Below are 60,948 nucleotides of genomic sequence, written 5' to 3' on the forward strand. Positions count from 1 at the left end.
TAGGTCTCTGATCCACTTTGACTAAAATTTTATGTAAGGTGTAAAGTAGGGATCTTGTTTCATACTTCTGCATGTGGAGATTCAGTTTTCACAGAACCATTCTGAAGACACTGTCTTGGCTTCAGGAGTTGATTATTGCTCCTCTGGTATACTTAGTGAAATAAGTCAATCACAAAAAGACAAAAACCATATGGTTTCTCTGATCTGTAGTAACCAATGGAGTACTTAAAATCTAATCCATAGAAGCAAAATTGACACCATCAGATATGATGGTTTTGAACAGCCCTTGCCTTGATAGTCAAGGAACAATGTTTTTCTTGTTAACTTGTTTGTTTTTTGTTCTGTTTTTCTTTTTTTCTTCATACTATTTGGTGAGTTCACTACATTGTGTAGGGTTAACCTTATGATTGCAAAATTAACTGAAAATTGATCTCTGTAAAAAATAAGAATGGGAAAGGAAGAGGGAGAATGAATAAACCTGAGAGCACGGGAGGCAGGGAAGGGAGAAGAATCACAATGTTCTCAAATTTGTATCAATTAAGTGCATGAAGTTGTATTCCTTAAACAAATTGAAAGTTTAATGTAAAATAAAAATGATTTAATTTATTCATTTAAAAAACAGAGTTAGAGGGAGGAGAAGAGAAAGAGAAAGAGAGAGAGAGAGTGTACCTATCCTAAGGTTGTGGTTGTGGTTCATGTTACTTCCCTGTGGTTCTGCTCATTATACTCTTCAGCCATCAGTGTATTTTATTGTGTTAGTGTCTAACTCAGTACTAAACAGCATATTTAAAATATATGCTAAATGAGAAAAGGAAAATCAGTATCTTTTATAACTGAGTTATAGTCATAGGCATGAAGTTTTATTCTGATGCTGCCAATGTTTCAAAACATATTTGTCCTCATTTTATTTGAAAAGCAGAGACAGACAGATATTACCCAAATGGTTGCAACATATGAAGCTGAGCCAGGACAAAGCTAAGAACCTGAAACACCACTCAGGACTCCCATGTGGGTAGCAGGGGCCCAAATACTTGAGCCACTTTCCAATGCTGTCCCAGGTGCGTTAGCAGGGAGCTGGATCATGGGGAGCAGTCAGGACTCTAAATGGTACTCCATTATGGAACCCCAGCATCCCAGCCATTTAACCTACTGTGCCACAATGCCTGCCCCTATGGGTGGTTCTGACTATAAAACAAAGAATCACTTGGAGTCTAGAATAGACCTCTAGTACATGAACATATATTTTATAAAAATCTGGCACTTAGATCAGTGTATAAAGGGATGACTTTTTAAATAAATATTGTTGAGATCATTACACATACATAAGTCAGAATATAAAATTGACCCAATTTTATATCATAGCAAAAATTAATTCATGATCATAGAAATGAATAAAAATGATGTACAATTTAAGTCTAGAATATAAAATGGCATAGAATTTTAAAAACAGAATAACATATAGAATTTGAGACACTGTAACACATACAAAATGGGGGTAATCTGTTATTTTAGAGAAGAAATACATTTATTAAATGGAGAATTAGAAGAAATTACCTATACAAAGGGATAATTTGATAAAATGTGTATCATTAGAGGTTAGGAATAAATCATCAAGAGAGTAAACAGCTAAGTTGTGTTCCAGGAGGAAATACAACACATGCTTCAAAAATAGATTTGTATTCAGAATGCTTAAAAAACTACATATGAGTAATAAAAAGTAAAAAAAAAAATTGAAAAATAGGCATAATATATTCATAGTCACCTCAAAAAATCTAAATGGTTTTTACAGTATTAAAAAAACTTCAACAACACTGACAATAAAAGAATTTGAATTATAACCAAAATAAGACTTTGACTCATTGCCCAGCTTTGAAAATATTAACATGTCTAGTGTGACAATACTAAATGTTACCATGAATAGGCCAAAATTTGAGGTCACGTTAAATGTAGCTGGAGCATAAACAAGCAGAACTCCTTTGGAAGATGGATGCTATCTGGTAAAAGTGAAGAAACAGACTGCCTGTGTTTGGGACTCCGGGACACAGAACAGGCCGCAGGAGTGTTTCTCTGCAGTGTAGCAGACTCGAGGGCAGGATGCTCATCCAGCATCTGCACAAGAGGAGAAGCAATACACGAGCTCACTAGTAGGGTGCATATGCAGACTATGGTAGCTCATTAGACTCTTCAACATAAAAAAACACATCTACAACTAAAAATTATTTTAAATCAAAATGCTGAGGACAAGTGCACATAACAAAATGTATACAATATTATTTGTTTGAAATTAATTTCAAATGGCAGCATTTGGGGAAGGAGAGAAAGGAAAAATCCTGAAAAACACAAACTCCAAAGTGGAGTTTAAATCTAGGGGTGCTGAGCAGGCACAGTGAAAAAGGGACAATGGGCAATTTTAAAAATGTGAATGATGTTCTGACCTTCTTTTCCTTGGAGAAAACAACATAGAGTATTCTAAATAAAAGATCTATGTTGTTGACCCATTTCATCAAGAGAGAGACAGAGTGAGAACAAAAGGAAGACAATGGTCTTCAGCAAGGGTGACATATGTGTAGGATTCAAATGAGGAACATAGATGAATTTTATTTCTCCTTTTCTTCCATTTTATCCACAAGTGATTTTTTTAAAGAATGATGATATTTAATGATCATGGACACAGGCAAATTATCTAAACAGTTTTATGAATAAATTTTATCCTAGTTACTGAAAAAAGTAATGAGCCTGATTACAATGCGTAAAACATGCAATACAACTACTTGTGGGGTGTGTACGTGCGTGTGTGTGTGTGTGTGTGTGCACTTACAATGACTGAGAAAACAGTTTGGCATAGACTAACTTTCTGAGAGTTTCTTTCACATCTTTATTTCTTAGGCTATAGATAAAGGGATTTAGCATAGGGATCACAATGGTATAAAACACAGTTGCTACTTTGACGAAGAGCAATGAGTTTTTTGATTGGAGCACACAGTAGAGCAGTAGGATGATCCCATGGAAGATGCAGATGGCAGTCAGGTGAGAGGCACAAGTGGAGAAGGCTTTTCGCAGTCCATCTTTAGAAGGCATCTTGATGACGGTGACTATGATGAACACATAGGAAGCGAGGATGATGAGAAGACTGCACACCTCATTGAATGTAGAAATAACTAAACACATGAACTGGCTGAGGGACGTGTCAGAGCAGGCTACAGAAAGAATGGCTGAATACTCACAGCCAAAGTGGTGGATGACGTTGGATCCACAGTAGGAGAGCTCCCACAGAGAGTATGTGAGTGTCAGCGAGCAGAGTCCACCCCAGGTGTAAGTCCCAGCCACCAGGAGAGCACAGAGCCTCTGAGACATAGCAATTGTGTAGAGCAGGGGCTTGCAAACAGCCACAAACCTGTCATAGGCCATCACTGCCAACAGGAACATTTCTGTGATCACAAATGTGCAACCAAACAAAAACTGTGTCATGCATCCTTCGAAGGAGATGGTTCTGTCTTCTACAACCAAGAGTGCTAGCAGTTTGGGTGTAACCACAGAGGTGTAACAGAAATCTAGAAAGGATAGATGGCTGAGGAAAAAGTACATTGGAGTGTGGAGTTTGGGATTAATCCTGATGGTCACAATCATACCTAGGTTTCCCAGCACGGAAACTATGTAGATGACCAAGAACACAAAGAACAGGGGCACCTGGAGGTCTGGGTATTCTGAGAAACCCAAGAGGAGAAATGGGCCTCCACTGCTCTGATTTCCCTCATCCTGCATTTTGTTCCTGTTGGAGGTATTCAGAGAATTCATCCTGAGCAGCCAGTTACAGCAGACATAGCAGAAGTAATGGCTCAGACATATGCTCCCAAAGATGACCAAGGCTGGTGTGATATACAAGATGGAAATTCATGCTTTATTTTTTGTCTTTTTCCTGATTTGCTCACTTTCAGAATATTTGAATGAGAGATATTCATTTTATCTATTATGAAACATTTTCTTCATCTATGAAAGAAGAAATGTTAGTAGTCAACTCAAAAGATTATTTTACAGATTATACACATATATGTTCATGCTACATGCTTATGGTATCTTTTCCCTTTTTTAAATATCAAGGAATTTACTAGTGTATGAATTCCAATTAAGGTTAACTATATGGCAAGTGATAATAAGCAATGAAAAGGAACCTGCAAAACATCATAGTTCACAGCAATAGAATAGATTACGACAGAGATGACTCGATGGAGCCAGATGCTGGGAATATTAACATCATGGTTCCACAAGTATTTCTTATTTTTAAGAAAGCAGTAGAAATAAATTTCTGCAATTAAATGATATTGTGGCCGGCGCCGTGGCTCAATAGGCTAATCCTCCGCCTTGCGGCACCTGCACACCGAGTTCTCGTCCAGGTCAGGGCACCGGATTCTGTCCTGGTTGCCCTCTACCAGGCCAGCTCTCAGCTGTGGTCCAGGAGTGCAGAGGAGGATGGCCCAAGTGCTTGGGCCCTGCACCCCATGGGAGACCAGGATAAGCACCTGGCTCCTGGCTTCGGATCAGCGCAATATGCCGACCACAGTGCGCCAACCGCAGTGGCCATTGGAGGGTGAACCAACGGCAGAGGAAGACCTTTCTCTCTGTCTCTCTCTCTCACTGTCCACTCTGTCTGTCAAAAAAAAAATGATATTGTGCAGTCCTCATATTATTCTGTAATCATAAGTTCGTAAAATGCCGTATTGGGACAGTTCCAACTTCAGGTTAATAAGTCTATTAATAATGAAACTTGTTTTATGATGATATTCTTGTCAATGACTATCTTTGAAGGCTCTAAAATCTCAAACTATTGCCTCTTGAAAAAGTATGTTTGGGATTTTGAATTTTTAAAGAATTATCATCTGGCTTTGGACTGTATTGTAGCTGTTTTTACATAAAATATTACCTATCTGTCTATTTGTCTATATATATATATATATTTAAAGGAAAACAATATTGTACTTTCTGCAATTATGGACCATAAAATATGCAATAGTAGAAAAAGGGAATTAAACAATAACAAAAGTCAACATTTTCTTATGTTTTAGATAAAAGTCTGTTAGGCAAAACATAAAATACAATGCTGATAAGCACAAAATTGAACTTTGGTTATCAGCTTGGACTAACAAGTAGATATGATCCTATCATTCACACCTTGGAAAGTGCCTTAAAGTTTTGCTTCACCTCCATTAAACAATGCTCTATGAACTCTTAATAACCAGGAAAACTATTTAAGTAATGGAAATTTTAGACAATTTACTCTCGAAGTCAGTCCTACAAACAGAATCCCTGACGTATATCAAGGGCACATAGCTCCCGGAATGGCACATTTTAAGTGTCTTATGTTGTTGCTCATGGTTGAACAAATCACTTCTTTTTAAATGCGTAAGTTGAAATTGTTTGATTTGGTAACTTCCTGCAGGTTAGGAAGGCTAGGGTTGCTGTAATATTTGAGTTTCATAAAATCTGGTTGGTATGCTGGAATTTTGATAACTCAAGTAGCTAAAGTCTTAGGATGAGGACAAACACCACTTTGAAAAATGCAAAGTGATCTTTATCTTTTTCTATGCTTTCTTCTTAGTCTTCAGAACAAGTTCCCCTTCTTATATTTCTGTGTCTAAAGAGTTCTATCTGGGGCCCATGCAGTGGCATAGCAGGTAAAGCTGCCTCCTACAGGGCCAGCATCTCATTTTGTCGCTGATTCAAGTCCTGGCTGCTCCACTTCCAATCCAGCTTTCTGCTATGGCCTAGGAAAGCAGTAGAAGTTAGCCCAAGTGCTTGGGCCCCTACATCCGCATGGGAGACCCTAAAAAAGCTCATGGCTTCCAATCTGCCCTGCTCTGGCCTTATGATCATTTGGGGAGTGAACCAGCGGATGGAAGACCTTTCTCTCTCTCTCTGCCTCTACCTCTCTGTAACTGCCTTTCAAATAAATAAATAAATAAATAAACCTTTTTTTAAAAAAGAGTTCTATCTGGTTTTTATTCTGTCCATTGAAATTGCGTGGAACAGGTTCAATCACTGTGATAAGACCATCAGATATAGTAAAACAATAGTTATACTTACTTTATCTTTTTTACCCATTCTAATAGGTATTCCTAAATTTCTTGGAAGTTTCTCACGTGCTTAAATTTCAAAATACAGCTTAGTGATTCTTTTGGACTGAGTTTAAATTTATAATACCTATGGTTACATTGTCTTCTTTGAAATGAATGTACTACTGAAATCCAAGTGCATTATTTTCTGTGAAGTGCACTTGTAATCAAATACTAGAAGCAAGTAATGTTCAGTTGACTGACATTCTGAAGTCTTGTTTCTTTGTTGCCACTAAACTATAACTTCAGCATATATTCTTTGTATGTTGATGAAATTAATGTCTTATTTACTACTTCTGCATTTGAAGTCCTGTTTGAATCTTCTTGTGCATGATGTATTTCCCCTTTCTCTGTGCACAAATGATTCCTTTAATTGTCTCCATCTAATCCTACCACACTATTATCAGAGGAGCCCAGTGTCACATAGTAATAGTGTTTTTAATAGCTAACCAAATCTTACTGCTGAGTCATTTATTGCATTTTCTTGAAAATATGTATGACACTTTGTAAAGATCTAAGACTCTGGATGACATCATTCTGAATTCAAACTCTTCTTCAGCCCCAAATTAAGGTATGGCTCCAACAAGTTTTTGAAGCTTTTTGTACCACATCTGGTTATCTACAGAAATATCATAATCCTATATGTATTTTGTTATTTATTTTATTCCCATTGCTGTTATTCTACAAACAAATCAATTTGATTAGATACTGATTTCAAATCATCTAATAGTGTATCCTATATTGTGCAAATACTCAAAACTGTTTATTTTTTCATTCTCCTCTTCCTAATGTTATTTTTGATGATTTATTTTGAATTTAAAATATGTGAACACAAGCCACCCTGAAATAAAGCATCATAGCATCATCTGTAATTTCAAAGTATAAAGTGGTACAAATAGGGAACAGGAAATAGATAAAAAAAAAAAAAAGCTTTCTTCACCACATCCTCTTTTCTTTCTGATACAAATTCCCACCAATGCCTCAATCCATTAGCACATACATTTGATTTTCCCCTTTTTTCCTCCAATTCACTTTTCATCTCAGTTTCAGGGATGAGAAGTCTGGTTAGGGCAGAAATGAAAGATATTCAATGTACTTCCATCTTTATCCTCACCTACCACCCATCTACTACCATCTACTCAGCTAAATAACAACAGATCTTCAGTTAAGCTGTCTATTCCAACCCTTCTAATTTAATTTTCATTAACTCTTACTTTGTATAGTACTCAAAGCCCATGAAAACTTTCAATGTAGCCTCTCTAGAAGGCATCTGAAACCTTAACACATGCACTGAGATGCTCATATTCTCTAATTTCACTACACATCATCACTCGTCTGCTACTACTTACCATTACTCACACCAGCATGTTTCACCTTTCACACACAAAATATTTCTTTTGTAATTTGATGATTTTATCAAAGTATACCTTTCTACTACAATGGCCTTTTCCATCAAATTCTAAGCACTGCCACCTCTTAATGTCACTTTCCAGACGACACCCTTCCAGAAAACTTTGGTTATTAATCTGGTTTTCAAAGCAACATGGCTCTGATTTGCTTATGCTTACATGGCTTTAAAATGGCAATTATTTTTAAAATCTTCAAATATTTCTCCATGACTTCACATATTTAAAAGTGCTTTTCTCTAAATGATTTCTTTTTAGAATTGAGAATGAATGAGTCATACTGCTTACATACCTACCAAACTGATCAATGTTAATATATACTAGTAAGGTTAGGTTAATGAGGTTCAAAGTCAAACTCATATCAAAATTCTTAAAGATTTAGAAAACAGAATGTAATATCCTGCATATTTATGTACAACTAAAGTAGGTGCTTGCCACACCACTACAACTAGTCTAACACAAATATTTCTCTGCCAAGATTCTATTTCTGATTTCAAATGTTCCTATATTAAAACTAAGATGTAGCATTTAGATTAGTAACCCACAAGAAGTTAGATACCTTTTATAGACGTATTTAGTGAAGGCTCCTTTGACTTGATTATTACAATTCGTGAAAATTATTTTTTAAAACTTTTTTTATGAAACTCATTCTAGTTTACAATTTAGTCATGGGGGTTTCATCCCAAGTATATGCTACTAAAGGCTAAAGAAACTCAACAGTTTTCTTACTGTATGGTAAAGAATGAAGTCTAGAAGCATAAAGAGTCCCTCTCTCATGGGTGAGTCAGAATTAGAAAATAAATTTAGGTATCATTATTGTGTATTTTATATGTAACTGAGTGCCTTTGGGGAATTATACCCCCTAGAGAATGTTGGTAGTGTGCTTGCTATGAGCTAAAAACAAGGCAATTTGAATAGGGTCCCTTCTTGCTAATTTAGGATCTAACTAACATCTAATCCATAAATCATATTTAATACAATGATCTTCCTGTTGTATATGAATAATAATCCACTTGTAATTTAATGTACTATGTATTCATTCTTAAAAACATAAAACTACAAAAATTCATGAAGAGGAAACTCCCTATTTGAGTGCATCTGTGTTGCAGTTTTGTAAATAAAAAACCCTGGATCATATTGCATAACCATATGATATTTTGCTCATGTTCTTTAAGGTTTTGTCCTATTGTTTTCCACTTTTATTAAAACTCATGATGCATATATATTTTTCAGGAAGGCAATTAATAGATGTGTTGAATACATGCTGTACTTCTCCTCTATTGCAGCAAAGTTATTGGAAATTGGAGAAGGATACACTTAAAGATTTATGATTATATCAGTTTATTAGATAAATGTTTTCAAACATATTATATGAAAAATAGTTTTGCTTTAATTCCTAAATAATATTTTTATTGGGTATATATTTTAACACTTGAAGGTTTTTCTCTCAAATCACTGAAGATATCTTTTCACTATTCACCTATCGTTGTAATTGATAGGAAATCAATTATCAAATTAACCACTTCTTTGAAGAATAACTTGTATTTATTTTGCTCATTTTCTATATTTATTTTTTTCCTTATTTTTATAATATACTTGAAAGAGAGAGAGACAGAGATCTTTCACCCGCTGGTCCACCCCCAACAAATAGACATGACAGTCCCAAGTATCTTAACCACTGCACCAAATGCTCACCTCCTTTTCTTCTTTAAAAGAAATTTTTTCTTTGTTAGCTTCGTTGTCCACAGTTTTACTATCCTATACACATATTTGTGTGTGTCCATTGATATTTTCCTCTAGTTGAGGAACATTTCCAATCATCCTCTCGTTAAATATTTTTTATCCTTAATTTTTTAATCTCAAAGTAAATATATATTAGCCCACGCTTTTTAGCTTCTATGTTCCTTACCTGTGTATTTTTCTTTTTCTTGTGTCACTTTGATTCATTGTATTTTCCTCTGATATATCTTCTCAACTGGGTACTATTTCTCTTCATCTTTGTATTACATGATGTAATCATTTTCCATGAGACCATAGAAAATGTTAAAATGTTTCATTAAAGTCTTAAGTTCAGTTACTGTATATTTATATAATGCCTCTAATAAGTTATTTATAAATCAATCAACCAGTTATTTATATAGATATAATTTTTCATTATCTATCATAGAATGTAGGGTGGGTTTATAATTCAATAATTCTAATTTTTATTTTTTATTATATAGTGTTTAAGCTTATCTTCCTCAGGTGGTCCTATATTCAAAATGCTTGATTAACTTTGATTGAGTGCTAAATATTATGTTCAAAATATCACAAGTGAATTTAGCTTGAAATTTCAAATGATTTATTATTTATCAGGATGTGTTTTTTTTTTTTTGCTTGTTTCCAGTAAGCATTTAGAAGACAAGTGGTCTAGTACAACTTTCATCAGTGTCCTGGCTTAATGTTTCCAGAGCCACTGAAAAGAGTCACACCTCTGGTTCAGATTGAGAAGAGTATTTATCTTCTGATTGTTCTAAAACCCGTGGCCATCTGTCCAGGGTCTCAGTCCAGACTAGGAAATGTTTTCTCAAACTCTCAAACTGCATTTTTCCTTGAATCTGACTTCTTCTCTGGATGACTATGAGGCCATAGAATGTGCAGCTCAGCCTTTCAGCAAAGAGCTCCAGAAAAAACAAACCGAAATGAAACCAAACCACACAATACAGCTTCAGGTACTTTGCTCACTCTAGAATCCTGCCTAAACTTGGTATTTGACCTACTATATGTTTGTTTGAAAAATATGAATCCATTTTTCTACTGCCTACAGCTGGTTCTGCCCCTCAGGTAGATAAAAAAATATGACTTTCTCAGTGAGAAGTGTAGCCAAGTTTACAACAGACACATTCACTGTCGAAGTACTCAAGGCAATCAAAATGTAATCTTGGGATGCTGTGCTTATCAGAAAGACCACTTCCTCAAGTGCAAAGAGCAATTCAAAGCCTCCCTTTCATAGCTTGATATGTAGCTGTCTGGGTGCTTCTTAAATCTTCTCAAAGTGAGTATGAAAGCAAGAGTCAGGATCTCCTGGACTCCAACGATACTACGCTGGAAAATTAAGATTCTGGAGACCCACATTCATGCTTCAAGCCATCTATCTTGATTTTCAGCGATAATTATTATTTTCTCTTTCAAGACATAAGACTTTTGTTTTGCAAAACTGCTGATGAAGGGGCTGGCATTGTAGTGTAGAAGGTAAAACCACCCCATGCAAATCCAGCATCCCATATGGCCCTAGTTCTTGTTCTAGCTGCTCTACCTCTTCTCCTGCTCACTGCTAATGGCCTGAGAAAAGTAGCAGAAGATGGCCGAAGTGTATGTGCCATGCCACCCACGTCAGAGACCTGTACGGAGCTCCTGGAACCTAGCTTCAGCCTGGCACTCTGCCTTGGCCACTGTGGCCATCTGGGAAGTGAACCAGAGGATGGAAGATCCATCTCTCTCTCTCTCTCTCTCTCTCTCTCTGATTTTCATGTAAGTAAATAAATCTTTAAAAGAAACTGCTGGTGAATTGGTATTGTTCATTGAAATTTACATTAATTTCCATTATTATTTTGTTGTATCTTTTGTGTTTTACCTTTTGTGGAAATGACCTAGTCCATCAATATCAGAAGCCATGAATTTTAAACATTTAAGTTTCATTTGGGATTTTTTCTATAATAAAATATGAATAGATAGTGATGTGGCACAGAGGGTTAAAGCCTTGGCCTGTAGCACTACCATCCAATATGGGCTACAGTTTGAGTCCCGGCTACTCCACTTCTGATCCAGCTCTCTGCTATGGCCTGGGAAAGCAGCAGAAGATGGCCTAAGTTCTTGGGCCTTTGCACTCACGTGGGAGACCTGGAAGAAGCTCCCAGCTTCAGATGAATTCAGCTCTGTCTGTTGCGGTCATTGAAAAGTGACCCTCTCTCTCTCTGGCTCTATCTCTCTCTGTTGCTCTGTCTTTCAAATAAACAAAACAATAAACCTTTAAAAATCATTTAAAAATAAAATAAGGATAGTGTTTTTTCCTAGATTTCCAGCATCTCTCTTGCAGTAAGGTTATCAACCACTTACACATTTATTGTAATTAGTCAATTACTGAATATTCTTCAGAACTTATAATTCAACTGAATTCTCCAACCAAAATAACTTTTCTTTTAAACTTGAAAATATATGATTTATTTGTATCATGCTACAAGTATATTGTAATAGATAGCCCAATATGAAATTTGGAAAAATTTAAGAATATAAATATAATATTTAAAATAATATTTCCAAATATGAGATTTCCATTTAAAAGCTATTTTCCCATATTGTCCTCTGCAGAATATTTAATAGATACTTTACTGGGGTGGACGATCTCTGTTTCTCTCTCTGGTCTGCCATTTAAATACATAACATACATTTTGAAATGCTTGATGTGAAACAAAAAAAAGGTTAATTTTTATTTGTAGAATTGCTGAATGAAAAAGTTTGGTAATGATGAATTAATTATGGAAAAAGTGCACTTGGTGATCACCTGTGTTTGTGACATTTTTATTAAAAACTTCAAGTTAAACCATAAGTGACAAAAAACTGAATGCATGCTTATTCTTTTGTATTCTAACTTCCATAGTATCTGAGGAGGAAATTATGATAGATGTTCCTATTTCAATCATCCTGTATTATTCACAAAAGTTATATTATAGGTGTCGGCGCCGCGGCTCACTAGGCTAATCCTCTGCCTTGCGGCGCCTGCACACCGGGTTCTAGTCCCAGTTGGGGCGCCCGATTCTGTCCTGGTTGCCTCTCTTCCCAGGCCAGCTCTCTGCTGTGGCCAGGGAGTGCAGTGGAAGATGGCCCAAGTACTTGGGCCCTGCACCCCATGGGAGACCAGGATAAGTACCTGGCTCCTGCCATCGGATCACCGTGGTGTGCCAGCCACAGCGCACTGGCAGCAGCAGCCATTGGAGGGTGAACCAACGGCAAAGGAAGACCTTTCTCTCTGTCTCTCTCTCTCACTGTCCACTCTGCCTGTCAAAAAAAATAGTTATATTATAAAGATATCCATAAGACATTCTGATACTAAATATGGCAGACAAGATTTATGCATATAAAAGCTAATGTATTCACTTAAAAAAGATCAACTATCATAAACAATGCAGATTGAAAAAGTGGACATAATTTGGACATAAATACATACATATAACTATTATAACTACATCGAGTGAGAAGACAGCCGGGAGGTGATTAATCTCCTGACTGTCTCCTTCACATCTTTGTTCCTGAGGCTGTAGATCAGGGGATTCAGCATGGGAATCATGACTGTAAACAACACAGTGGACACTTTGATCAGGAGCCACGAGCTTTTGGAGTTGGGCACACAGTAGAGTAGCAGGATGATCCCATGGAAAATGCAGATGGCAGTCAGGTGGGAGGCACAGGTGGAGAGGGCCTTCCGGAGTCCACCCTTAGAAGGCATCTGGGCGATGGTGACTACGATGAATACATAGGAAGCAAGGATGATCAGGAGGCTGCATGTCTCGTTGAATGTCGAAATTATGAAACACGCCATCTGGCTGAAGGAGGGGTCTGAGCAAGATAAAGAGAGGATGGCTGAATACTCACAGCCAAAGTGGTGGATGACGTTAGATCCACAGTAGGAGAGCTCCCACAGAGAGTATGTGAGTGTCAGCGAGCAGAGTCCACCCCAGGTGTAAGTCCCAGCCACCAGGAGAGCACAGAGCCTCTGAGACATAGCAATTGTGTAGAGCAGGGGCTTGCAAACAGCCACAAACCTGTCGTAGGCCATCACTGCCAACATGAACATTTCTGTGATCACAAATGTGCAGCCAAACAAAAACTGTGTCATGCATCCTTCGAAGGAGATGGTTCTATCTTCCACAACCAGGATTGCCAACAGTTTGGGTGTGAATACACTGGAATAACACATATCCAGAAAGGATAGATGGCTGAGGAAAAAGTACATGGGTGTATGAAGTTTGGGATTGATCCTTGTGACCACAATGATGCCCAAGTTTCCCAGAAGAGTGACTGTGTAGATGAGGAGGAACACCAGGAACAGTGGTGCCTGGAGGTGTGGGTATTCTGAGAAGCCCAAGAGGATGAAGGTGCTCACGGTGCTCAGATTCCCCTTATGCAGTACCATGCCCCTCAATTTAAAGAAAGAAAATAAAGGAAGGAAGGAAGGAAAAGAGGGAAGGAAGAAAGGGAAGAGAAGGGAACATAGGAATGGGGGTGGAGGGAACGATTGAGCAGCAGAACTAAGAAGTCTGGCTTGCAGTTCTAATAATAAGCTTGATGTAAACCAGTGAAGACAAACATAGTTTGCATTTCTGAGCACTCTGGTTCCCTTTGGAGCCTTTCTTGAAAACTTACTTTTGTTTGTTTGTTTGTTTGTTTTGGGTAGTTAGCATTATCTTTTGGTACTTGAGATTTCTTATGGGGAAAAACTTTAAAATAATGCTCACTCATAATTGTATACTATGTATAAATGTATGTGATACTTGGAGCTTTTGCTCCACAATAAATATACTTGTATTACAACAAAGGCATTGCCAAATCAGAAAAGCAAGAAGCAGTTTATAGTCATCATATGATCATGGCAGAAAAATTCTTTGGAAATTTAATATTTTTAACAAATAAATAAAAGCATAGTAAAGTTGTGGATGGAGAATGTACCTTGCCAGAAATTCCCAGTTATATTTTAAATGTTTATCTAAGTTTTGCACTCTAAGTATGTCCCATTAAGAAAGACTCTTAGAATGTGTACTTCAGAGTCTGATCAGAAATTCACTAGTAACTGCTTTCTCTAAATATGCACACATATATGAGCATTTATATTACTCAAAATGCTTTGTGATATAAAATTCTACCCTGAGGAGTGTCTTGGAGATATTCTTAAACGCTTCCCATTGATTCTCTTCTGCTGGTTGTGCAGTCAGTTTACAGAACATTCTGTGCAGAAAAAAATGAAAACACCATTTATTGTTAACGATTATGAAGCCTGGGATATGTGGAATTAATGAAAACAACAGTCACACAAAACAACCAAACACAATTTTTTTCATGGAACAAACATAGGTATGTTAGCCATAAGTAACGGTAGATTTTATGGTTAAAAAATTGTTCCAGATCTCATCTATGTACAAATAGCAGCATGTAAATATATTATTATTTATTCTAGAATTATCATTTTGTAAAGAAATATTCATGTACTTTAAAGGCAAAGTGACAAGAGAGGGAGAGATGGAGAGACAAAGAAGTGTCTACCATTTGCTGTTTCACTCCACAAGACATAAAACAAAAATATGAAGTTTCCATTTTGCAAATCAAGATATGTTTGAATTATAAATCTCATGATTAAATCTGGGATGAATGAGAGAGAGAGAGAGAGTGAGAGAGAGAGAGAGAGTGAGAGAGAGAGAGAGAGAAGCTTGTGGCTAGGGTTGTGGTGCAGCTGTTTCAGCCAACACTCATATCCCCTACTGGAGGGCCTGTATCAAGCCCCAGCTCCTCCATAGTTCCAATCCAGCTTCTAGAAATGCACTTGGGAAGTAGCAGATGATGGCTCATCTGCTCATCTGCCACTCATGCGTGAAGCGTGGATGGGTTGCTGGGCTCTGGCTTTGACTTGAGGCACCCCATGTGTTCCAGGCATTTGGGAAGTGAACCAGCAGATGGAAAGTCTCTTTCTCCTTCTCTTTGTCTTGATATGGAGAATCAATGGGTAAATGTTATTTCTTTCTACATATTTGAAAACTGGCACAATTTTCAGACTTGTCTGCAGCAAACAATGACCTAATATCAAAACAACTACTACTACTAATCTCAGACACAATGCACCAGATATACCATCATGCTTTTCATTAGATACAAAAGTGGGCAGGACATTCTTGAACTTGATTTAGTTGTGTATATTGGTTTTAAAAAGGACTTTAGGGGCCGGCGCCATGGCTCACTTGGTTAATCCTCCACCTGCAGCACTGGCATCCCATATGGGCGCTGGGTTCTAGTCCCAGCTGCTCCTCTTCCAGTCCAGCTCTCTGCTGTGGCCCAGAAGGGCAGTGCAGACTGGCCCAAGTGCTTGGGCTCCTGCACCTGCATGGGAGACCAGAAAGAAGAACCTGGTTCCTGACTTTGGATCGGCACAGCACCAGCTGTAGCAGCCATTTGGGGAGTGAACCAATGGAAGAAAGACCTTTCTCTCTGTCTCTCTCTCTCACTGTCTTTAACTCTACCTGTCAAATAAATTTTAAAAAAAGAAAAAAAAAAGTCTTTAAAATCAAGGACTATGCTTTATTGAGTCACATTCATGCAGATTTAGAGTTTTGAGATACAACACACTACAACTGTAGGGAAACTAGATTAAACCCTTATATCACTAAAGGTTTTAGATTGTGTAAAGAATGATGAAAGCCTAATAGTAACTCTGTGACCTTTCAAAGACTCTAAATCAAGATTAAAATGAATTTTGTTGAAGTAAAAATGGTAACAGTTCTCACTATTTTCCTATGCATTTTATCTAATGTCAATACCTTATACCAAGGCTCATATTCTCACATCTAATGATCCTTTTTTCTTTCCCTCCCTTGCTACTATATTTAGCAACTTTATATTTACTTATCTCATAATAAGCTTTATTAGTATTAACTTTAAATGGCTTTATATTTAAATGCTTATATTACAATATACTTTATTAGTACAAACATAATTGTCAGGGCTGAAATTTTATATTTTTATTTTTGGAGTTCAAAGAATAAAAAGGCTGCTACGTTCTCTTTCACAACATAGACTTGCTAATATTTTCAAGAACTTTTGAAATCCTCATGCTTTTTGCTAGATAATCACTTTTGCTGGGCTTTTGAAAGATTTATTTTAGAACCATCATTGTGGCATAGCAGGTTAAGCCACTGCTTGCAACATCAGCATCCCAGATGGTCACTGAATCGAATATTGGCTGCTCCACTTCATATACAGCTCCCTACTTCTGCTGGGAAAGCAGCAGCAGATGTCCCACATCTTTGGGTACCTGCACCTATGTGAGAGAGCTGAATGAAGCTCCTGACTGCTGCTTTAGTCTGGCCCAGTCCCAGCCATCGTGACCATTTATTTTATGTCATTGAAAGGCAGAGTTACAGAGAAGGAAGAGGCAGGGAGAGAGAGAGATCTTCCATCTACTGGTTCACTACCCAAATGGTAGTAATGGCTAGGCTCGGCCAGACAGAAGCCAAGAGCCTGTAACCCCATTCAACTCTCCCACATAGCGGCAGGGATCCCAAGTACTTGGGCTGTTATCTGCATTTTCTCAGGCACGTAAATAGGGAGTTATATTGGAAGAGGAGCAACGTGGACAGTATCACAGGTGGCGTCTTAGCTTGCTGTGCGATAACCTCAGCCCCAAAGTCTATATCTTACATGTTGTGTGGTTTATAAATAAAACAGATATGTGAATATGTGAAATAACATTATTTATGCATTATTTTTGCAATAATGTTATTTGATATATTTGGCAAAGGGTTGTAGAATTATTTGCAAATAATTAACTCAGTACCTAGGAAGATATACTGGGGTTGATTAAATGAATCAGCTACATCCACATTCATAAATTAAAAGAGAAAAATAACTGGCCCAAGAGTTTATAACCCTTAACTATTTTTGATTTAAGATTAAATTATCCATTTTCAGTTCAGAATTACATTAAATGCACAATGATATCTTATCTCATTTTCCTACTGCTTTCAAATCATGGTCTTCTGCTTTCTTTTTTACTTTTGTAGTCTTAAGCTATGACTCTTGGAAAGTCAGTCAGAAGAACTGAAAAAGAAATTGCAATATGCCCCTTCCTCTCTCCTCCTACCATCATCAACTTTAGCTGGATACAAGTTCCCAACTAATCTATCATACCAAAATTCAGTGTTCCTTTAACTTTGAATACAGTAATTCCAGTGGTATTTAACAGCATTCTATTACAAATTGCAACAAACTGAAATTTTCCTAATTGGATTTCGATAATACCCCCACATAAAGCACATAATTGTTGTCACTAAAAAGAAATGATGTTTGGTCATATCAGTATTTTTAAATTGTATTCTTTATATAAAAATAGTTATTTACTTATTCTAATTCAAATCTAAATGGCCCCTTTTCTCCTCTTATGCATGGTACTGGATTACATTTTCAGGGCAAGTATCTTACATAGCTCTCCAAGAAAACTTTCTCCTTCAATCACATGCCACTTTTTTCTCCTGCCTATTTTCCTCTAATCTGCACTATCACACTATTTATAACATGTATAGTATATTTTGCACTTTATATTTGTATTTTACTGTGTCTTTTGCTTTATTTTTATTGAATTCCATACATTCCATAAGGGTAAACTTAACATTTCGCATTTCATTTAAAATTGCTAGTGCTTCTAACAGCATTTAATGACTGAAATTTGAATTCAGTACTCCAGTCAAAGAAACAATGAAAATACACTTTAACAACTCAAATTCACATTTGTTGAACTATTCAAAGGTTTTTCTTCCCTGGACATGCTGGGTTTCAACACACCTCATGTAAGAATAGAATGGGTTTGGCCTGTGGGGAAATACGTTGAACCACTGCCTATCCTCTCCCAGCTGATAAGCCTGGGAAGCAGCAGAGGATGGTCCAAGGTCTTGGAAGACGCCACTGCAGCCACATGGGAAATCCAGAAGAAGCTCCTAGCTCCTTGCTTCGGCTTAGCACAGCTCTGGTTGTTGCAGCCATTTGGGGTGTTACCAGTAAATGAAAGATTTCTCTCTCTCTTCCCCCCTACTCTTATCTATCCACTTCTAACACTGCCTTTCAAATACATTAAATAAATCTTTAAAAAAATGAATGAAAACATGTCCAGCGTGACTCACCAAAAGCCATCCTTTCCCATTGATGTTTTAAGTGATGACTCCCTTGCTGTTTTTCACAAACTGCATGCACAGTCTCTCTCAAAATCAAATGTTTCTTATATACTTTCCAATGCTTTTATAGGCAGAGAGTGGTAATTACAAGCTGCAATTTATAAATAAGGCAACTGGTGATGCTTTCCCCCTTGACCAGAAAATTTGGAGGAAGTACAGAGACTGCCTTAAGGAAGAGAGAGATCTTGAAAATATATCCTATGAACATGTGTTGTACATGTTGCTGCTTACTTTGGAGACAGAGTCCCTGGAGAATCCTGAGGGTTTAATGTCAAGAGACATTAGAAGAAATCCCCTATCCTGTGATATCAAAAATAACTTCTTCAAAAATTATTAATATTTTGAGCTGCATATCTCAAAAAGAACTTTTCTCTTTATGGAGGCTGCACTTTGGAAAATCATGAAAAAAAAACACAACAATACATGGTCACATCTATTCAATAACCTCATCATAATATAGTTGATGTTTTTAGTGTTTCACTCTGCTTAGATATTTACACATGTATTTATCTACAAATACACATATCATTGTACTATAAATGTTATTACATTCAACATCTTAAACTCTCTATTATATTCTAAATATCATTTCAGCTGGAGGCTTGGAAAAATAGGAAATAATACACATCAGGATTTTTTTTTTTTGTAGATCCAGCTATGCTTTCCAGTATAGCTGTACAGGTCATAACACTGATATTTTAAATCCATCGAATGTGATCCCTATATCTAATCATGTATAGCACATTAAAGGGAAGACAGAAAATGTTGTCAAATATTGACCCAACAAAATACCACTACTCTGGTTGCTAACCAGGAAAACATGAGTCATACACATCATGTAGCAGCATACAAATTATAAAGATTATTTAAAAGACCTGGAAATTCTGGTGTAGATAGCACCAGAAGAATTAGATAAATTGGTAGGCTAAAATTAAGCAACTAATTAAAGTTTAAAATTACAAGTACAATCTACTGTAAAAGGGGATAGTGGGTGAAAAATAAACATTTCTTTGGAATATTCTAGAGCTTACCTATATCAGGACATATGAGGTGGTATTTGCTTTAAAACATATCATTGAGCAATAGAACATTTTCCCCTTTTCTTTTTATTTTATAATTATCTCAGTTATGGTATATAAGCCAAACCTAAAGTTTTAAACGGATTTGAAGTCTATGTGCCTGAAAGAACATTTTGTGCAACAAGTTCTATTATAAAAAAACATAATTCTTTGTCTTACTATCTTACAGCTCTAAATTCCAATGCAACAAATCATGTTTTCCAGAAAGGAATGCTGTTTTTGTTGTTATCTGTGCATATGCTACTAACTCATTTTCTTTCTCCAATGTATTGTTTCATTTCAACATTGGATTTCATTAAGCATAATTTTCAAGACTTGAATACAGTTTTAAATTCAGTAACTCAGACTACTGCCGCTTCAATAGAGAAGTGGAATTGTGCATTACATAAAGAGGTAAAAAGAAGAGGAGATGTTAATTGTAAATGACCGCATGGGAAAGAAATGTTCCCACTTTTTTTATTAGGACACTTATCTTATTGCATTTAACAACAAGAAAAAATTGGATAGAGGAAAATCATAATATAATCATATAGCAAAATATGTCCGACAACAGTACAATAGCTAATCCTTTATATAGTCAAAGTAATATATAATTTGAGAATTATGTAATGTTATACAAATCAATTTTTATAATCACTACTCCATTATGATGTGACAGTTAGGCTGTATAACTTCCTTTAGTATCATAGATGTTTTCAGCAAGTGTCCAGCCACAGCTCTTCATGGGAAAAAAAAATGCCACATTTATGCCTCCTACACCCAAAAGTCTAAAAGAATGATATGCAAGTTCACTTTTAGACACAAATATCTTATGGCCATCATTAGATGTGATCATGCACGAACTAGTTTATATTCTCAAAAATGCATTTATTTTCAGATTGAATGTGCAACTTGATAATTTGTGGGAAAAATGCATTATATTTTGTAAATAAACTGCATATTTACAGCATTTGCCAAGACAAAGAACATTCTCTTCTGTGTTAAAGAAATTCATTTAATTTGTTTTGTTTTTATTTTCCAATAAAAACAAATTATAATTTACATAACTGTAAAAATTGATATGTGTTTAAAATGTTACATCCTAATTGTATGCTAGAAATTGTATTGAATAGACAAAATATCTCAAAATATTTGATCAAATTTCTAGCGTCCTTTCATATTCCTAAATAGCCTTGTTAAATGTTTCATATATGCACACATAAAGTGCACACATTCACCACACACATACACATTTTAATATACTTGACTGGAGCAATGAATTCCAACCTCTGGTGGACAAATTTAAAATTTAAGCAAATTCATTAATGCTATTGTGATACAGTATGTAAATTGAGGATGTTCTTATTTATACCTAAAGAGTAAATTACACAAGACAAATGATTAGTGTAAAGAATTATAGTAAAAGTCATCCAATTTTTATTTGGAACTAAAACTAAGCTTAGAAGAATACAAGTAACACATGATAATTTGGACTGAAATTATAACATTTTGATGTCTTCCCCCTAATCTCTGATGATAAATATTAGTGAAGACTGGCAAGACATGAGGAGCTAAGGTAAGTGCTGCATAATATCAGCTAGCATTATGGTTAATGAAATTAAATGGCTTATAATTATTGGAAAGCTTGAATAATATCCATCACAACCATGATTCATGTTATCTATAATAATGTATTATGGCATTAGCACGGAAAATGTGATCAAAGAGGCAAACACTTTCATCATTTTTAATAGATTTTGAGCTTCATTCATGACTTCTCCCTGTACCCTTGACTGTTCTCTTGTGATTTTGCAGTTCTACAAGAAGTTAACTTCCAGAATCCTTGATTTCATGCTTAGCCATATTGTTTGCTTTGACTCCTAAAATGTTCACAGGTGAAATTAATAGAGTAACTTGAAGTATGTTTTTATTGTTGGAATAGTCTATGGTGACCCAGTTTTCAACAAAGTCCATTCACCAAATGGTACTTGGTGGATGATATACAGACAGACATGTAGTCTGATGGCTAACTGATAAATTTAGCCCAGAGTTAACACCCAAATGTCACAAATATTTATAAAATAGCTACCTCAGTCGTGCTGCTTATATGAAACTTTTGCTTATTCTTGCATATCCTGGGAAGTTATTATTGTTTTTTCCAATGCCATCTTGTGAACATATTTTCCATTCCCACTCCTGTAAATTTGAAATTCTCTCTGACACATTGTGAACAATTTTCTGTTTGTTTTTTTTTTTTGGCAGTCAGTAACTTCAAGTATTCCAAATATCTTTATAGTGAGCGCATTGAGAATCCATTGTTCAGCTTGGTTTGCCTACAATTGCCCCGATCTAGAATCCAACCATCTTAACACCACTGCATTCTTCTCTTCTCATGAAAGATGTGATCAACTGCTTTTTAGCACAAGCCCACTTGCTAAAAGTTTATTTTCCTGCTATTCTCACTCTCAATAGGTTTAAGTTTGCCATCTACTGTTATAAAAATTACCCATTGATTCTTCCTTGTTTCATACACATTCGTGATTTTAATACATAATTATCATATACAGCATATTACCATTTAGATTTAATTGTCACCATCATTCACCTACTCGGAGATTATAGGAACCTAATACATAAGGCTCAACTTTTGAAATTTCATATTTACCATAACTTTGGTTTTATTTCTGGGCATACAATATCTATCGAGGCACGAAGTTAAGACCGAATCTGGAAACAAGAGTATAGGCTCTGTGTTGAGCTAAGTATGTTTTGGGGGCACTTCAACACATAGCTGTGTTTGTTTCCTGCACACATCATTCTAACTCAATATTTTACTTATAAACAGACTAAAAGAATAACTTAAACTCACCTAAATACAGAAGCACTTGAGTAATTCATTTACTGAGGAATGTTTTGCCAAGATTAATGATCTCCAAATATGCTCCTGCTTAGTAGTAAAAAAAAAAAAATACAGACCTAAAAGCAGTAGAAGGATCTCACAGTATATTTCAATGAATATTTCATGTATTACTTTCTCTATTGAGAAAACTGTAATAAGGCAGAGATTATACCACTCAAAAACTAAACCTTGTCAAAAACAGTTTCATAAATACATGTCATGTATATAAATGAAAAGGAAACTAAATAATTGCTTCGGCAATTCAGTTACAACTTTAGGAAATAAAGGTTAGTCTCATGGGAAATCTTAAAAACAGCACAGAATATACCTAAGGATTATCCCACATGAGAACTGATGACGACCGGGATTATTTTTTACACCAACTCCCATATGTCATTGAATGAGATCTGCTTGTTTGGATGAATTCATTCAAGTACCCCAACTGAAATGCCTTTGAGAATATCTAACTACTGAGCCTTATGGAAAAATCTCAGGCAAGAATATGGTTTGGAAAGCAGGAGACTGGTTGGTGTATTAGTCATTCAATGCTATTACAAGATATTTATTGCTACAAATGACTTCAAACAGTATTGTAAGGCAGCTATATTGTTTTAAGTCATTTCTGAGGGTGAGGAATTTGGAGTGGCTCACTGCATGATTCTGGCTGTCACAAGATTGTAGTGAAATTTTCTCTTGGGGCAACAGTAATTTCAATGCTCTGAAGGCATGGAGAGTGCACCTGCAATGTCACTGACAAGCTGTTGGCAGGCCTCAGTTACTTACAGGCTGTAAACCTGCAGAATCTGTTCCTGTACTGTGGGCTTTTCTAAAGGGAAGACCAAAACATGACTGATTTCTTATCCTAGATGAGAAACCAAGAGAGCCCACAAATGGAAGCTTGAGGCTATTTTTTTTTTTTTGACGGGCAGAGTGGACAGTGAGAGAGAGAGAGACAGAGAGAAAGGTATTCCTTTGCCATTAGTTCACCCTCCAATGGTCACCATGGCCGGTGCGCTGCAGCCGGCTTACTGCGCTGATCCGAAGCCAGGAGCCAGGTACTTATCCTGGTCTCCCATGGAGTGCAGGGCCCAAGCACTTGGGCCATCCTCCACTGCATTCCCGGGCCACAGCAGAGAGCTGGCCTGGAAGAGGGGCAACCGGGACAGAATCTGGCACCCCGACCAGGACTAGAACCCGGTGTGCCGGCGCCGCAAGGCGGAGGATTAGCCTAGTGAGCCGCGGTGCCGGCAGCTTGAGGCTATTTTAATACAATATTTCAGTATCATGTTTTCACTTCTGCCTTCTGAGTTAGGGCTATTGCTTACAAAACATGGGAGAAGTCTAGGCAAATGCATTAAGCAGGTTTTTAATATTCTATAATCTGATGCTTTGGCATGTTAAGTCCATGGTGTCCCTGTAAAGCCAGTCTCTCCCAGGTGTTGGTATATCTTAGAGCTGGCAAACCATGCCCCAGATCACCACCTTTACTAAACTCTAAAATGCCCAGCCATTATCCACCTTCCATAATCATACCTATGGCCAAATACTAGAGAGATTTAGAGGAAACCTCAATACACTGTTGCTTGTTATCATTATTAAAACCTGTTTATGCTAAATCTACTTATACTACTCCACCGATTCCCTCTCACAGTTACCACAATAAAGGTTCTTATTCACATTTCCCCTACTCTCTCTCCCTCTGCGTTGTCCTATGGAGCATGTCACGCCTCTTCCTTTTCTGGATCTACAAGTATGATCTTTTCGTCACAGTGGCCAATTTCATATTTGCATGCTTTTCTGTACCTGATAAAAACTACCTGAATAACTGTCAAACAACTAAAGTATGATTACATGAAGGTAGAAATAATTCACTGCCATTTTAGAGATGACATGCTGATGTACAAGGCTGACCTGCAATGACTTTGTTCATCCTGAAGAACCATTCAAATCATCCCAAGAGTTCATGTGCTATTTCACTAACCTGCCACTTGGTCATCTAAATCATGGTCTGAGGAAGATGAGGTAACACACATGTTTCCATAGAATTGGATATGATGATTTGAGTAGGGAGTAAGTAAAAGTAGCTGTCCATTTTCATTAAACACAACTTAAAGCTGAACTACAATATAAGAAATAAACTGAATAGAGAAGTATTTTCTTTTTTTCAGACTTTTTAGTGTCTGGAGTGGGTGTGAGAAGTATAAAACATATTTCTCTGAAACCTCCTGAAGTGAAGTAAATTAAAATGCATTTTAACTCTATTATATATATGGACTCCCATTATGGCGAAAATTGAAAGGCATTCTGACCAGCAAAAATGGCAAATACAGCTTTCGTTGATTAAACATTAATAATATTCACTTAAAATAAAGAAGAACTAACAAGAACAATGAAGATAAAAAACACACATATTTGGACAAAAATAAACATATCTTTTAAAATTTCATTGAGTGAGAATACAGCCGGGAGGTGATTAATCTCCTGACTGTCTCCTTCACATCTTTGTTCCTGAGGCTGTAGATCAGGGGATTCAGCATGGGAATCATGACTGTAAACAACACAGTGGACACTTTGATCAGGAGCCACGAGCTTTTGGAGTTGGGCACACAGTAGAGTAGCAGGATGATCCCATGGAAGATGCAGATGGCAGTCAGGTGGGAGGCACAGGTGGAGAGGGCCTTCCGGAGTCCACCCTTAGAAGGCATCTGGGCGATGGTGACTACGATGAATACATAGGAAGCGAGGATGATCAGGAGGCTGCATGTCTCGTTGAATGTCGAAATTATGAAACACGCCATCTGGCTGAAGGAGGGGTCTGAGCAAGATAAAGAGAGGATGGCTGAATACTCACAGCCAAAGTGGTGGATGACGTTAGATCCACAGTAGGAGAGCTCCCACAGAGAGTACGTGAGTGTCAGCGAGCAGAGTCCACCCCAGGTGTAAGTCCCAGCCACCAGGAGAGCACAGAGCCTCTGAGACATAGCAACTGTGTAGAGCAGGGGCTTGCAAACAGCCACAAACCTGTCGTAGGCCATCACTGCCAACATGAACATTTCTGTGATCACAAAAGCACAGATGAAGAAAAATTGAGTCATGCATCCTTCGAAGGAGATGGTTCTGTCTTCCACAACCAGGATTGCCAGCAATTTGGGTGTGAATACACTGGAATAACACATATCCAGAAAGGATAGATGGCTGAGGAAAAAGTACATGGGTGTATGAAGTTTGGGATTGATCCTTGTGACCACAATGATGCCCAAGTTTCCCAGAAGAGTGACTGTGTAGATGAGGAGGAACACCAGGAACAGTGGTGCCTGGAGGTGTGGGTATTCTGAGAAGCCCAAGAGGATGAAGGTGCTCACGGTGCTCAGATTTCCCTCATTCACCTTCATTGCCTTTCACTTAAAAGGGAAAAGAAGAGAGGGGAGAGGTGTGGAGGAGGGGAGAAAGGGAGAGAGGAAGAAAGGAAGTAAAGAAAGAGTTGAGAGAAAGAAAGGATGGAAGAGGGGGAGAGAGGTAAGGAGAGAGGGAGGGAGGGAGGGAAACAGGGAGAGAAAGCAGAGAAGGAGGAAAGAATAGGAAGAGAAAAAGCTGAACAGTAAAACTGGGCAGATGGGTCGGGGGGAGACTCAGGAAAGACAGGCTGTAAACCAATGAAGACAAACATGGTCCATGTATGTTTCCGAGTACTCTCCTTCACCTTGGGGTCTTTCTTGATCATTTTTTGTCTTCTTCATAATGAATAATTAACCTTAGCATCCAGTATGTTAGGTTCCTTATCTAGAAAAAAATAGTGCTTATTAATCTTATTAGTTTATACAGTTATCTATAAATGTGTGTGCTACTTAAAGCATTGAAATTGCCATGATAAATACAACTGTATTGGAATTAATGAACAGATCATAGTAATCATATGATCAGACCTTGGGAAAGTTAAGCATTTTTAATACATAAATACAATCATAGTAAAGTTGAAGCAGAGAATGTATTGTCAGACATTCTTAGTTCTGATGTATTGAATTTTTACCTACCCTAAGTATATTCCATTATAGAAGACTCATAGAATGTCTACTTAAAAGTATCTACACAGGGTCAGCGTTGTGTCTTAGCAGGTTAAGCTGCCACCTGTAGCACCAACATCCCATATGGATGCCAGTTCTATTCCTAGCTGCTACACTTTGGATCCAGCTCCCTGCTAAGGCACCTGGGGAAGCAGCAGAGAACGGTCCAAGTGCTTGGGCTCCTGTTTCCCATGGGAGACCCAGAAAAACTCCTGGCTTTTGGCTTTGGCATGGTATTGTTTGGGGTTAAACTTCTGGCAAGATTACTGAGAGTGAGTGAATTAAATGCATAAATATTTACAACATTGAAAAAGAAAAATAAATAAACCAGGTGTTTATATACTTGACTCCTTTTAATTTTAAATTTAACCTTCAATTTCAAAATTCAAATGCCATTGATTTCACAATAATGCATCATTTTCACACTTTCTTGTAAAATTATATAGTCTCTGTTTATGGCTCCTGGAAAGTAAGTAAGGAAATATGTGGAAGAAATTGCAAAACTTCACTTTTCCTCCTACCATCACCAATTTTTACCTAGATACAAGGGTCTCTCCTGGTGTATGATAAAATCAAACATATCTTTAGCTTTGAGAACCATAATTTAAGTATTTTTAACAGCATTGTAGCATAAAATACATCAAAACAAAATTTTTTTCTATTGGGATTTTTATAATATCACCAAGTAATAGGTACATTTTTGTCGCTAAATACAATACTCTATTTATATATATATTTATAACCATACTTTTAAACTGAATCCTATTAAGCAATCGTTTACTTTTTCTAATCCATTGAAATGGCAGCTGTTCTCCTCTAATGTGTTACACCATGTCACATTTCAAGGACAACTACGTAACACAGATCTTCTAAGCAAACTTTCCTGGTCAACCAATTGTAATTGTTTGTCTCCTGCTCTATTTTCCTTGCATTACACTATTTATAATATGTATGTCATAGTTTGCAATTTTATATATGTATGTATGCATATGTTTATTTTCCTTAATTAATTACTTTCCATGTGGATAAATTTATATTTAACATTTCATCTAAAACCACAAGTGCACCTAAGAGCATTCAAGGACAACATTTGGAATTCAGTCCCATAGTCCTAGAAAAAAGGAAAATAAACTCTATCATCTCAAATGCACACCAGCCATTGAGCTCCACATAACTCACAAAAGGTTTTATTCCCTAAAATGCCCAGGATTTTAATATATCTAGTAAAAGAATGATAAGATGCTCCACATTGAAACAACTCACCAAAAGAAAAATTTTCCTGGAGCACATTTTTTATTGGTGGATCTCCTGCTATTATTACTAAACTGCACGCACAATTTCTGTTCAAAATTAAACTTTTCTTATATATTTTCCAATGTCTTTATAGGCCGTGAATGATCTTCAAAATGCAATTTAATAAAGGAAGCAACTAGTGATGCTTTTACCACTGTCCTTAAATTTCACAGCAAGCATAGAGACCCCTTTAAGGAACAGACATATCCTGAAACGGGGGAAATGTTGTGTGCTTCATATCTACTCCTTGACTCTGGGGACAGGGTCCCTGGAGAATCCTCATGTCAAGAGGTAAAAACAGGATAATGAGAGGAAATCTTTACTGTGACACAGAATGTAAGATCCCCAAAATTATTCATAGTTTGATATTTGTATCTTAAAAATTTTACCTCTATATAGAGGTGTATTTCTGAAAATCATGGAAAAAAAACAAGAAAGGTCATACCTACTCCAATCATCTCTCAACAGTTGCAGCTTTAATCTTTTCCCTTGGCTTGTTTGTTTGTTTAAGTATTTATGTAGAAACATATAACATTGCACTGCACATATTACTACCTACAACCACATAAGTTGCTATTGCATTCTAAAGATGCCTTCAGCTGGAGGTTTAGAGAATGGCATATGTTAGGCATTAAGATTTTTTTCTTTTTATAGATTGAGCTTTATTTCTTCAGTATAATCATATAGGTCATAGTACTACTACTTTAAATCCATCAATGTGATTCTTGTGTCTGTTGGAGTACAGCACATACCAGGGAAGAAAAACTGTTGTGATAAACATTGACCCAACAAAATACCACTACACTGGTATATGACGGCCATGAAGACTTGGACCAAGCACATTGTGCAATGTGATTTTAAAAAATTACAAAAATTACTCAGGGGACTGGAAATTCTGGTGCTGATTGTAGGAAGATTTCAATATATGGGAAGTCTAAACCGAAGTTACTAATTAATGTTCAACAATTATTAGTTTATACAGCTCTTTTAATAAGGGATAGTGAGCAAAAAATAAGTGCCTCTTGTAAGATTCTAGAGTTGAATCCCATCAGTATATATGATCTGGTATTTTGACTGAAGTCAAGTAAGAAATTACTTCACTGAGAATACCTACGACCTAAGCAAGCGGTTATTTTAAAATGTGTCATTTAAGATCTAAGCAAATGATCACTTTTAAAGCATATCATTGAGAAACAAAAGCAATTTTTTCTCTTTTCTCTATTTTTAATAGATATCTCAATATAGAGTATAAGCTCATTATAAAGAGACAAAGACAAAATGTGTCCGATGTATTTTTACAGCATTTTCATTAAGCATTATTTTCATGACCTATAAATATATTTTTTCATCAAATAACTCAAACTTCAGATTAACAGATAAAAAAGCATAGAGATATTAATTATGGATGTATGGATGTTTCCATGAGAAAGAAATGCTCTCAATTTCTTTCTTGGGTACTCTTTTATTCTACTATATTTGACAGCAAGAATAGACATTCACAGAGAGAAAATCCATTAATATAATTATACAGTAGTATAATTATACAGTGGTATATATTTGTCAATTTATTATGAAAGTTGACATTTATACAATATGATATCTATTCTTATAATTACATGCAGGTTAAGTAAATTTATATTGTATAACTTTCTTTAGCCTCATGTGTATCCTCAGCAAGTGTCCTGCCACCCACACAGAAAAAATTGTCACATTGATGCCTATAACATCCACAGGTTTAAAAGAGTAACAAAAAAGTGCATTTGTAGAAATATAACTTGTTATCTAAAACACATTTACCTTAACAGCTAAAATGTTTACTTTTAGACTGAAAGTACAACTTGAGATTTTGTGGAAAAAATTGTGTTACACTAAATTACACATTCATCACAATAAAAAATTCTACTCTTAAAAGAATTCAATTATGTTTATTTTCACTTTCCAGTAGAGTAGAACTATATGTAATTCTGAAATTAATATGTGTGTTTAAAATAATTTATTCCAATCCTTATGCTAGATATCTTATTGAATAAGATGAATTTCTCTACAATACCTGAGTTAATTTCTTAAGTCCTTTCTATATTACTATGTATTTGAGTTAAATTATGCATATATGCACACATATTCATTTATGCATGCACCAAACATATACACATATAAAGATACTTCAGTGGAACATTTAATTGTAACCCCAGCTAGACAAATAATAATTTAAGTAAATTCATTCTTAATGGTGTAATGTACTATGAAAATTGAGAAATTTCTTTGTACAACTAAATAGTAAGTAGGACACATGATTGGTGTAAACAATTATAGTAAAACAACATTCAATTTTTGTTTAAAAATAAAACTAAATCTTGGGATAATATTAGTAACATTTACTCAACTGGACTGGAACTGCAACACCTGGACATCTTCCTGCTCTCTGCAGATAAACATTAACCCAGATTGGGAAAACATGAAGAACTAAAATAACTTCTTAGACATAATATCTACCAGTCTTTTTGTTAAGAAAATTAAAGAGTCTATCAATTATTAGACACCTTTAATAATGCTAATCACAGCCATGGGTTATATATTATCTATAATAAAGTATATGACATTATTAAGGAAAACTGATTTCAAAGTGGTAAATATTTTAATGAATTTTTCATAGATATTGACTTGAATTCTTCACTTTTCCCTGTACCTATGACTGATGACTAATAACTTTGCAGTTCTACAAGAAACACATAAGTTCATCATTCCTTGCTTTTGAGCTTAGTTGTGGTTTTCTCTGATTCCTGTGATGTGGACAGATGAAATCCAGATGGGGACTTGAAGCATGATTTTATTATCAATTGTGTTGACTGTGGCTTGGCTTTCAACAATGACCATTACCCAAATGGTATTTGGAAGATGACATACAGACATGTTGCATGAAGGTTAGCTGATAAAGTTAGCCTAGGGTTAAAACACAAGTGCTCCAACTTTTGTCAACATAGCTGACACAGGTATCTTGCTGATTAGAAACATTTGCATATTATTATACAATATTGGAGTTTATGATAAAGTCCCTTTTTAATTAATAAACATTTGATGCTTGAATGATATCTGTGTGTTATATCAGTATCATCATGCCAGTTACTGTACTATAGTATCATGGGAAAAACCGTGAGTAGATAATTAGGTTCTCCCCATATTATTTTCTGCCCCTGAAATAAGTAGAAAGTATCCTTACACCATTTTTAATAATAAATACATAATGATGAATAGGCAATTGAAAATGACAAATCTGGGATGATAGCAATATATTTGTAAAATAGGCATCCTATTCTTGTGCTGGCATGTATAGAGGACATATAATTCATAATATCAAATAAAATTAATGGCACCAGATTCTGGACTCTTTATGCATATATATTTATTTATCATATACATACTTGTTTTTTTCTGTTTCCCTGGAAAATTTAAAATGTCAAATAATACATGTAAAGTTATGTTAAAATGCTTAAATATTTCATGTTTTTCTGTTTCTATATTAATTTTATATTATAAGGGAAATGTCTTCATTTTAAATGGTAATCCTCAAAATAATCAAAAAAAAAAAAAAAAACACATTTCACAAGAAAACTGAGATGAAAGTGACCCAGGACAATCACATGACAAAATATAGAAATCTATTTAACTTTTGTATTACAAAATATGAGTTACATATTTAGTTATGTGGTCTGATATTTCATCTATGATAATATTTTTATTTTAAATTTAACTTACAAAGTATTACACTTAATGCATAGATATTAGGTTAGAAGATTATTATAGATTCTGTACAAATTTGTTATTGAGCAACTACATTGGTACCCACAAAAATTAATAGTCATTTTATTATATTTTATGATGTAACAATTTGTTGTTGATTAACTTACTCACAGTCTCCTTCACATCTTTGTTTCTGAGGCTGTAGATCAGTGGGTTAAGCATGGGAATGACTACCGTATAAAAGACAGAGCCTACCTTGAGAATCAGCCATGAATTTTTGGAATTAGGAATACAGTAGAGTAAAAGGATGGCCCCATGGAAAATGGTAATGGCTGTCAGGTGGGAGGCACATGTGGAGAAGGCTTTGTGGCGCCCTCCAGTGGAAGGCATCTTCAGGACTGTGATAAAAATGAAGATGTAAGTAGTAAGAATTATCATCAGGCTGCTTACTTCATTGAACGTGGCACCAACTAAAATGATCATCTGACTAATGGAGGCATCAGAACAGGATGCTGCAACAATGGCAGCGTATTCACAGACAAAGTTATTTATAAGCTTAATCCCACAAAAGGATAAGGTCAACAAAGATGACGTAAATGTTATACAACACACTATACTCCAAGAGTATGACGCAGCCACCAACAAGTAACAAAGTTTCTGAGACATCACAACAGTGTAAAGTAACGGATTAGAAACTGCCACAAAGCGGTCGTAGGCCATGGCTGCCAACATGAACGTTTCTGTAATCACAAATATGCATGCAAAAGAGAATTGTAGGAGGCATCCTGCAAAGGAGATGGTTCTGTCTTCCACAACCAAGTTTTCTAATAGTTTTGGTGAAACTAATGTAGAATAACATAAATCCACAAAGGACAAGTGGCTAAGGAAAAAGTACATAGGGGTGTGGAGTTTGGGGTTGATCCTGATGATCAAAATCATGCCCAGGTTTCCCAGGACAGTGACTGTGTAGATGGTCAGGAACACGAGGAACAGGGGCACCTGGAGGTCTGGGTATTCTGAGAAGCCCACGAGGATGAAGGTGACTCCAGCAGTCTGATTTTCTTCTGTCCTATGGACAAAATAAAAAAGTTAATCCAGAAAAGTGACAACTGTTCTTTACAATAGGAAAGGAAAACAAACATTGAGAGGCTTAGCATCTCTAGTCAGTATTGCTGAAGCAGATCTGTGTTGTGGGTTAAGCCGCTGCCTGTGGCACCGGCATCCCTGTGGATGCTGGTCCAAGACCAGGCTGCTTCACTTTCGATCCAGCTCCCTTCTAATGCACCTGGTAAGGTAGTGGAAGAGGGCTCAAGTACTTGGGCACCTGCATCTATGTGGGAGACCAGAAAAGACTGGCTTCAGCCTGGCCCATCCCAGGCTGTTGTGGACATTTGGGTGTCAGGGACCACGCAGCATGTGGCCTCTTAGTGGAAAACTACGGAGGCAGGGCTAGACAGCCCAGGCCGGAGAGTACTGATAGCGCAACCTTGTGTGACCTTGTGCCTTAAGACCTTGTAACCTTTCCCCTACTTGCACAAGCATTGCAACTACAAGATAAGTTCCCCCTCCTTCCCCAACATGACATCCTGCCCTCCTAAACGCCACTCCTTCCCCGCCTGACACTCTGCCTTTATGATATATAAGTGTGTGGTTGAAAAATAAAATTTGCAGCTTGATCAGGACCCTTGTCTCACTGCCATTTTTGTATCTCCTGTCCCTTCATTTCTCCTTCTAGGTGCTCGACCCTAGTTGACATCTCGCGGGACAGGGCATTTGGGAAGTGAACCAGCAGATGAAAGATATTTCTCTCTCTCTCTCTCTCTCTCTCTCTCTCTCTCTCTCCCTCTTTCTTCACTTCTGTCTCCCTCTGTAACTGTGCATTTCAAATACATAGAAAAAGGAAGAGTTTTGCTTAAAATACTAGAATTCCACTGTTACATTATTCAAAAGTTAGCGTTTATTCTCATATAAATTGCACATTAAATAATAATGTATGTGTGCAACAGGAAATGATAAAAATAATATTTAAATAAGAATAACCCTACAAATAGAGCACAGCCTGCTTTATTTCAAATAATATGACACATCATTGTCATTAGACAATTTGCTTCATGTGAGAAGCCACTCTAATCCTTATGCCTAAATCTGAAATTAGCTGAGGGAAAACACATAACATATTTTTTGACATTTTCATCTCTCCCTCATCTGCTAAAGTATAAGATACTTAATCTATGATTGTTAAAAACTTGAGAAATAAAAACAACCCTATAAAATGGTTAACTTAAAATTTTATTGCTTTATGTTCTTTCATTGCTGTTCTGTTTTCTAGTAATCCAGTATTTTCAACATATTTTATAGATATATTGAGTAATATATAACATTTTATTCACTCATGTTGAACATTGATTTTCTTCACTCATGTTGAACATGTTGAAAAATGTAAAGTGTTACTGTTGATGACATTTATACTTTAAAAGTTAACTGAAAAGTGATCACTGTTAAATATAAGAGTGGGAATAAGAGAGGGAAGAGATGTGCAATTCGGGACATGCTCAAGCTGACTTACCTCAAACGGTAGAGTTAGCAACATACCAGGGGATTCCAATTCAATCCCATCAAGGTGGCATGTACCAATGCCATCTCACTAGTCCCAGTGATCAATTTCTGTTCACAATTGATCATAATGATAGGACTAAGAACCAAAGGGATCACATAAACAAGAATAGTGTCTGCAAATACTAGCTGATAGAATCAAAAAGGGAGAGAATGATCAAACATGGGAAGTGAGATACACAGCAGACCCATAGAATGGCAGATGTCCTAAACAGCACTCTGGCTTCAGAATCAGCCCTTAAGGCATGCAGATCCGGCTGAAATGCCCATGAGAGTATTTCAGGCATGGAAAGCCAAGACACTCTGGAAAAAAAAAAAAAAAAAAAAAAAAAAAAACCTAAATGAAAGATCTCCGTGAGTGAGATCCCAGTGGAAAGAACGGGTCATCAAAGTAGGAGGTACCTTTCTCTGAAGGGAGGAGAGAACTTCCACTTTGACCATGGCCTTGTCTAAATATGATCAGAGTCGGTGAACTCAGGGGGCTTCCATAACCTTGGCAGCTCATGACAAGAGCCTAGGGTGATTACTGATGCCATAAACAAGAGTGTCAATTTGTTAAGTCAACAACAGGAGTCACTGTGCACTTACTCCTCATGTAGGATCTCTGTCCTTAATGTGCCGTACATTGAGATTTAATGCTATCACTAGTACTCGAACAGTATTTTTCACTTTATGTTTCTGTGTGGGAGCAAACTGTTGAAATCTTTACTTAATGTATGCTAAACTAATCTTCTGTATATAAAGAGAAACGAAAATAAATCTTGATGTGAATGGAAGGGGAGAGGGAGTGGGAAAGGGGAGGGTTGAGGGTGGGAGGGACGTTATGGGGGGAAGCCATTGTAATCCATAAGCTGTACTTTGGAAATTTATATTCATTAAATAAAAGTTTAAAAAAATCAAAAAAAAAATAAAATTTACTTATTTATTTGAAAAAAATAAAAAAAATGAGAGCTTTGCAAAAAAAAGTTATTTTTAATAGGAAAATATGTACAATGATAAAATCATTGAAATCATTAAATGAAAAATTTCATTTCTGGATGTGGTATAATTCAGAATAAGATTAGGTGCCAGTTCTGTGGCTCAGCAGGTAAGGCCACTGCTTGAAGCACCAGCATTCCATATGGGTGCTGCACCTATATGGGAGACCCCAAAGAAGCCCCTGACCACCAGTGTCGTATTGGCCCAGCTCCCACCGATTTGGGGAGTTATCCTGCAGATGGATGATCTTTCTCTCTCTCTTTCCCTGCCTCCCTGATTCTGCCATTCAAATAAACAAATAAATCTTTTTTTTTTTTTTTAAGAAGAAGGCTGAGTGGCAATCAATAAAAACTATGAAAAAACAAGACCATGCAAATAAATTTTAGACCATAGAAAAAGTGCATTTTTATGTTTTGATTCAAGTGTAAAACCTTGCCAAGTATAAGTGCTAGGGTAGACCCTTCTCCAACAAGATAACATAATGTTCCTTGAATATTCCTCAATGTATTTCTTCAACAAAAAGTGAGCATATTAACAATAGAAAATTTAGAATACTAGGACCGAAGTAGAAACTTTTACAATGTATTCAGTTTTTAAGGCATCATATGACAAAGGATAGTATTCAGTTTTGTGTTTATTAGAATTATAAGTAATTTGTGAGATTTCAAAAACATGTAGTTAAAAAATCAGTCCTAAGCATACACAGCTAGCAATAATAGGCCGCATAGGGCAATATAATGCGGAAAATCTTCCTAAACTCCCATGAAAATATAAGAACTATATAATATCAATTAGTTATTTAATCTAAATTTTAATTGTATTTTGGTATTCCCCTAAGTTTTTCTGTTACAGTATAGCTTTCTGGGATTCCTACAGGATATTTCCTGAAGGAAAGATATCATTCAAAAGAATGATGCCTCAACAATTCTTATACAGTAGTTATTCACAAAGCCTCAGCATGACAATGCTATATTACACCAAGATTCCCTAGCCACAGTCCCACCAAATTAAAGTACTCTACAAAACACTGCGCAAGAATTTTCTGCAATTATTTAAGCTGGCAGTCAGTAACTTCAAGATATAAAACATTTTGAATTAATGAATCCATGAAATCTACATTGTGAAGCTTGGCTTGACCACAACTTCTCATTTCTAGAAATCCAATCTTATGACTACTAATGCATTCTTCTGTACTCTTTGAAGATTATTAATTCTCATGTGGCACATACCCATTTACTAAAAGTTTATTCCCTGTTATTCTCATTATTAAAATGTTTTATATTATCACCTACTATCATAAACACTTTAATAATGAGAATAACAGATTATTCTCTGTTTTGTACACATTCTTGTTTTTCACTCACAATGACCATAAACAACATCCTGTCATTTACAAACATAGCTGTTACTATCTCTCACCTCCTTAGCGATTATAGAAATTTTACAGATGGCCTCAATTTTTGTTATTTAATATTTGCCAGAACATTGATATCATGGCTGGGCACATGGCAGACACCCAAGGAGAAAACTAGGATAGAATAAGTATATCGAGAACACAGTCAAATGGAGTACATTTGGGGGCACTTCAACCTGTAGATGCATTTGTCTCTTAAAAGACCAGTCTAAGTCAGTATTTTTCCTATCACATGAATAAAAGAACTCAGCCAACTCACCTGAATTCAAAAGTGGTTTGTTGATTCATTTACAGAGGAATCCTTTAATAAGATCAATAATCTCTAAACATACTTGTGCTTAGTAGTTAACCAACAGGAAATGAGCTAAAAACAGTATAAGCCCTAACTATATTTCATTGAATATTTCATATGTTATGTTTTCCCAACCTATTGAGAAAACCTCAGAGAAAGCAAAGATTATATCACTGCTCAAAACTAAACAGTTTCATACATATATGAAATCTACAGAAAAGGCAACTAACTAAATAAGATACATTTCCCAGTCAGCTGTAGCTGCAGGGAACTAATGCTTTGTCTCATGGGGATAGTCTTGAAAACACTAGAGAATATACCAAAGGATTATCCCACTTGAGAGCTGATGGCCATGGGGATTTATTTACAGCAACTCCCACATGTCATCAAATGAGAACTTTTGATTAGGAGGCGTTCATTCAAGTATCCCACCTGAACTGCGTTTAAGATCTAACTGCTGAACTGATGGAAACTCAGAAGAGGTTGGCCAGTTAATTAACCGATTAGTGATACTACCAGTAATTTAATCTGACAAATGATTTCAATTTTAGTACTTAAAAAACAAACAATATTTATTGTCCCAGTTTCTGAAAGTGAGGAAATTAGAAGTGGCTCACTAGATGGTTTTGGTTTTCAGCGGGTTTTCCTCAACCTTCCTCTTGGGACAACAGTAATCTACAGGCTCAATAGAAATGCAGAGTCACTAGCATGTCACTAACATGTCATTAACATGTCACTATCATGTCATTAACATGGCTGTTGGCAGGCTTTCATTCATCACAGGTTCTTTGACCAAAATTATTAACTTCTTGTCATAAGGGCTTTTCCAAAGGAAAGTTAAAAGCATGACAATTCACTCCAGAAGAGACATTATTCAAAAATGCACACAAAATCAAGTTGGAGGCTGGCGCCATGGCTCACTAGGCTAATCCTCTGCCTTGCGGCGCCAGCACACAGGGTTCTAGGCCCGGTCGGGGCGCCGGATTCTCTCCCGGTTGCCCCTCTTCCAGGCCAGCTCTCTGCTCAGTGGCCAGGGAGTGCAGTGGAGGATGGCCCAAGTGCTTGGGCCCTGCACCCCATGGGAGACCAGGAGAAGTACCTGGCTTCTGCCATCAGATAGGTGCGGTGCGCCGGCTGCAGCGCACCAGCCGCGGCGGCCATTGGAGGATGAACCAACGGCAAAAAGGAAGACCTTTCTCTCTGTCTCTCTCTCTCACTGTCCACTCTGCCTGTCAAAAAATAAAAAAATTATAATAAAAATAAAAAAAACCTTTAAAAAAGAAAAAAAAAATCAAGTTGGAGACCTTTTTTGTTTAAAGATTTATTTATTTATTTAAAGGTAGAGTGACAAAGAGAAAGAGGAAGGAGAGAAAGAGATCGTCTGTCCACTGATTCACTCCCTAAATGGCCACAAACTTCAGAGCTATGATGTAGGAACCAAGGGGTGAGGAGTTTCCTCTGGACATCCCACATGGGTGTTGGGGCCTGGGTACTTGGGCTATCCTTGGCTGCTTTCCCAGGTACATTAGCAGGGAGTTGGATCAGAAGTTCGGCAACCAGTACTCAAATCAGTGCCTGTATGTGATGCTGTTGTCCCAGGTGGTGGCCTAACCTGCTAGGCCACAATGCGGACCCCCAGATGGAGAACTTTTAGCCCAGTACATACTGTCACTTTTTGTTTCTGCCTTGTGCTATTGGTTATAATGTATTGGAGATTACATAGGTGTATTGAGAACCTATTTTATTTTCTATATTCTGATTCTTTTTACATATTAAGGACTTGAAAGCCCTGGAGGGACAGCCTCTCTTAGGGCTACATATTTCTAAGAGATTGTAAAGTCCTGCAGTGGGACTTTAAAATGCAAACCAACCAGATCCCATGCTCTAGACCATGGAAAACACGGAGTGTGGCTTCATGGTTAAAAAAGAAAAAAGAGAGAGAGAGAAAGAGAGAGGGAGAGAGAGAGAGAAACTCAACAATACCCTGGCTCTGAGAAACTAAGCACAGAGATAAAGATGTACATAAACCAAAAATGCAGGAAGGAAACAAGTAATCCTGCTCATATAGAAATCAAAACCTGCAATTGGTTGTGATATATTTGACAAAATAAACTTTGTTAAAAATGGTAAAAAAGAATACCATTTTATAATTATAAAGTTAGAATAAAGCAAGAGCATATAACAATTGTAAATATATTTGCATCCAACATTGAACCAACTAAACATATAACGCAAACATAAATAAAGTCAATGTGAGAGGTCAACTTCTTTACAACATTAATATGGATTTTAATCCTCCACTTCCAACAAAGAACATATTATGTACACAGAAAACCAATGAAAAATAACAGAAATGAACTGGACTCTAGATCAAATGAAATTACCAGACATTTACAGAATACTCCATTGAACAACTCCAAAGACATAATTTTCTCAGTAGCACAAGGCACATTCTCCAGGATAGATCATTTGTTAAGCTACAATACAAATCTTAGCAATTTTTAAAATGAAATCATATCAAATATTTTTTTCTGACCACAATGGAATAAAACTAGAAATCAATAACAGAAGGAATTTTGGAATATGAACTAATAATCAGAAATTAAATGTGCTCCTGTAAAAATCAAGGAGTCAATAAAGAAATTGAACATTAAATTTAAAAATTTTTTGAGACAAATGAAACTAGAAACACAATATACCAAATACCTGTGAGATAGAACAAAAACAGATATAACATGGAAAATTTACAGCAATAAGCTGTGGAAAGCTCTCAAATGAAAACCCAATATTATTTTTAAGGAATTAGACAAAAAGAATTAACCATATCCAATATAAGAGTTTCAAAAACCTACAAAATAATAACAGAAACATATATATAGATATCCAGTAAATTGAATAGTTTTATTTTTTGAGAACATAAACAAAAAAGACCAACTTTTAGGTAGAGTAAGGAAAAGAATGTAATACAGTGTGATCTCATTCCACTTCATTTAGAACTGACTATTATGAAGAAGGGGAAAAATGCTATTGAGTATGTGCAAAACAGAGGACTCTGATACTCTATTGGGGGAATCTAAATTTTTGTAGTCATAATGGAAAACAGCATGGAGATTACTCCATGATTTAAAAATTGAATTACCATAAGATCTAGCTATCCTATTTCTGGATATATATATATATATATATATGTGTGTGTGTGTGTGTGTGTGTGTATGCGTACATATATATCCATATATATATATATATATAAATAAATGAATTCAGCAGATAAAAGATATAGCTATAAACCCATGTACATTAGCCAAGATATGGATTCAACCTAGCTGTCCGTTGTTGGATGAATGAATAAAGACAATTTGCTATGTATGCAGGATAGCATATTTCTGTTGTACAAAAACTGAAATCCTGCCATTTGCAAAAACATGGATGAACTTAGAGGACATTATCTTAAGTGAAATGAGCAGAAATAATAGACAAATATCACATTATCTCAGTCAAATGTGGAATCATCCTTTATAACCAGACAGTAGAGCAGTGATTCATGGAGGTTAGAGAGAGGAGAGGGCAGGACAGAAATACAAAGTTAAAGTTAGGAAGAAAAAATTGAGTCTGGTGTTGTATTGAATAGGAGGGTGACTATAACTGAAATAATGTATTCTGTACTTTAGGAAAGTTAGAAATGAAGATCACCGCAAATAAATGATAAATATGCTAAATTACCTCAACTTGGTCAGTTAAATAACATAAATTACTAAAAGCTTATGCTATACCCATGTAAAGTTTAAAAATAAACAATTTGTAAAATATACACACAAGTACAAATACATATGGTTTTTAAGACACTTGCATGAAGAATTAATTATTCTGGTTGACAGACAATTAGAGTTATATGAACATGTGTATGCACTGTGCAATAGGCTGTCGTAATCCTTATCAATAAAGAAAACGGGGTGAGCCTGGTGGCTCTTTGCAGAAGAAGTAAGTGTTCCTGTGACCTGTATCTCCTTTCACTTTTGCACCCCAACACATGACCATGATTTGGTGCTTTGCAGTTCCACAGGAGGCAGATAACTCCTCACTCACTGGATCTGGGCTTGGTCATGATTTACATTGATTCCTAAAATAGGAACACATGAGACCAGAAAAGAGATATGATGCATGATTTTATTGCTGGCAAAGTCTATTGTGATTCTGGTTTGAACAAAGACAATTAGCCAAATGTTGCATGGGAGATGACAAACAAACATAGTCTGAAGATTAGCTTACCAAGTTAGACCAGGCTTGAGGCCCAGTGCTCAACTAATATGACCAGAGGAACATCAGTCAAGTTACTCATTCAAAGTGATTGCTTATTGGTGCATATCATTGGAGTCTATGGTTATTTATTTTTATCAATAAATAAATGATGTCTGAATAAAATTTGTGTATTCTATCAATATTGATACCCATACCGCACTATCATGAAGGAAACTGAGTAATATTTAATTGAGATCTGCTTATATTATTTTTACAAATAAAAGGAATATAAAATTATCTCAATAAATTTTTAATAAATGAATAACTGGTTCACAACTATACTGACAGAAATGTGAAAACTTGAATAATGGCTAAATGTTATTAAATTATGTATCATTGTTTTGTGCTTGTACATAAAGGCAAAATATAATTTATGGTATAAAATGTAACTGAACAACTCCAGGTTCTTGATTTTTTAAAGGAAGACACATTTCTTATTTATTTTTATTTGCCTGTAAATCTTTCGACATTAAAATGGCCCATGTAGAATTAAATGTAAGTATTTTTATGCATGCATTGGTTTATGCTAAATAGCTCTTAATATACTGATTTGATTCTATGAGATAAACTTATTCACTAGACTTATAATTGTTCAGTTCATCTGAAAATTCTCACAGTGTTTACGTTCATATCTCACAAGATTTACATTCAACCAGAATTTGGACAGTGGTGTGGTAAAGTATGCAGTATGATATGTCAATCAAAGATTTAACCTGATTGATCTGAGATACCATTCTTAATAACATTTATAATTTCAAAGTTATTTTTTAAACATTAGGGTGAATATATATATATATATATATATATATATATATATATATATTGGACTGTCAATTGGTAGGTCACCATAGGTTAAGAAACTAATGTGTTATTGATGACACCACAAACATCCTTGAAAATAAATCTTTCTGGCATTGTATTTCATGTCACAATAATATGGTATTGATTAATTTCTTCACTGTCTCCTTCACATCTTTGTTCCTCAGGCTGTAAATCAGTGGGTTAAGCATGGGTATGACCACTGTGTAAAACACAGAAGCAACTTTAACCAAAAGCCAGGAACTTTTAGAGGTTGGAACACAGTAGAGAAAAAGGATAGGGCCATGAAAAATAGTAATGGCAGTTAGATGGGAAGCACATGTGGAGAAGGCTTTGTAGCGCCCCTGTGCAGAGGGCATTCTCATGACAGTGACGAAAATGAAAACATAAGAAGTAAAAATGATCAGCAGGCTGCTTATTTCATTAAATATTGCAGCAACAAAAATGCTCTGACGGCTAACGTAGGGGTCAGAGCAGGACACAGCAACAATGGCAGCGTGCTCACAGATGAAGTTGTTAATGAACTTAGTCCCACAGAAAGATAAGGTCAACAGAAAATAAATAAACATTAAGGAACAGATTATGCCCCAAGAGTACGATGCAGCCACCAACAAGGAACAGAGCTTCTGAGACATCACAGCCGTGTACAGCAGAGGATTACAAACTGCCACAAAGCGGTCGTAGGCCATGGCTGCCAACATGAACGTTTCTGTCACCACAAATATGCATGCAAAGAAGAACTGCAGGATGCATCCTGTGAAGGAGATGGTTCTGTCTTCCACAACCAAGTTTTCTAACAGTTTGGGTGTAACTACTGTAGAGTAACAGAAATCCACCAAGGACAAGTGGCTAAGGAAGAAGTACATGGGGGTGTGGAGTTTGGGGTTGATCCTGATGATCAAAATCATGCCCAGGTTCCCCAGGACAGTGACTGTGTAGATGGTCAGGAATACGAGGAACAGGGGCACCTGGAGGTCTGGGTATTCTGAGAAGCCCACGAGGATGAAGGTGACTCCACCAGTCTGATTTTCTTCTGTCCTACAGACAAAATAATAAAGTTGATCCATAGAAAGAAAATCAATATTGGTCACAGGAAAGGGAAATCAAGCAAAATCAAGAGGCTTAATGGGTCTTCATTAAAAACGTTGCTTAAAACACTTTCAATTGTAATATAACTTTAAAATTTAGTGTCCACTTTATAGTAACCACATAGTAGATAAGAATTTTTGGTGAAAGTAGACAAATGAAAAACTGGAGACAGTGTTATGGCATAGTGGGTAAAGCTGCTTTCTGTGATGCCAGCATCCCATATGTTCACTAATTTATGTCCCAGCTGCTCCACTTCTGATGCAGCACCATTCTAATGGCGGGGAAAAAGTAGTGGAAAAGGGTCCAAGTGTTTGGGCCCCTGAAACCAACATGGGAGACTCAGATGAAGGTCTCAGCTCCTGGTTTGCACCTGGCACAGCGCTCGCTATTGCAGCGAGCAAACCAGCAGATGAAAGATCATTCTATCTGGGGCCGGCACTGTGGCGTAGCAGGTAAAGCCTCCTGCAGTGCCAGAAGCCCATATGGGTGTCAGTTTGAGCCCCACCTGCTCCACTTCCAATCCAGCTCTCTGCTGTGGCCTGGGAAAGTACTTGAAGATGGCCCAAGCCCTTGGGCCCCTGCACCCACATGGGTGATCCAGAGGAAGCTCCTGGCTCCTGGTTTCAGATCAGCTCAGCTTCAGCCATTGCAGCCATTTCGGGAGTGAACCAGCAAATGGAAAACTTTCTCTCTCTCTCTCTCTCTCTCTGCTTCTGCCTCTCTGTAACTCTGTCTTTCAAATAAATAAATAAATCTTAAAAAAAGCTTTATCTCTCTGTAATTCTTTCAAACAAATAGATAAAATCTTTTAGAAAAACAAAAGGAAACAAAAATTTTTTCAGAAAAAAAAGTTAGATAAGAAAAACAAACAAACCAGAGTATACCCTGATATGTTTCAAATAAGTCTTATTATCATCAACAATTGATTTCATGAGAAGAGCCAGCCTAAATGTTCTATGACCCTTAAATTAGTTAAAACACTTCAGTTTCAGGAAATATGTATTATATATTTCCACAATTTTTTCTGTCTCATCTCCTAAGTATGAGAAAATGGAGAGCTGTTAAACAATTGTATATTGTCACCCTTTAAAATGATGAAATTAACATTCTAGTAATTACTTGAATTTGCTTTTCATTTCTGTACATTTGCATAGTAATTCAATACTATACTGGAATTGTAGTAATATGCTGAATTATTACACTCAAGTAGAATTAAATTTGAATAATTTCAAAATATTGTTCTCAATAGTACAATACTCTATTTTTTTAATATTTTTTTGACAGGCAGAGTAACAGTGAGAGAGAGAGAGAGACAGAGAGAAAGGTCTTCCTTTGCTGTTGGTTCACCCTCCAATGGCCGCCACGGCCGACCAGGTACTTATCCTGGTCTCCCATGGGGTGCAGGGCACAAGGACTTGGGCCATCCTCCACTGCACTCCCTGGCCACAGCAGAGAGCTGGCCTGGAAGAGGGGCAACCGGGACAGAATCCAGTGCCCCGACCAAGACTAGAACCCGGTGTGCTGGCTCCACAAGGCGGAGGATTAGCCTAGTAAGCTGTGGCACTGGCCACAATACTCTATTTTTAAAAGTTGATTACAGGGGCTGTGATGTAGAAGGTTAAACCTCCTCTTGCAATGCTGGCATCCCACATAGGCACAGCTTCAAGTCCCAGCTGCTCCACTTACAATCCAGCTTCCTGGAAAGCAGCAGAAGTTGGCTCAAGTGCTTGGGCCGCTGCACTCACATGGGAGACAGGGAAGAAGCTCTTGGATCCTGGCTGTGACCTGGACCAGCCCCAGCTGTTGCGGGCATTTGGGGAGTGAACCAGCAGATGGAAGATCTCTATTTGTCTCTCCTTCTCTCCGTATCTCTGCCTTCCAAATAAATAAATAAATAAATATTTTTTAAAAGTTAATTTAATATAAAATTGATTACAACAAAATATGCTCTGTGCCTATAGTGATAACATTTTTCTTAAATATTAAAAAACTGTTTACTTTCCAAATAGAATATTTCAGAAAAAGAGGTAAAGACAAATAAAGAGACTTAAGGACTAGGGAATGCAAATAAATGTTAAGCCACATTAAATTACATTCTATCATTTTGAATTGAGTTTTAAACTTTAGTAATAATACACTAAAATTCTTTGAGCATTCCTTGATCTCACTAAGAATGGTAAATGAAAGCAACAGTAAAATGAGAATAACAGCATATAAAATTTAAATTACTAAGATGGAAGTAGAAAATTTCACATGGATTAAAAATTAGCAAGAAAATGCTATGACACATAGTAGACATCCATCTTCATATTATTAGAACTATGACTAATTAGAGAGTTTTCAAAACATTATATATTTTTTAGATATCGGACTCAAACACAAGCAGCTGTTAGCAAATAGGAACATTTGGGAATAAGTGTAAAAACATCTTTCTTTCTAAACCCACAAAATAAAAAAAAACCCTCTAAGATTCCTTTGTGTTCTTACTTTCAGAACATAACTATATTCCTCCCCTATCCTATATGTAGTTCCATCTTATCTTAGCTTCCTCTGTACCCTGCAGTCTTATGACTACAGGAAAGATTTCTTCCAAAATCCTATTGTGCTACACATCCTCTGCAACAATAATTTATAAAGTATTGGAATTACAGTCATAGATTTGGTCATATTTCCCAGCCATATTCTATGAGTTTAAAATATTCTATGCAATTTCCATGTTCATTTTACCTAGCAGTAACACTAAGGATCCTTAATGCTTGTTATTAATGAGTGCATAAAGCTACATTACCTAGGTAGGCTTTTCCAAATCTTCCCAGATCTAGATATCCAATCTCAATGCCAGTAACATATTGTGCCATAGTCATGGTGAATTTACCAAAAGGGTTCACAGGGTTTGCTTATTTCCATAGAATTTATTTTCTCAGTGTTAAGTATTATAATGCTTTATTTTAATATCTGTTATTTAGAAACCGTTCATTATTTCTTCTCTTGGCATATACAAACATTCTTGTTTTAATGAATTATTACCTAACTTCATAGTATTATTTAAAGATTTGATAATTACTATCACTATCCCTCAGAGATTATAGAATTTTTTGAAAATATGTACTTATTTATTTGAAAGGCAGAGAGAGAGAGACAAAGAAAGAGAGAGAGAGAGAGAGAGAGAGAGAGAAAGAGAGAGAGAGTGATCTTCTACCGGCTGATTTACTCCCCAAATGGCTACAGCAGCCAAGGCTTGGCCAGGCCAAAGCCAGGAGCCAGGACCTTCATCTTGGTCTCCCTTGTGGTTACAGGGGCCCAAGGAATTGGGCCATCTCTGCTGCTTTCCCAGGCCATTACCAGGGAGCTGGATGAGAATTAGAGAAGTGGAGATTGAACTGGAAGTCATTTGGAATACTGGCATTAGGCAGATGCTTAACATGCTATCCCACAGTGTGGCCCCAGATTGTAGAAATTTAAAAATAAGACCATTTTTATTATTCTGTATTTCCCAAAATGATTTCACTGAAGGACCTGGAGGATATTCAAAAAGAAAACCAGGATGGGTTATCAATATATAATACAATGGGCTCTCTATTAGCCAAACTAAGTAGATTTGGGCACACATGTGCTAGCCAGCATTATGTGTTTGTCTCCTTCAACATTACTATGACTCAGTATTTTACTTCCAAAATCAGATCAAAGAAGATCTAAATAAACTCACCTAAGTACAGAATCATTTGAGTGATTCATTGACTGAAGAATCCTTTGCTAAGATTAATGAATTCAAAGATGCTGCTGCTTGATACTTCATTGGTAAAAACAAAACTACAAGCAGTAGAGATCCACAGCATAGTTCACTTTATGTTTCATAAGTTACTCTTTTCTGACCTATTAAGAAAACTCAAAGATAGCAGAAATAAGATCACTCCTACGAACTGAAGCCTAGCTCTACCCTGTGTCACAAATATACTGCATGCAGACTTGGAACGTGGAGCCTAGAGAATTACCACTAAAGTAATGACCAAATTGTATCACACGTGGATACCACTAAGGCTGTAGGGATATTAACCCTGGAGAATATAACTGAAGTATTGTCAATGAGATTACACTTTGAACAATTAGTTGTAACACTCTCCCACATGGTATCTTGGTTGTGTATTATTATGGATTATCTAACTCCTTGGAGGATTTGTATTAAGAAATTTACTCAATTAAACTTAATTGTGACTATGTCTTGACTTTACACAAATGTAACATACAGAAATGTGCAAAGGAAAAAGTCAACAGAACAATAGTCCAGAAATAGATGTAAATAACCCATGTTGAATTTATTTTCTCTTTGCTTACAATGATATATTTAAATAATTGTGTGACTAAATAAAATTTTCCTGGTTAGTAAAATCCAATATTTTCCTTTGTTTATTATCAACTTATTTTAAATTTCATTTCTATTCATATCATTGGTTTTCAACAGAAAATGCTCTGTGCTGGTGTTTCAAATATAGCTAAAATATCTTCAGATATTTGTACTTATATTGAATCGGAAAGATTTAGTTGTATGTGTCTAAAAATAAATTAGTTTATAGGAAACACCCATTTACAGAAAGGATGAGAAAGTCACAAATGTTGGTGACTCCACCTTTCATGCTTTTAAAGATGCAAATAAAATTCCCAGTGCCTTGAAGTAAGAAAAAAATTATTTCTCATCAGTACAAGATCCAAAATGAATTTTTAGATATCAGACAGCTCTGCTCCATGTAGCAAATTTTTGTTGTTCTTGTTCTTGTTCGTTTCTTTACCTTATGACTTCCAGATGTCTCATCTAGTAACAGTCAATGAGACAGTCATGCAATCACTCTGTATAGACAAAGCACATTCCAATGTCTAGAGAAAGCTCAAGTATTGAAGATGACATCAAATTTTGCATAGCATAAAGAAGGTAAAAAAGAGGCAATCATGACCGTCAGCAACAGTACCACTGAGATTAAAGCATAATATGAATCTGTGTTCATTAGGAACATTTGTCTGGGGCAAGCACTGTGGTGTAGTGGGTAAAGCTGCTGTCGGCAGTGCCAGCATCCCGTATGGGTGCCGGTTCAAGTCCCAGCTGCTGCTCTACTTCCAATCCAGCTCTCTGCTATGGCCTGGGAAAGCAGTAGAAGATGGCTCAAGTTCTTGGGTCCCTGCACCCGCATGGGAGACCCATAAGAACCTCCTGGCTCCTGGCTTAGCATTAGCTCAGCTCCATCCATTGCAGCCATTTGGAGCATGAACCAGTGGATGAAAGATCCTTCTCTCTCTCTCTCTCTCTCTCTCTCTCTCGTTGACTTTGCCTCTGCCTCTCTGTATCTCTGCCTTTCAAATAAATAGATAAATATTTAAAAAAATAATAGAGCATTTGTAGTTTTCTTTTCAAGTAGTCTACCTCTGTTATCAATGAAGTCCTATAAAATAAATCTCAAAATGTCTTATCTATTTAATTTCTGGAGGAATTTGAGAAGGATTGGTGTTAATGATTCTTTAAATGTTTGGTAGAATTCACCAGAGAAATGAACTGGTTCTACAATTTTTTGTTGTTGTTTTTGATTACACATTCAACTTCATTATAAACTTTTGGTCTGTTCATAATTTCTGTTTTTCAAATTCAGTGATGGCATGTTGTATATTTCCAGGGATTTATCTATTTTTATATATTCTTCATGTGTTAGCATATCATCTTCCATAATAATCACTTATAATCTTTTTAATTTCTGTGGCAGCTGTTGTGATCTCTCTGTTTCATTTCTAGTTTTGTGTTAGGAAACTGGCGCAGTCTTATCTATGGTGCGATCTACACCCTGATTTACATCCTAGGCTCTAGCGCCCACCACCATTGCTGAAAGCCAGGTGGCCACATGGCCCAACTACCTGTGTCAAGCTCCACCCCCATCCTAATGGGATTCACTGCTCCTGCTTCCCTGCCCGCCCTCCGGCAAAGTTTTAAAATGACCTGTTCCTGAACACGTGGCTCTCTTGGCTCTTCTCCCCTGCTCTCTTGGCTCCTCTCCTCTCGTCTCTCTCCTCTCTCCTCTCTGTCTCTCTCTAACAGTCTCCTTCTCTCTCTTTTGCCTTCTTCACCCCTTCGCTCCAGCCTGCTGGCTTTTCCCCAATAAACCCTTCCCTTACTCCAGTGTTCGGAGTGCTCTGTGATGGCTAACATTGGTGCATTGGCCAGGAAAACCTTACACTGGTGATCCAGCTTCCCCCAGTGACTTTGCTCTCCCTTTGGGGACCTCGGAGCTGCTCTGGGGACCTGGATTTCTGCCAGTCGCAAAACGCACCCCCAGAACTCCTTCCATGCCACCGAATGCTCCACAATCTCCATCCACACACTGGCCTTCCAAATTTTGAGGTAAGACGCGGAAGGAGAATTCCTCACGACGACTACTAATTTTTGAGTTGTGGCCTACTGTCATCTGCTTGTCTTAGGCTGTTCGAAGTCGTAGCACAATGGCGCACTCTACACCCTGATTTACATCCTAGGCTCTAGCCCCTGCTGCCATTGCTGGAAGCCAGGTGGCCACATGGCCCAACCACCGGTGTCAAGCTCCACCCCCATCCTAATGGGATTCACTGCTCCTACTTCCCTACTCACCCTCAGGCAGTTTTAAAAGGGCCTGTTCCTGAACACGTGGCTCCCTTGGCTCTTCTCTCCTCTCCCTTGGGTCCTCTCCTCTACTCTCCTCTCTCCCTCTTGTCTTTCTTCTCTCCTCGCTAGCTCCTCTCCTCTCTGTTTCTCTCTTATACTCTCTTTCTCCCTCTTTTCCTTCTTCACCCCTTCCCTCTAACCTGCTGTTTTCCCAGTAAACCCTTTTTCTTACTCCGGTGATTGGTGTGTTTTGTGACAGCTAACATTTTGTCTTCCTTTTGTTTGTTTCATTCTAGCTATTATATGCCAACTTGGAACATCATTGATTTTTTTCTATTGTTGTTATAATCTCTATTTTATTTGTTTCTGCCCTCATATTTCCTTCTTTCTGTTAAATTTGGGCATCACATCCCATGTTAAAATATTATTAAATATTATTAAATATGCAGAAGTATCTACTGAGTCAATGAAATGGCTATTTCTATTTCAAAAGCATACTTTAGAAAGATTCACTTATTTGAAAGACAATTACACACAGACAGGGAGAGAAAGAGACAGAGAGGGATCTTCCATCCACTTGTTCATTCCCCAAATGACCACAATGTCTGGAGCTGGGTCAGACCTTAGCTGGATAACTCCTTCTGGGTATCCACCTGAATGGCAAAGATACAAGCATTCAGGCCATCTGCTGCTGCTTTTCCAGGCTCATTAACAGTGGGATGGATTGGAAGTGGACCAGCCACAACTTGAACCAGCACTCTTATGGGAAGCCAGCATTTAGCAAACAACTTAACCTGCTGCACTACAGTGCCGTTTCACCAAAAGCATACTTACAAAATAAAAAATAGTTCCTAAATTTCAGATGAAGCCACATAAGACCTGGTAGCTAAATCAAACATGAATAATAAGAAAATAGCAGGGACCAGCGCTGTGGCACAGCTGGTAAAGCTGCCATCTGCAGTGCCAGCATCCCATTTGGGTGCAGATTCGTGTCCCGGCTGCTCCACTTCCAATCCAGCTCTCTGCTATGGTCTGGGAAAGCAGTAGAAGATGGCACAAGTCCTTGGGCCCCTGCGCCTGGGAGATCCAGAAGAACTCCTGCCCTTGGTTTTGGATCCGTGCAGCTCTGGCCCTTGCAGCCAATTGGAGAGTGAACCAGCAGATGGAAGACCTCGCTCTCTCTCACTCTCTGCCTCTCCTTCTCTCTATGTATCTCTGAATTTCAAATAAATAAATCTTTTTTAAAAAAAAGAAGAAGAAAGCAGGAAGCATTATTTTTGTGATTTTAAAATATGATATGAAATCATAATAAAAATAACTGAGAGGGCATGATACTATCATACAAAAGTGAAGTAGAAAATTTGAGATTAGATTAGTAGTATTGCCAACTACTCTTAAACAGTGCATCAAAAATACACAGTGAGTAACAGTATAGGCTCTGGTAAATAGTGTTAAGAAAACTGGATAACCACATGAAAACAATAGAGGACTGATCACAGACAAAGACAACACAACAAAGAACATTAAATGATTTTCTACAGAATACAGATGCAAAAATTCTCAACAAAACATGACCAAATTGAATCTAATGGTGTATTAAGCACTATGCAACATGACCTAGAGAGATGTTCCCAGGAATTCAAACATATGTCAACATAAGACAATGAACTGGCACATTGTAAAATATATAAAAAAAAGAATTAAAGTACATATAACTTTATTTAAGATAATCAATGACATTTGTTTCACTAAAAAAGATAGGTATAAAAGGAAACACAATTTGAGCAAAGTCACATGTTTAAAGCCCACAGGTAGCATACAACTTGGTTAAAGACTAAAACTTACCCATCAAAGTATGGAGAAAACTAGGACATGGCTCACATACATTATGGTGACTCCTTTTTTACTAGAAGTTTAAGTTACAAACACAAACAAAAACCATGTGAATTGGAAAGAAGAAACAAAATTATATGCATATGTGGACTGATCATATATGTATAGGAAATCGAGGAGTTACTACTGTAGCTAATAAGCAAATTCTGAAAAAGGTTCCATGGTACAAATTCAACATGCAAAAGTATTCTGTTTTTACCATAGAAATGAACAATTGGTAAATTAAATTAATAAAGCAATCCCATTCACTACTATTCAAAAGAATGAAATATATAGAAGCAGTGTTCACAAGAAGTTTAAAGACATACATTTAAAAATATAAAACATTGCTGAAACAAATTTTTAAAATTTTAAATAAGTGGAAATACATCCAGGATTCATAGCTTGGAAGACTTAGTGTTGTTAGATTTAAAATATTACCACATGCAATGTATAATTTTATTGCAACTCCCTTTAAAAGCCCAAAGATAATTTTTCCAGAAATGGAAATGGGTCTGCAACATTTATATGGGATTTTAAGGTGCTGGCATAATCAAAATGATATTAACATGAACAAAGCTGGGAGAACCATAATTCCTGAGTTTATAACTTCACACACATACTATAGTAATCAAAACAGTGTGGCACTGGAATAAAGTTAGTTATGTAGGCAAAGGGTATAGAATTGAGAGTCTAGAAATACACCCCCACATCAGACAACTGATCTTGAAAATGGCGCCTATAAAACTAAATGGGAAGAGAACCGTGTCTTCAGCAAATGGTTCTGAAACTGTTGGATACCCACATACAAAAGAAGGATCTTGGACCCACACATCACATCACATACAAAAATTCACTGTAATGGTACATGGATCAAAATATATTGAAGTCTGTAAAGAAAGGAGTCAGTCAGAATGGTGATGGTAGGAAGGGAGGGAGGGACAGAGGACCCCTCCGATAATGTGAAAAATTTTCTTAACCTAGAAGGGAAACTGACATGAGATAGGAAGCAAGTTTGATATTGAAAGAGACGTAAGTAAATTCATTGGTCGTCAGGAGAAAGCAGACTTTAGTATCCGATGTAAAGGCTGCACAGAAGGTCAAGTCTCTGGAGTTGTCTGTGACCAGTCTCCAGAGTGATGAACAGCTGACAGGCCCCTAAATAGAACTTTATATTTGTTCAGCGAGAAAACAATGTTTTACATATGTGCATCTCTAGCACAAGAAACAACAGTGGGGCCTTATTTCCCTTCCAGGTTATGTTTACAGGAGCTGTTTCTCCTTTCTCTCCAATAAACTTCTTTGTTCATCTTCCTCATAATTCTCTGCAAATGGAGCAAGTTCTTAGGGTTCATCTCAGCTGTTGGAGTAAGCCTTCACACCCTCAGATTGAATAATTAGTTCTTAAATGTGACACAGAAGATCCAAGCAGCAGAAGAAAAAAATAGACAAATCAGACTTAATTGAAATTAAAAAATACATTATATATCAAAAATATTGAGTATCTGAAAAAAAGCCAACAAAATAAGAGAAAAGATCTGCAAATCATGTATCAGATAAAACTCTATGATCTATAATATATACAAGACTTACATAGTTCAACCATAAAAGCCGAATAAAAGAATAAGAAAATGTGCATATGTGTGCATTTATTATAGACATTAAGATATCACTTGCGGTGCCCATGTTCCATATCGGAGCACCGGGGCTCAAGTTCCAAATCTACTCACGATTCCAGCTTCCTGCCAATGACACCTGGGAGTCAGCAGGTCATGACCCAAGGGGTTGAGTCCATGTCATTCAAGTGGGGTACCCGAATTCAGTTCCCTCTTCGGACTTCAGAACCTGGCTCCACTCTGAATGTCATGGACTGTTTTAGGGTTCAAAGAAGGTGAGGAGGCCAGTTAAAGAGGAAAGAATAATTTTAGTGGGGACAGAATGGGAGGTAAAGAGCGTGGAGATTGAGTCTATCCAGACAGAGGGCAGGGGTTTGAAGGCAGGCCTCATTCCATTTGGAATGCCTGTTAAGCTGCTTGTTGGAGTGGATTCAGAGAGCCACATGGACAGTGATAAGGTGGTGGACGACCAGCAGAAAGGCTCCTTTGTAAAATTTAAAATGCAGTGTCTTTGCCATTCGAAATGCCCCAGATGAGAGGCTTCCCAGAGCAATAAACACTCCGCTAGCCCTTAGATTATCTGCAGCCAGTTTCATCTGGTTTGGGGTTGCTGGGCCCCATGGCCTAGCAGGTTCTCACATGGATATTTGGGAAGTGTACCAGTAGATGGTTGTTCTCTTTATGTCTCCCTGTTCCTCACTCCCTGCTTCTATCTCTAGGTACCTTAAAAATAAATAAATAGGGGCCAGCACTGTGGTGTGGCCAGTAAGGCCACCACCTGTGACATCGGCACCCCATATGGGCACAGCATCCATTATGGGCTGCTCCACTTTTGATTCAGCCCTTGCTGGTGAGATGGAGAACCTCAGAGGCTGGCCCAAGTCCTTGGGCCCCTGCACCCACGTGCTAGACCCAGAAGAAGCTCCTGACTCCTGACTTTGGAAGGTCCAGCCCCAGGCCATTGGGGAGTGAACAAGCATATGAAAAATCTTTCTCCCTCCATCCCTCTCTCTCTCTCTCACTCTCTCTCTGTAACTCCGCCTTCAAATAAATAAATAAATATTTTGAAAATGAAAATGTGTAAAAGTTAGACATTTCTCCAAAGGCATACAGATGTTCAATATCCAATTAGCACATGAAAAGATGTTCAACACTTTTAGTTATTAGGGAAGAGAAAGCCAAAGCCATAATGGAATACAATGTCCCAGCACTGGATGGATATTATTTTATAATGATGATAGTGTGATGGCAAGGATGTGGAGCAATAGGAACTTTTGTATGGTGTTGAGCATCTAAAATGATCCAAGGGCTGACATTATGGTACAGTAGGTAAAGCTGCCACCTATAACACTGGACAGCCCTTATGGGTGCCAGTGCTGGTCCTGGCTACTCTACTTCTCATCCAGCTCTTGTCTAATGTGCCTGAATAATGAGTGGACCGCAAAACACATAACTGAACTGTCTAATGTTATGTTGACTAAAATTGCATGCTAATGTTTGAGTAGTATCCCTTAGCTAAAAGGCTTTGAGCTAAAAGTGGTTTGGATTTTGGACTTTCAAAATTTTATAATATTTTCATATATATTTTAAGACATCTTAGGATTGAGTTCCAAATCTGAACACAAAATCCTTTATATTTATTTCACAGGTCGGTATATCTTATACAAATAGCTTGATGATAATTTTGTATATTTTTAGTGTGCTTGCTTTTTCATTGGGTAACATCACAACAGCCAAGTATGAAATTACCCACTTATAGAACAATGTTGGTGCTAAAAATAGTAGCTTTGGAGTATTTCAGATTTCAGATGTTCAGCATGTATACACTAATATATGATTTATAATAAACCAAGGTAGACATTAACAATAAATTCATATTTGGAAACAGCTATTTCTAAAGTATGACATTATTCTCATTTTTTAATATCTTGTAGGCAACGATCCCAAAATTTGTTTTAAATGCATAGGATTTAAACAAAAACATTTTGTTTTGTACTTTTTTGATTCAGAAATATGTATTACATACAATTATATCAAATCCTCCATTGTGGAATTAAATATATATTTATTAAGTATTTATTTTAATCTCAGTGTCTGGAGATTGAACATTTTTATTTATCATATTGCATTTAATACATTCTCTGTCATGGTAAGCTATAAATCTTCGAAACCATTACATCAGACCATTTTTCACTGATTTTAAAAACAATGGAAGCTTTACCTTGGCAACCAAATGATAGTATGTACTAAGAAATTCTTCAAGACAAACTCTGAGTTTAGATAATTCATTTCAATGAATAGAGTTCTAATTTTTATGTTACTTATTGTCTCATAAATCATTTACTAAACTTTAAATTAAGCAAATATTGACTAATAGTCATCTGATTATGCTGGAAACATGCAATGCTTTACATTTTGAGAAATAATCAAAATTGCTACAATAATTCTAGAACTCTTGAAAAGTTTTGTACAATATTCCTGAAGATGAGTAAGTAACTCTTACAGACTTTATATTCTGTGACTTGATAATTTGGTATTGATTAACTTCCTGACTGTCTCCTTCACATCTTTGTTCCTGAGGCTGTAAATCAGTGGATTAAGCATGGGAATAACCACAGTGTAAAATACAGAGGCGACTTTGATCATGAGCCACGAGCTCCTGGAATTGGGAACACAGTAGAGAAAAAGGATGGTCCCATGGAAAATAATAATGGCAGTCAAGTGAGATGCACAAGTGGAGAAGGCTTTGTAGCGCCCTCCAGTGGAAGGCATCTTCAGGATTGTGATAAAAATGAAAACATAGGAAGTAAGAATGATGACGAGGCTGCTTATTTCATTGAATGTAGCAGAGACTAAAATTATCTTCTGGTTAATGTAAGCATCAGAGCAGGATACAGCGACAATGGCTGCATGTTCACAGACAAAGTTATTGATGATGTTATTTCCTCGGAAGGATAATTGCAGCAGAAAGTAAGTAAGTGTCAGGGACCAGAATATCCCCCATGAGAATGATGCAACCACTAACAAGGAACAGAGCTTCTGAGACATCACAACCGTGTACAGCAGAGGATTACAAACTGCCACAAAGCGGTCGTAGGCCATCGCTGCCAACATGAACGTTTCTGTCACCACAAATATGCATGCAAAGAAGAACTGCAGGATGCATCCTGTGAAGGAGATGGTTCTGTCTTCCACAACCAAGTTTTCTAACAGTTTGGGTGTAACTACTGTAGAGTAACAGAAATCCACCAAGGACAAGTGGCTAAGGAAAAAGTACATGGGGGTGTGGAGTTTGGGGTTGATCCTGATGATCAAAATCATGCCCAGGTTCCCCAGGACAGTGACTGTGTAGATGGTCAGGAACACGAGGAACAGGGGCACCTGGAGGTCTGGGTATTCTGAGAAGCCCAATAGGATGAAGGTAGCTCCACCAGTCTGATTTTCTTGGATTCTAAGAACAAAATAAGGAAATCAATTCAGAGAAGTGAAAATAAAAATTTGGATAAAAGAGATTAACATTAGAAAAAATTGAAAGGTTTAGCAATTATCTATATTGTGGAACATAATTAAATTCACCTGTTACATTGTTCCAAAAATTAGAATTTACTAATATTATCATGATAGAGTGAATAAATTTGTACAAATAGAACAATAAATCCAGTTGTCAGTGGTACTTTCAAACAATGGTACTTAGTATTCCCAGAACAGCTAGCTTTATGAGAAGAATAGGCATTATTTTTATACCTGAACCTGAGGTATAATCTGAAAATGAATCTATTGGGAAATATTTGCATTTATGAAAGTTTCAACAATTTCTTTCATGCCTCACCTATTAAACTATGCAATCTTTGAATTAAAAAGGAAAGTTAATGACTCAGTAACATGGTCAAGCCCATAGTTTTTACTAGTGCTCATAGTTTTTACAATTGTTTCTCCAACTATGTCTGTGTCACCTAATCACACATTTCTCACCAAATATTTTAGATTTTCTCTGTATATAAAGAAGCCATGTTTGTCAAATAATGAAATATGTCACTTCTTCTTAATGTATTATAAATAATATATTTAGAGGAATTTGGAATGGGAATGAATTTATAATATATCCAAACTCTTTGTAGTATGCTAGAGCTCTTTCTACCATATCCCCTTCAGATGGCCAATTTTATCTACCTCCAAGATTCCAAAGATGAGATATTCCTTCATGAGGAATTACAATGCTTTTAGTTTGTTAGAAATTTTTGCATCAAATTTATTTTAATAGAAACACAAACAATCCTTACAATGAATTCGTCTTTGTTTTTCATCTCTACCAATAATTTTATCTCCATTTGAATTATTCCTCATAGCCATGTTCGTACTACTAATCATTATAAACTAAAAACACTAAAAATGCCAGTCTCAAGAAATATCTAACATGACACATATTTCATTTTTTATCATTACAGTTTTTCATTATTTGCTTACAATGAAATAAAATTCATGAGAGAAAGCTTGGAACACTGGAACAGGTTAGGCATATTGTACTCTTAGTAAATGGATGTATGAGTATATAAGTCAACATACTCTAGCTCTGTGATATACTTGTGCTGAGGCAAAACGTTCAATAATACTAAAGAAGTTCGCCTTGCCCAAATCAGATGCACACAATATAAACTCAAAATGCACTGAGATGGTTCGGTGCTGTGGCGTGGTGGGCTAAGCCTCCACTTGCAGTGCCAGATTCCCATAAGGGCTCCGTTTTGTGTTCCAAATGCTCCTCTTCCAATCCAACTTCTGATTATGGCCTGGGATCATTAGAAAATATCCCAAGTGCTTAGGCCCCTGCATGCAAGTGGGAGACCCTGAAGAAGCCCTTGGCTCCTGGCTTCAGATGGGCCCAGCACCAGCCTTTGGAGCCATTTAGGGAGTGAACCAGAGATGAAAGACCTTTCTCTCTGTCTGTAACTCTGCCTCTAAAGTAAATAAATAATTTTTTTATCAAAAACTGCATGGAGAAATATCTTGAGCCCTAAAAAGCATTTAGATAAAATGAAATCTCATGGGATCTTTGTATTATATGGTAGTATTACAGATCAGATGGCTAAGAAGATTTGATGCATTGGATCATATTTATAAAGGTCCAGTGTCCCTCAAGAATCCCTCAGCTGTCCTTGTATATCATTTAGTTTAGTTATTCTCAAAACTATGTCTCTTGACCTAAATCTAGATTAACATTGGACATAAAGAGAATACCACTCCACATAATATTTTGTGAAATTCCTGTACCTTAATGTGAGATTATTAACTAAATATTCATTTTATGAAGGTTAATATACTTCATTTGTATATCAAAAATATCACAAAACATTCATTTTATGAAGCATAATAATCTTCATTTGTTTCCGGTATGTGTATTTGTATCGATACATAGATCGATAGATATAGAGATTTTAACATATCACTGCATGATTTATTCATTTGCTACTTTCAATTTCTTTGATTTGCTTCCTGCAATTTGATCTTATACTACATTTGTAATTATCTCCTGAATGTACTTTTTAATTTAACACAAAACTCACAAATTCCATAAATAATACATAAATAAATACATTCTTTCAAAATGTATATTTTACCCTTATGGCTGTTCGAATAAACTCTCAGGAACCTCTGGTAAAAGAGAAATTATTGTCTTGAAAATAAACACATTTCCTGATTCATAGTCAGCTCATTCTTATCATCACAACTTTTCCACAGAGGTAGCTTTGCATCCCATCTCCTACATACTGCATTTATAACAACAGACATGGGACCAAAATCTTAGTCTCCTATCTTGCCCAGGAAGAGTCATTTCTTCTTAGTTGACTCCTGAAAGCTTAAGGTATGGTGCACCTCCTTTCCTTCCTTGCAGTTGGATCCATCCTAATTGTCTCATGTGTATTTGCTATGCACTCATCACTGTAATAGACATTTTCAAAACAATTAAACACAAGACGTTACTCACAATTTTTTATCTGAGAATTAATCTAAGGAACAAAGTATTATATTGTGCATGATATTATATTGTTATCATTTATTAAAAACAAATTTGTATGCTAGTAAGAAAGGAAAGTCACATTGTAATTTTTTAAAACAATGAAATATTTCCTGTTGGTCACTTAATAATCACAAATGTTATGAAAAATAAGAAATATAATACCTCCAGTTAGTGGAACTCGGTGGTTTTCACAGCAATTAGATTTATATGTGGGCTTGCTTCCTGCAAAGATTATTGGAACAGATTATCTTTCTTCTGAAGTGAAATACAGTAAGAATTGAATCCACTCACCTAATTGCCAAGGAACTTGACTTATTCATTTACTAAAGTTTCTTTGTAAAATTTAAGAGAGACTAGGAACAGACCACTGCTGAGAAATAAGTGTTATAAAAAGAAGAGCAAACCTGAAGAAAGGTAGCCAGAGTCTACAGGACTTTTAAATGAATATTTAAGGGAAGCAAATTTTCTCTCCAAATATTTTCAAAATAAACTCAGTGAAACCTAAACCCTGGAAGCAAATCGTGTCACACATTTATTCCACTAAGGCCTTGGGGAGATTAACCCTGGAGAATTTAAATGAAGTATTGCATGAGAGCCTACAAATCAAGCAATTAGATTAAACAATACCCCATGTGATATTTTGATTGCATGTATTTTCTTTTAAAAATATAGCTCAATTTCATCATCAACTTTTTTTAAACATTTATTTATTTATTTGAAAGTCAGAGTTACACAGAGAGAGAAGGAGAAGCAGAGAGAGAGGTCTTCCATCCGCTGGTTCACTCCCTAGTTGGCCGAAACGGCCCGAGCTGAGCTGATCCAAAGCCAGGAGCCAGGAGCTTCCTTTGGCTCTCCCACAAGGGTGCAGGAACCCAAGGACTTGGGCCATCTTTCATTGCCTTCCCAGACCATAGCAGAGAGCTGGATCAGAAGTGGAGCAGCCAGGACTCAAACCGGCGTCCATACGGGATGTCGGCACTGCAGGCAGTGGCTTTACTCACTATGCCACAGAGTCGGCCCCCATCATCAACTTTAATTCCAAAATTTTCTTTACAAATGCTGAACCAGAATTAATATGATTTGGCTTTTAACATACCAAAAAAAAATCAGTTATTACATAACAATCCAAAGATTCTTAATCTTTGTTTATTTCTAGTCTCACCAATGTTATGCAGGTATAAATGTGTCTGTATATCTGGATACAAAATATATGCAATATGTATTACATTGGTATTGATTATTATCCTTAAAAAGTTTAACATTGTATGTGAACCTCACTTTTAAGTAATAAATAATCAGTCAATTTATATAAATAGTTGTTCATTTTTTTTAGATTTTTTAATCTTTTGAAAGTTACCAAAGAGACAGATGCAAAGGAACACTGCCCATCAGCTGGTGCACTCCCCAAAAATCTACCACAGCTGGGACTGGGTCAGGTCAAACCAGGAGCAATGATTGATTTCAGATCTCAGTTGAGCAGGGACTCAGCTGCTTTAGCTATCATGTACTGCCTTTCTTGGTGATCATTAGCAGGAAGTTTGGAATCATGAGTGGGGTTGGGATTCAAATCCAGGCACAGTGATCTGAGATGTGGGCAGTGCCTCTAACTGCACCAAATACCCACCTTGATGTTCAGTTTTTCTTCAAGTAAATGTGATGTCCCTTTTCTTGCATTCATTAAACTTGTATTTCAGTGATTCTCAAAACTTATCTGGACTTTCATTATGGGTTAAGATGCAAAGAAATTCCTTGGCAGAATGACAAAAAACTGAATTCAACAGCATATTAAAAGGTATTTTTTGAATAC

General features: G+C 36.6%; 6 protein-coding genes across 6 annotated transcripts; all 6 read right to left on the reverse strand.

Annotated features, from left to right (window-relative positions):
* Positions 1 to 2,814: 2,814 nt before the first annotated feature.
* Positions 2,815 to 3,795, reverse strand: LOC100339048 (olfactory receptor 1165-like). Its single transcript, XM_002709120.3, has one exon. It carries the CDS (start codon positions 3,793 to 3,795, stop codon positions 2,815 to 2,817), a length of 981 nt encoding a protein of 326 aa, XP_002709166.3.
* An 8,936-nt stretch (positions 3,796 to 12,731) lies between these two features.
* LOC100338799 (olfactory receptor 1165-like) lies at positions 12,732 to 13,682 on the reverse strand. Its single transcript, XM_002709119.3, has one exon. It carries the CDS (start codon positions 13,680 to 13,682, stop codon positions 12,732 to 12,734), a length of 951 nt encoding a protein of 316 aa, XP_002709165.3.
* Positions 13,683 to 24,869: 11,187 nt separating this feature from the next.
* LOC103351890 (olfactory receptor 1165-like) lies at positions 24,870 to 25,826 on the reverse strand. Its single transcript, XM_008272825.4, has one exon. The coding sequence runs from the start codon at positions 25,824 to 25,826 to the stop codon at positions 24,870 to 24,872; it is 957 nt and encodes a 318-aa protein (XP_008271047.3).
* A 5,826-nt stretch (positions 25,827 to 31,652) lies between these two features.
* LOC138846421 (olfactory receptor 5D3-like) lies at positions 31,653 to 35,488 on the reverse strand. The gene is made up of 2 exons (XM_070062051.2): positions 35,481 to 35,488; positions 31,653 to 32,595 (listed from the first exon to the last, which is right to left on the reverse strand). Exons 1-2 carry the CDS (start codon positions 35,486 to 35,488, stop codon positions 31,653 to 31,655), a joined length of 951 nt encoding a protein of 316 aa, XP_069918152.1.
* A 6,491-nt stretch (positions 35,489 to 41,979) lies between these two features.
* Positions 41,980 to 46,762, reverse strand: LOC100339539 (olfactory receptor 5D3-like). Its single transcript, XM_051853440.3, is given in 2 exon segments — positions 41,980 to 42,976; positions 46,734 to 46,762. Coding segments are annotated over 2 exon segments (1,026 nt in total).
* Positions 46,763 to 55,636: 8,874 nt separating this feature from the next.
* LOC100339290 (olfactory receptor 5D3) lies at positions 55,637 to 56,581 on the reverse strand (the record flags this gene model as incomplete). The annotated part of the gene is made up of 1 exon (XM_017348480.4): positions 55,637 to 56,581. A coding segment is annotated over one exon (945 nt), but the record flags the coding sequence as incomplete, so codon positions are not given.
* Positions 56,582 to 60,948: the final 4,367 nt, after the last annotated feature.

The sequence above is a fragment of the Oryctolagus cuniculus genome, chromosome 1, assembly GCF_051225735.1.
Source record: "Oryctolagus cuniculus isolate XC-2025 breed Fujian yellow rabbit chromosome 1, ASM5122573v1, whole genome shotgun sequence".
NCBI classification, from domain to species: Eukaryota; Metazoa; Chordata; class Mammalia; order Lagomorpha; family Leporidae; genus Oryctolagus; species Oryctolagus cuniculus.

What these genes read in the sequence shown, in the direction of transcription:
- LOC100339048 (XM_002709120.3), bottom strand. Translation starts at nt 3,795, where the DNA reads ATGAATTCTCTGAATACCTCCAACAGGAACAAAATGCAGGATGAGGGA.
- LOC100338799 (XM_002709119.3), bottom strand. Translation starts at nt 13,682, where the DNA reads ATGGTACTGCATAAGGGGAATCTGAGCACCGTGAGCACCTTCATCCTC.
- LOC103351890 (XM_008272825.4), bottom strand. Translation starts at nt 25,826, where the DNA reads ATGAAGGTGAATGAGGGAAATCTGAGCACCGTGAGCACCTTCATCCTC.